Source organism: Parasteatoda tepidariorum, chromosome X1 (assembly GCF_043381705.1).
Source record: "Parasteatoda tepidariorum isolate YZ-2023 chromosome X1, CAS_Ptep_4.0, whole genome shotgun sequence".
Classification (NCBI taxonomy): Eukaryota; Metazoa; Arthropoda; class Arachnida; order Araneae; family Theridiidae; genus Parasteatoda; species Parasteatoda tepidariorum.
Window position 1 is genome coordinate 34349652 of NC_092214.1, and position 72089 is coordinate 34421740.

General features: G+C 27.3%; 3 protein-coding genes across 3 annotated transcripts in view; 2 read left to right on the forward strand and 1 right to left on the reverse strand.

Annotated features, from left to right (window-relative positions):
• The window catches only part of LOC107445920 (myocyte-specific enhancer factor 2-like), a gene marked incomplete at its 5' end in the record, with an annotated part of 58617 nt that extends 55887 nt beyond the window's left edge, over positions 1-2730 (forward strand). The window contains 1 exon segment of the mRNA NM_001323815.1: positions 759-2730. Within this exon segment, the coding sequence (NP_001310744.1) occupies positions 759-1035 (277 nt within the window). The 3' untranslated portion in view covers positions 1036-2730.
• A 9664-nt stretch (positions 2731-12394) lies between these two features.
• On the forward strand, positions 12395-58452 carry LOC107445937 (transmembrane 9 superfamily protein member 2). Its single transcript, XM_016060446.3, has 18 exons — positions 12395-12636; positions 17924-17991; positions 22135-22228; positions 24136-24263; positions 27752-27881; positions 28824-28969; positions 32562-32676; positions 34698-34777; positions 34868-34976; positions 36490-36622; positions 40978-41039; positions 43571-43628; positions 43711-43768; positions 49450-49609; positions 50996-51147; positions 53186-53297; positions 55980-56151; positions 58249-58452. The coding sequence occupies exons 1-18, from the start codon at positions 12505-12507 to the stop codon at positions 58314-58316; spliced, it is 1977 nt and encodes a 658-aa protein (XP_015915932.1). The 5' UTR covers positions 12395-12504; the 3' UTR covers positions 58317-58452.
• A 9378-nt stretch (positions 58453-67830) lies between these two features.
• LOC139426973 (uncharacterized) overlaps positions 67831-72089 on the reverse strand; it is a 238153-nt gene continuing 233894 nt past the window's right edge. The window contains exon 19 of the mRNA XM_071187246.1: positions 67831-69370. Within this exon, the coding sequence (XP_071043347.1) occupies positions 68189-69370 (1182 nt within the window). The 3' untranslated portion in view covers positions 67831-68188. The remainder of the gene's footprint in view (positions 69371-72089) is intronic.

A 72089-nucleotide genomic window follows, 5' to 3' on the forward strand; every position in this document is an offset into this window, starting at 1 on the left:
TAATCTTCCTGTTATCAAAAGTTAGGATTAAGAATATATTTTTTGCATAATGGTAAATTTGAAACTCATGTAAATATACTATATATTCAGTCAACTCTTAATTTGAACTCAGAGGCATGCAAGAATTTAAAATTAATTGAAATTTCAAATTAGCATTATCTCTTGTGCTATTGTTTCTAGATTCAATAAAATCTTTAACTATGTAATCTCTTCTTCTTCAGTTTATTGGGCCAGCTACTGCATTACAGAGTGTCATCTTTCATAGCTTAAGCTATTTTTCGATTTTCTGTAACAAAGACTGGGTGTTTTATATTATACTTTCACTATTCATGTCATAATAGTTAAAAATCCTATACTTTATAATGTCCTCAATAGTTTCAGAACTAGATTAATTCAGCATACATCTATTTTTAAATTAAAAAATAAACAAAGAAAGTGATGTAGAAATAATTTCTCCACTAAAAACTAAGCAATGTGATTTGTAAATACTAGAAGTGTAATCATAAACATTTTATTTTTTTAAATGATCAAGAAGAAAATAAATATTATTGACTTTGAAATTCTAATACAAATTTTAAATGCCGCTTGTAGACCAATATTTTTTCACCAAATTTTCGTATTTTTTAATGGTGGAGCTTTGAATGTTGAATATTATTATATAAAATGTTATATCTTTGTTCAAAAATACTTTATTAAATATTGTAACCTTCCCATGTATATCTCTTATCAGCCTATTTAAACTCTTACTTTTTTTGCAGTCCAAGCTCTACCATCAGTAGTTTACCTCATCTCTCTGTTAGTAGTGCAACTCCACCTCCATCATCATCTCCCTTACCAATCAAAATAAAAAGTGAACCAATTTCTCCACCACGTGATAATTCTCTTAATCTTCATCGACCTTCTTCTGATCAAGGTCATTTATCTCCTGGTCATTCACTTGCCCCATCTACATCCTCCTCTCCAGACCCAAACATGGACTATGATCCTCATATCAGCAAAAGGCCACGTCTTACTGCAGATGGCTGGGCCACGTAGTAAAATGTATTCTTTGTGAAATAGTATTCACAGAATTTTTATGGTGATTTACTGAAGGCATTAATGCCCAAATGTGGGTGTCATCATTTTTTACTGTTATTGCATTAATACCTGAACTCCCACTGGTGCATTTAAATAAATTTTTAAGAGATTAGGATAAAAATCTCATTATATTCACTGAAGAAAGACACAGTGAATGAAAGATTGTGACTTTGTTATAAAATATTTACAAGTGCACACATTTTCATTGCATTCTGGTACTGTTGTGGACAAACTCTAAGAACTAAAAGAATTTGATCATATTTGTGTTGGACAAGCAGTTCCTTTATTCTTCATTAATTAAAGTTTTGAAGAAATGGACACTATTGACTGTCTGCCCAACTTTGTAATTCTTATATTATAAATGTAAAATTCATTGTTTATTATTTCATAGTGATATTGCCATCAACATAGAGTAATTTTTATATCATTATTCAACTGTGTGAAGTGATCTTAAAGTTTGTTGTTGGCAACCAAATCTTTTTTATACTATTAGTTTGCACAAACTGATAATTGTTTTGTTAGACAAAAGATATTAGGAGAAATCTATTTTCTGTAGCAACATTCCTTGTAGTTGCCCCAGATTGGAAGTGTGTAAAGAAATAACTTAATCAGGGGAAGTACTCAAAAAACAGTTTCATGTGCATAAATTTGTATCGATTACTTCTGTTAATTAGTACTTAAAACATTTTATTATAATGTTGTAGTTTCAACTCTGATATAGTTTTCTCATAGTAAAACACATTTAACAATGTTAAAAACTCTCAATATTTTTTAAAACAAAATTTTTTTTATTTAATTAAAAGTTTTATAAGCTGATGTGCTGTTTGACTGTATAGTATGTTCCATTAGGATATTTGTCACATAGCATGCTTCTTGTCAGATGTCTTGTAAAAACAGAACATATTGTATCTTCCATATGTGGGTTGTTGCTTAATATGTGGTTCATAGATAAATTATGTATCTGATTTAACCTAAGCAAAGAGTTGAAGCTATTATTTAATTTGTACATTAAAGAGATTTGTATAATTAAGTGTTGTTTTTGTGTAACCACTTCTAGTAGTTAATGAATCTGACTTTTATTGATTGCTTTTATTTTCTTGATAATTTTATTAAACCAAAATCTAGTTCATTTAAATTTAGAAAATAGAAATCTTAAGGCATTTATTAAAAAAGTGGCTTTAGTGAGAGTTATAGATCAGTTTATATAGAACGTATAGTTTTATTATGCATTGCATATGCAAATTCAGATCTGAAGACGGTCCAAGTTTTTTGCTATAGATTTGACAATCATGAATGTTTGCTGCTGTGTCTGAAATTGCCTTCTTTGCCTATCACTGAATTTTCAGTGTTTAAGTATTAAAACACTAAAACTTTCATACATGTGAGAAAAGTCTGATCAGTGCCTAAGTTTTTGCACAAATAGTTAACACATAAAATTTTATTTAAGATGATTTGTAATTGACATTTACGAATATAGTCTTTGATAGGTGGCTGCCTTTCTTTACATTAGAACAAATTATATGTACTTCCCCCAAAAAGTAGTCTAAATATAAAAATACCTATTTGTTTTTACCAAATTTTTTTTCTATTACCAAATCCACTGAAGCTTTAAAAAAGAACTGTGCATTGACTTCCGATTCAAAAAAAAAAAAAGATTATGCTGTTAATATACTATAGTAAACAGAACTATCTGGTATTTGCAAAATAAATCCTATAATAATAACACTTGGTTAAAATATTAAGTCATTGTACTCTAATTCTCTATTAATTAATTTTGTCAAAGTATTATAACTATGACCCTATTTAACGGATTTTATTTTACTTTCAGAATAGTTTAATCAAAATAGTTATAGCTATTGATGTTTATAGCAGTTGCTTGCATATAAAACTCAAACTTTTTTTTAAAATTTACTTATTTGTTTATTATTTTTTTTTATGTTTCTGTTGAATAACAAAGAGCACGATTTCTAACTCTGTTCTAACTTGTTTTAATAAGTTGTGAACATTTTTACTTTCAAAATTCATTCCTTTTATTTGATTTTAATTAGTTTTCTGCTTTCAATGTTATGTAAAATATCCCCAGTATAGCCACCTATCAATATAAAAATAGTAGATCAAACTGTGCTATAATTAATACTATTTTTAAATCATATCATCCTAATATGACAGCTTTATTTTCCCATATTCCTATATATTTATTCATGAGGCATATTATAAGTATATTCAATATTGAAATTAGTCTATAGAATATATCTCTGAAGGTAGGAGCTACTTTTTTAGCACTTTAACCAATATGAATGAATTCACATACCTATAACCAATTTTATTAAACTTTGATGCATACTTTTTTACTAAATCAGATTATACATTTTATAAATGAGCAAAGTAGTTTTCAGAAACAATAGAAGTGCTCATTTTACAACACATCAAACACAGCAGTGAGAACGGTATATTTTAAGAAAGATATTTTGATAGTTTTATCTAATGTTTGAATCATTTGACTTCAGCTAGCTAATATATAAACTAAGAGAATATTAAAAACCCATTTTGAGAGACTAACATATTTTTCCACATAAAAATATTTAAAATTTTGTATTCATATTCTTAATATTTTTTCATGTCATACTATTATTTCATGATCTAATTTTTTCCCTACCTAACAAGTTTAATGTGATATAATGTAATGTTACAATATTATGTCGTTGCTTCTTTTTTATTTTATTATTCTGCTGTATATCATGCAGAAATAATTAACAGAGGTTGCATGTTTCTGCTGATTAAATTTTTTTGTTTCATTATCTATAAGTAAAAAAAAATTATGCATTTAAAAAAAATTCTAATTTTGGTAATATCTACAGTCAATGATGCTAATTGATGAAATATAATTTAGTGTATAAGATTTTTAAAAAATTCCCTTTATATTCACTAATTAATAAACTTAATAGTTTCTTTATAACTAATCACTGAGCTTAATGCATATAAATTGTTATTATTTAATCTGCTGCAAGATTTAAAGCAAAAATTTAAATAAATTTTAGTAATTTTTCAAATTTAAACAAACCTAAATTATCTAAAATGTTTTTACGTGTTTATATGTTTAATATTTAGCTAGCTCTATTTATTTTTGAAGCAGTTTCAAACATTGCAACCTAAGTTTTATAAACTAGATTGTTGTAATAGATAGTAAGTTGCTTGCAAAATGACTAGTCCTTTAAAAAATTTCCTTGTTCTGTTTAAATAATTTTACTGTGAAAGTAAATATGTTATAATGATTGTTTTTTTCAAATATATACGATATGTATATAATAAATGTGTACATTTGTAAGTAGCTATATATATGTGTATAATCATATATACTGATATAAAGTTCAGATACCCTAAATAGTTTATGATAATGTTTTCAAAACAAATTTGCGAAAAATGCAACAGCTGTTGAGAGTATCTTTTGATACTATATTTTCATTATGTTTATTACAGGGAGCATTTTTTGTTGATGATGACTGTTAATGTTTACAGAAGAAAAACTAATCTAAAGTTTGCATGTACTTTTTCCTGTTGTTTCAGAAATATGTTTTTAAATTTTATTTAAAATATAGTATTTAAATATGACTATGTAATATTTTTACAATATGCCAAAAATATTTTGTCTAACATGGTATTTATTTTTAATTAAATTTTATTCCCTTGGCAGACGATGAAATTTTGTTTTTTTACAAAGAAAGATTGCCCTTCTTCAAGTTTTTTTCAGAAATTATGTGTGATTTGTGAATATATTTTATAAGTGATCTACTTTATTTAGTCAAATTTATCAAAAATTATACAGTATAAATTTATTTAAATATAATATTTTGTCAGTATATTTATGAGAATGATTTGAGTTATATTTTTTTTTTATTCTGAGAATGAATGTTGTTACTGATTCTTTTTTATATTCTCTTGACTTCACTTTATTTACTTAAAAAATATCTCTTTTTAAATTTGTGAGTTAAAAATTTCTTACAAATATATATAATCCAAATTCATAACTTTTGTCTTTTTAATTGTATTGAAGTTTTCATTTGTATTTAAATTTTCATATTATTTCATCTGTATGCTGATAAATAAAGAAATGTGACAAATTTTTGCATCAGATAAAAGTATTATATTAAAATTATTTATGTTAGTTTAACTATGTTTAACATTTTTTTGTCTTTAGATTTTGCTTCTTTAAATTTTAAAGTTTTAAATGACTTAATTTTAAATAATGACATAAATATTCTTCCAATAGGATGTGTGCCATATCTGAATATAAAGTTAATGAGTATAATATTGAATTAATAGAGTGCAATATTTGTTTATGCATAACTTCTCTATGAGTGTCTCCTAATTCAGAATCTGTATATAAGACTTATAATATATTGCATGCTAGAGAGATAATATATGTGTCAAACATATGACATTTCTTTATTAATTATTTTGAAAAAGAATTATCTTATAAAGCCTTTTGTTTTAAATTAACTTTCCTAACTACTTAAAAATATTTTAATGAACATGTATATTTTGTTCAGTAATTTATAATATGGCTATTTTTGTTTAAATAATAATTTTCTTTATCTCTGAAGTTCAGAGATTGTATAGTTATGTACTGGCGTTGATGTATTATCTCATTAGGACAAATGTCTTTCTTGTTTTGTTCTGTCAAAAATAAATGGAAGTTTATGTGGCTAGAACACTTATTTTTCTTGAATTCGTTTTCTTTGTTTTTATTTATTTATTTTTTCATAAATTATAGAGGTTAGGGCAGCTATTGTGGACAATTTTGATAAATTTGTCTAAACAGTTCATTCAGTATCATTTTGAACATGTCTATACATTTTATTTTTAAATTTTAAATCTTAACTCCATTCACTAAACAAGTGATGTGCAACAATAAGCATAACATATTTCCTATAATAAAAAAAATAAATAATAATTTAATTTTCTCAATAAATTAATATCTTTTTATTCAGTAACATTGGCATGGAAGAGAAAATCATTCAATTTGAAGACACTACCTCAACTAGCATTTGCACAGAATATGAAAACTGATACATGGTTACTACATTACTTTAATTTTGTAAAAATGAATTGTTATATTTAATTCTTACCGCCAATACATATTAAATTTGAAAGTCAAGAAAGGGAGAATAAACATTAAACAAAGCCATGACAATAGTTTGTAACAATTCATAGCCAATGCTTTGATTCCTTAACCAAAAAAAGTTAATGTTTTACATGATTTTATAATTTTATGAAGGCAGGGAAGTGTCATGTGAGACTCAGACCATGCAGATACACTTTACACTTATTTAAAAATTTATTATTTTAAGTTTATCATAGTCAAAAATAGTTTTAAATATGTACATCAAAATGAAAAATCATTTCACTGCAACTTGAGCTTTAAATATGCAAAAGCAACATAAAGATATTAGGTTACTTTTGATTGATTATATTACAATCAATTGGATATTGGCAGATTATTGTTATTGATCATTTTGCCACATTATTAAATCCTTCATGATTTAAATAACATTTATTTTGTTCAAATAATATTATTTTTTTATGTTTATTTTGCTTCTTTGTGACAATGAAACATGGGCAATTGGAAAATTAACCCTCTTCAACGATTTCAAAACCTCATCAATATATTTCTTCAGTTCCATTTTCAACCAATAACAAATTCTTCTACAAATCTTCAGACTGCACCAATCTCCTTGACAGTATGCTAGTTTGCACATATACATTTTTAATGTCTTTTTTAACACTAAACATACCATAACCGGCCAAATGACCGTTTAAGAACTTTTGCATCGAAAATGCGCTTGTCATCTTATCGTTTTTGTACATTGGACTTCATAACTTTTTCTAACATTTATATAAAGTTAATATTCTATTATTATTTGTATTTTGTTTGTTTCAAATAATACTTGTCGTATACCTATTTCTACCACAACCGGTCATTTGACTGGGAGAACAATTTGTTACTTTAAAAGGTTATAGGATCAGAAATTACAATGTAATGCATGTTCCATGTATTGCATTCAATTAGTTGCACATTTTTGCAAAGACTATTGCGTAGTTAGTTCAACCAGAATAACTGAATTTAAATTTCAAGAAAGTACCTAAAATTTTAGATTGGCATTTTTGTGTAAAAAAAATTGACAAAAATTAAATGTTTTGGTTTATGTTGGTTAAATGTTTAGCTTTTATTTTATTTTGTTAGCTTTACTTCAATTCAAACTAACTGCCAGTTTTCACCCAGAAAAATGTCGAAATAATCAAGACAGCACAAGTTCTTAGAAGAAATAATAAGAATTATAGTTATAGAAATAATAATTAGAAGAAATATGTTTGCGGAAAATGTACAATGTAAACACCCTGTATATGTAAAAAATGTGTTGCTCAATGAATAAAAAAGTTTTATTCTTTGTATTTGTAATACATAAAAATTGGCTATATACAATTTTGTTGAATTATAATAAAGTTTTTTTTAGTTTATTTCCTTCCTAACATCCATATTTCATACATTCAATCAAGAAATAATAAGTCCAGTCATTTTACCGACTATGGTAGAAATAGGTATATATTAAGTGTTGGTATGTTTAGTGTTAAAAAAAAATCTTTGGCTTTGTTCACACTAGCCTTATAGCATGGAGCTAGTGCGATATTTTTTAAAATTTATTTATATTTTCCTCCCCAACTGTTATAAAACCTCTAAAACGTATTTCTAACTTTGTCCTTTTTTTATTGAATTTGATTAAACTTTATTTATTATTTTATTATACAGTGACATTTCCAAACAAGAATATCAACACTTTTTCAATGTTAAGGTGATAGTTGAATTTTTATTTTTTTAGAAATTAGAGAAAAACGTCCAGGTTGATGGAATTCCATGTACTGACATTGTCAGCATCATAATCAATACAGTGAACACACACAATCATTCACTATTCCCATAGGTACTTGACTTTGTCTATTTTTTTATTGCTATTCAGATATTCTTAGATAGATGTTATCATGAATATTTTAATATTTTTTTTAAATATAATTTCCATTCAATTCCTATTTATCCTGACATATCATATTTAAGCTTTTTTTTAAAAACTACTTTGGTGCAATTTATTAAAAAAAAAGTCTAAGAAATAAGAGCTTTTAAAATCAAAATTTTTTAAATTTGAATTATTTAAAAAAATTAAATATATTTGTGTTTACAGTTTAATTTAAATACTTAAGTATTAATTTAAATCAAATGAAGAATTATATTTTATTGTTCATTTTAATTTTATTTTATTGTTCTTACTTTTACTATTATAAAACACTTTAAAAATATATAGTTATAATGAAGCTTATAAAAAAGTTAAGACACCTATCTGATTTTTTTTTTTTTTTTTTAGATTTTCCTTTTGCAAAATAGTTAAATTATCAGAAATATGTCTCGTTAAATGTCAGTATCACCAGGTGAATTAAACCCTCTACAAAAGGATCTAGAAAGTTCTATTGCTTAAAGTGGATGAAATTTGTTCTAGAATTTATTCAAATGATGCACTTAACGTTTATCAACTCAAAAAAATATTGCAAAAAACCGCCTGTAGAAATATCTAAGCTAATGTAACTTCACTTACCTGTCCTCTGGATATTCATCAAAAATCAATCAATTAGATAGCAACTAATAGGAATATGTTTCTATTGAGATGGGAAAACGTTTTTTTTTTTTCATATTACAGAGTGACTTTTAAATATAACGCTGAACTTCCTTGGTTTCAGTCTCAAAGAAAAAATTTCAGACCTGGCAATGTGTTTTTCAGAGTTTATCCAGAAAAGTTTTATTTTCCAAAACCATTTATTCTGAAATGCATGGGATAAACTAAATATGTTAGCTGTAAGCATAGAAGAAATGCAGTGGCAGAGAGAATTTTGATGCCATGGTTGGTGGTTGGCAATTGTCTATACTTCACATTTTTTTCAGTTTATACTTCACATTTTTTTCAAATGTCTTTCTAAGAAGCTAAAATCACTAATTTTGATTCCATAATGTGCAGATTAATTTTAATGCAAAATTAAATAGCATTTTTTTTTTCTGTTATCGATGTATTTTGTACTGTATGGTGCAATTTACCACACACTGTAAGCTTAAAAGTTACTTCTGTAATAAAGAAAAAAAATTTATCGCAGTCACAGCTATTTCAAAAAATTTCCACGCTACTAACTCCTAGAACGCAAAAATTACTCGATAGTAAAAATTTGAAATTTCATGTACGTTTCACAAAATGTTTAAGGAACATTTTGATCTGAAAATGTTATTTTTGTATGCATCGACTGGTTTTTGAATCGTTTTAATGTTAAATTCAATATTCCCTTCTGTACCGCGTAATAGTTCAGTTTTGCAAGTAAAGTTATTAGTATTGCAACCACGTAAAATATCTAATGATATTGTGTCCAGTTTTGTACAAACTTCGAAATGGTTATGCCCATTAAAATGTAAATTTTTTTTTTTTAATTGTTTCATAGTGTAATTTTATGGACAAAAAAAGGATTATTTCAATCAGGGGATTCTATGTTAATATATATTGTAAATAAATGGAGACTTAAAATTTCTCTCTATGATTTCTTAAAATGCTAATTTCTCCATACTCGCTCTTTATCTCCATTTGAGATGAAGAGTGAGTCCATCGGCTTACAATATAAAATTCAAACAATATAGCTGAAATTTTTAATAATTTTTCAATATACAAATTTTAAATTTGCGTTCGAGAAGCGAATATTAACTAACTTACATTTGAAAAAAAACTTGCCACATATGGCTGCTGTTTGTCTGCCTATGTCTTCTTTTCTCTGCAGAGAGGAAAGTAGACTCTCCACCAAGATTTCTGTTTCACTCTGCAGAAGCTTTTTACCTATTGGCATGAGCCTGCAACTAATTAATTATTGTTTAACACATATCATCACGAAACATTCTTTCTTCTACGATTTAAATTTGCTTTTATAATTATGAAATTTAAGTCACAAAAAATAGACACAAAAAGTTAAGGAGGTGAGAAACGAAATTTCGAAAAATACGAGTTTTTTATTTCTCAGGAACTATTGGACCGATTTTGCTAACATTTTATTTTTTGACATTTAAAATTGCATTCTTTCAAATGATCAATTTTTCATCGATGAAAAAATTGTATACCTTACAATTCTAAAGTTTTTCCACTGTCATTAAATAAAATAGTAAATAAATATTTACTAAAAGTTATATTATTTTGTATGAAATTATCTTTAGAAAAACGAATTTTATAATTGTAAGCAAACTTTTTTCAATTCTCTTTTGGGATATAGGGAAATACGCAAAAAATAATTTAAGATTAAAGGGCCAAACTTTAAAGCGTGCTCCTGACCAAACTATTAAAACAATATTTCCATCCATCGAAAAAAGGTATGCTTAATCAGAGAAAGTACGTTTTTGTGTCTAATTTCCTAACTTAAAATATCATTTGCTATGTTTTATGGTGGTCGTGTGAGTGTCATAGATCTCATGCAACATCCACAGTGTGTCTTATCCACACTAAACCTACCACGGACGTGTATAAGATATCTGTACCTCAACCAAGATAGATAATCTGTAAACGAGCTTTAGAAAGACGTCTAGTATTCATCCATGCGTGGTCTACGACCTCTAATGGACTCTGGAAAAAATCTAGACGTCTAATGGACGAATTGTGCTGTATGGGAAATACATTAAAGAAGTTAAATCATTAAAAAAATAACTAAAAAATATTTATCTATTCGAAAAAATTAGTAAAAAATGCAACAGACGAGAAAGAGGGAGACAAACAAACGAAACTTGGGATATATGCTCAGAAATAGGTGAGAAAAAAAACATTTATCCCCTTATCTTAAGTAAGGTCAGACCTCCCATAGTGATTAATCCAATAAAACATATCCCTCTGTAACTTATCCTCTGTGAAGGGCTGGCTCCTCAACGACCTGTGCTCAAAATCGAGCACTTTGCTGTAGAGCTGTTTTACCAGGACCGATACCGCACACATTTGGTCCCTTAGCAGGTTGTTCAAAGTGCTCAGCAGTTGTTCAAAGTGTTACCCTTAGCAGGTCACCAGTGTTGCTAAATCTTTATTTGCAATAAAATGAATACGTTTTATTTACTTTTTCTCTCGAAAATAAATGACGCATGATTTAGCGTAGCTCTCAATGACGTTTATTACAAAACCGCGTCTTCAATAAATTAAGGTCCCGCAGTGGACTGATCGTTAGGACACGGTTCCCAGAAGATCACCGAAGTCAAGCATCACTGGCTACGGTCAGTGTGCGGGTGGGTGACCACTTGGATCAGTCTGCGTAGGGACCGAGGGTGTGCGAAATTGGTCCTCGTTAAACTGTGCTACCGTAGAGTGCTCGACTTCGCGCGCAGGCCGTCGGGCTACGGAAGCGGGGGTGCCATCCTCTCCGCAGAGGATCAAAATTGTGATGGCATGTCTTCGGATCATCCTCCGAGATGTTTCCCAGACCGTCGCCAATAGTCCTTTGTGCAGCTCTAGTGCGACGTAAATTAACAACAACAATAAGTTAAGTAAAGGAGCATTCTCCTCGAATGTGATTACCGCGCCTCAGATCATCGCCGAGAAAAAAAAAGGAACATGTTTGGTGAGCTTTTTGTAATAGAATATATTTCATAAATCAGGATCCCGCAGTGGACTGATCGTTAAGACACGGTTCCCAGCAGATCACCGAAGTCAATCATCACTGGCTGAGGTCAGTGTGCGGGTGGGCGACCACTTGGATCAGTCTGCGTAGGGACCGAGGGTGTGCGGTATTGGTCCTCGTTAAACTGTTCTACCGTAAAGTGCTTGAATTCACGTGCAGGTCGTCAGGCTATCAAAGCGGGGGTGCCATCCTCTCTGCAGAGGATCAAAATTGTGATGGCATGTCTTCGGATCATCCTCAGGGATGTTTCCCAGACCGTCGCCAATAGCTCATTGTGCAGCTCTAGTGCGATGTAAATGAATTACAACAGCAACAACATCAATCAGGTTCTCATAATTTCTCGACGGTGATCGGAAGTGCGGCAACCACATTCATGAAAATCTTTGAGGAACCATTCGTATTACGTGTGCGAATCTTTAGAAACCCTGATTGACGCATTGTCGGGCGATCGCACATGCGAATTTCATTCACCTAGATTGCCCCAAAACTTCCGAGAAGTTCGCTAACGCGCACCGAATGAATGAGAGCTCGATGCGTGAACTGAATGCAACAAGAATGGTCTCCTTATTTTTCACTTCATATTTTCTGGGTCTTCAATGAATTTCGTTACAAATTAATGGCAGCATAAAAATCGGCAGTTGATCTGTTGTTTTCTGCAATGTTACGTGTTTTATTTATGTGAGGTGGTATTGTTATAATTTGTAAATGATGGCTAAAGCTAACTTATTTATATATGTCATTTTATTTATTCACTTGTCATCTGCAATCGCATTTTATCTTCCTGGGTTAGCACCTGTAAATTATTGTGAGGAAGGAAAAGCTACTGCTAGTTGTCAAGTATGATCAGTTTACCATTATAGAGAAATTCTTATTAATCTAATTTGTATTTAAAGTTGAATATTATCATTGTATTTTAAAGCTTTTCTTCTTCTTGATTGGATCACCGTTTCTTAAATTTAATTGATCATTTTGAGCGTAGGATATGTATAGGTATTATTTGTATTAACATATCGAGTTAGTCCACTTATAGACGGCTTATACATTTTTTAAAACTGCGGAATTTTATAAAAAAAGGAAATTTATGCAAATTAAACTAATCTGAACAATAGTATTAATAATTGTTAATTTTGTAGTTAATCAATAGATCCGCAAGGAATTTACAATCGCGTTAAAAAATAATTTTATGTGGCATCATTAAAAATGAATCGCTATTACCATTACATTGTGGGCTATTTAGTTGATTGTTGCTCAAACATTTTCGACTAGCAGGCTGCAAAAATAAAAATAGAATATTGAGAGCGAACATTAATATGAGGCTGTAGTCATAAAGGAAAGGTGTATTTAGATTCTGTAGAATGGTTGGATAGATTTCAAATTGAAGGCTAGTTTTCTGAACTTTTGTGCAAATAATAAGAATGATAGTTAAATAGTATTTGACGTGAATAAATATTATTTTAAAAATGCACTTAAATGCAACGACGAGATTAGTAGATGCAGATTCAAAATTACAAGAGCAAATTATAACAAAGAATTTACAGGTATACATTTAGGAAAAACGTCCAAATCAAACATTTTAATTTGGCTGCCTTATGAAGTTAATTTTACATCAACTTTATTATTTAGTATTAGCAGGGTATCTTGCGCTCCTGGAAAGTCATGAAAAATCATGGAAGGTCATGAATTTCGGTATTGAACAAAATTTGACATGAAATATCATCATTTGAACCAGTTTATTTAAAAAAATCATGGAATGTCATGGATTTGAGTCGCCGAAAAATCTTAATTTTTAAATTTTTTTAATGGTGTTCCGAATTTATGGTTTCCGAGTGGTGAACCCCTCCAATTTAATGGTGTTCCGCATATCTGAATTTGTGAAAAAATCCCCACCACACAAGTCATATTTTACAAAAATATAAAATATTTTTACCATGTTCTTAAAATATTATGGTGTTCTTTTTGAAACGAAGGCAAAGAACATTTCTAAAAAATCAAGAAATAAAACATCATTTCTAGTGCAAATTATCTTTTAAACTTCTGTGATTTCAAAACTTTTATTATAATTTATTTTTTTTATTTTGTCAATTTAAAATTCTAGCTGAAGCTAGGCAATCATTGGCGAATTTTTTTTAATTCCGAAATGAAAACAGAAAAATCATGAGTATTTCTTTCCTTTCCAATGAACAAGAAAAATATTTTTTAGAATATAATTCTGCAGAAAAATAGAAAAAAGAAATTATTTGCTTTTGTATTTTGTTTCACTTATTTTATTGCTTCAACTCTTTCTTTACTTTGTTTTTTCAAGTTAAAATCTATAAATATGAAGATGCAGAGTATAATAGTTTTGGTTATACCTATCATTTCAATTAACATTATTATAATGCTTTTTTAATTTATTGTTCTGTTTTTGTTGGGAGAAAATAGTAACTTCATGAAGTCATGAAAAGTTCTTGGAATTAGTCATGGAAAATCATGAAAAGTCATGAATTTGAAAATCTGAAATGTGGCAGATACCCTGTATCTGTTAATTGGGTTGGTTATGGAGTAGATTAGGATAAGATCCCCTCAAGGAAGGCTGTTCTATTATAGTTACTGTCACCAGATATAGATAAAAAAAGGAATTTTTCTGTTTAATAATTTTTCTGTTTTCTGTTAATCTTAACTCTTTCTAAGGTCGTGGTGAGCATACCACCTCTATAACTTTGTTATGCCATTTATTATTAATTTCAACTCTGATGAAGTAATAGGTATCCTTTCAAATAAAATTGGTTACAATATGCCTGTTTCTAAGGAATTTAAAATAAGTTATAGTATGTAATTCCGTTTTCAGTTTGGAGTAATTATAAAATTTATTTTACAAATGAAAAGAAATGAAAGTCATGAAGTTTCTTTTTTATAACACCTGTTTGGTAATAACTAACATACTTACCACAAAAAATATACAATTACAGTCAATTTTTTTAAAAAATTTTAATGCATTTAGAATCCCTCAAAACTGCCAGAAAACAGTTTATTACTTTCCTAAGAAGGCTATTTAGTTATTTTTAATCAAAAATAGCTTACTTTAGTTTTCACCTGAAACGGGGAGTCGTGATTATTCACGAACTGACGTCACATGTGTCCATCTTCCGTCCACTTACAATCACTGTGCCGTGAAGGCCAATACGTTCTTGCTTTCGTTTGAATTTTCGTAATTAAGTCCAACTATTTCAGATGGTCAATAGCAATCTGTATAAAAAATTGCACCCTAATATCGCTTAATAAAAATGTGGGTTTAATATAACATATTTTTATAATGTTAAATTTCAATGTTACTCACTGAAACATTGTTAATAGTTGACGAAATTTTCTAGCTCTGAATATTTAAGATTTTTTAGTTAAATAAAGAAAGTGTGTACTATTGCTAATTAAATGATGCATTATAAATACAAAATAACTTCGTTTTTTCCATTTTTTTTAACTCTATTAATCTTAATTTTAATGTATACTTCAAATTCATTTCGAAGATTTATTTTCATTTTGAGTAAAAGAAATGTTGGATCAATTATTTATGTAGAATAAATAGTTTTAGATTTTAAAATGTAGTGAAGCTTAAGTTATTGATAATTTTTATTTATTTATTCTAGCGTGAATTCAAAGCACATAATTGTCTTTAGCATAGCAGTAGCCTTTTAAAAAACTTGTGATCCCAGCAAAACTTAAAATTCATTCTTTCAGCAAAAAAAATTTAAAGTTGAAAGAAAAAAATTTAAATATTCTAATAGATTTTATTAACTTCATTTTAATTGCCCTAATCTGTGTTATAAGAGTATTTGAAATCAAGCATATGAATTTACTTAGTTCTTTATTACAGAAACAGGAATAAAATTTTATAAATGCATATAAGCAAAGTACCTATTTACTCAAAGATTAAAAATATTGAGACAAAATATCAACATTACTGTTTATTTTTTAAGTATTTAATAAATTATAAAGAATGTGCATTAGAATTTCTTTCCATTTTATATAACTTAATTTTTCATTATTGTTCTTTAGCTTTAGTGAAATAGAAATTTCTAGTTTAATGATATTCGCTGAAATTTTGTGGATAAATGAGTTAATTAGATGTGGATAAATGGGAAATTAAGTGAAATTTTAAGTATAACTAGATTATGGTGATGATGATGATCAGAAGATATACTTCAATGGATTCTTGAAAGTGTTGATACGTTTTCGACTATACCGAATCCTTAACCTGAAATTTTTTTCAACTATTTTAATTAAATTTTTTTAATTAAAAATGTATAGTGTATTAATTTTACTATTTTAGAATTCTTCATTGCAAGCACTGACTAATAGCTTGCAAAAATAAGGAGAGAAATGAACAATAACCATACTTTGTTAGTACTTCATTGCAGAAAAAGGAATTAAAATTTATAAATTTAAAAATAAAAATAATTTCTAACTGTAACGAAATTCCTATTAACGCAAAGAATAATAAATATAAGCATTAATGTGAATTTAAATATTTAATACGTAGTAAAAAAAAGTTGACATAAACTTCATTTGTAAATATTTACTTAAAAAGAAAATCCTTCAACTCTAGTGATAAATAAATAAAAGAAGCAACATTAAATTACATTATTTGAATTCTTGAACATTAGCTCATAGATTGTAACGTTGATGGACTGATATTTTTCAATGAACTAGATTTATGAAAATACTGATTTGTTTTAATGCAATAACGAATAATAATATCATCCATCCGATATTTAAATGTATACTATTTCTATCCAATCTGCGACTTATTTTAATTAAGTAATTAGGCTGTTATGGAGCATTATTTTAATCTAAAAGTAAGTGGAATAAAATATTATTTTCTATGAACTTCAACAGCACTGATTTCAGCTGAAAAGAAATGTTGATTCGCTGTAAAGAGCTTCATAATCATTTCTTCAGATATTTTAGTAATAAATAACAACGTTTGAAGTTTTCAAATCTTTCTTTCACTTTGCACACACTCTCAAAGCTGTAAATTTAATTCACAAATTTTTGTTCTTATAATTTACAAGGAATGTTCGTTTGATATCAAAACTAAAAGAGCATTGAAATAGCCTTATCGGATGGAGACGGCAAGTTTCCATTCAGCAAATGCGATGTCATAACCAATCAATGATCGTTTTTGATTGCATCACTTACGGAGACCTTTTGGGGCAATTTAAATCTTAAAAAATTAAATAAATTAACATTTTCCGTAAAAAAAATCAGATTTTCGATTTCAGGTGAGAATTTCCAATAAGTTATATATGAAAATAAAATAGTTTATGATCTGCTGTAATTGCCCATTCTTGTTAAAATTCAAATTAATTTATCAACTAATCTAAATGAATTTTTTCATCTGAATTCAAAAAGTATTTTATTGTACCCTTACTAGAAATAAATGGCCTGTTAAAGGGTTATTTAGGTAAATACCAAACTATGTACATATGCAATGAAATCAATATATTAACAGAAATTTTCATCTCAATTAGGACTTATAGAGTTCTACAGTAAAGTGGTCGTAAATAGTTGTGCTCCAAAAGTAGCCAAAAGTAGCCAATAGTCGTAAATAGTTGTGCTCCAATGGAGAGCCTGAAATTATTCATTGGCCATACGTAACAATTTTGAGTGTTTCCTGCTTCACGACATTATTTAGACGAAATTTATTGCATAGAAAATAGTTTTTTAAATTTTTTAGGAAATTCAGATAAAAAAATTTTTGATTCTAAATATGAGTGAGATTTATTAGATATTAGAAATCTTCTTGAAATTAATTATTGATATTTTATGTTTAGCATTTTTACAATGTTGAAAAAAAAAATTATCAGCTACATAGATTGTACTTTCTTTATGCCAAATTATTTTGCGAAGTTGTATGATGTTTTCTTTATTTCATTTTTTCCATTTTGAGTTAGTAGCAAGGGGAAAAATTTGTTTAAATTGTAGAAAGAATATATTTTTTTTTCCTTTTCTCTTTTAGTAATATATTTGTTCTTTTTCCCATAATTTGTAAAATCAGCAATGTTAGATATGGAATCAAAACTTCTATTTCTAAATTCATATTTTGTTCTACTTTTGTGAAATTTATGTTAGTTATCTTTTATTTTAGTCTGCTGTTACTCTTTACGTCAATCGTTTGAATTCTGAAGAGTCTGTCATACCATATGAATATAATCAGTGAGTAACATTTTTATTTTTGTAAGAATTATTGCTAGAGAAGTATAAGTATTTTTTTCTTTTAAAAATATATGTTGTAAATGTTTTTTAAACTATTCACAAATAAGCTGAAATATACTACTTAGTATTAGAAATTTAAAGAAAAGTTACTAATTTAAAGAACCTGAAGACATATATATAATGTGGCTAGTTCGTTAAAGTTTAACGGTAAAATATTTTCTTATCTTATTAACTTGAAAACATTTTTGCCCACTGTTTTTAGATCTCTCAGGGTTTATATTTGTCCTGATTTTTCTCATAAAATATATTTCATTATCGTTTGACCCCATCTTTATTTATTTATTTTTTGTTATTATATTCCTGATTATTTTGGTTGTTCAGATCATTCCCCCTTTCCATGAATACAAGTTCAGATTTTAAAGTAATTAATTTAAAGAGTTCAAGGATTTTGATTTTTGATTTCATCACCTTTTACGCAAACTACTTAAAATCACAAAATTCAATTGTTAAAACAGTCTATTAATTAATTATATGCATGTTTCCAGCTTGTAGCCTTACCTGCAGGATTCATTGTTTCAAATTTGTTAGGTATTAAGTTATTTTATGAAGAAAAAAAAGTTAATAATGTTTCATCATAACATTTTTAGGGCGATGAATTCAGGGCTCATACACTAATACATTATTTTCAGCAAATATTGAAGGGCAGAGCTTAGTTGTCTCTTTTATCCGATTGTAAAAATGATTAATTCCAATCAATAATTTTGTAGAATTTTTAAATGGCGAGATTAAGGGATCATAGAATAAATTATTTTTGCACTATAGAGTTTAGCAACATATTTATTTTAAAGAATATTGAAACCTTACTTTAAAATATTTTGATTTAGGTAGTCTCAAATGATTACAAATTTTAATTTTATGAGGCATGTGATTTTCCGCTAATTTGCGGAATCCTGCAAATCTCTTGACTGTTTATTCGCAGATTTCCGTGAATTAAAAATTTATAATTCCGACCAAATTTTCTCAGTGTTCCGCTAATCTAAAATTTAAATTTCATAACTTTTCCTCTCTTGCCAACATCCTCATTTTTTCTACCTGAAGATTTTCTTTGACACCACTCAAATGACTGAAAGAAAAATTCTTTAATAAATTCATGATGCAAGTAGTAGTTCCAAAATCTCAATCACTTAAGAGATCGTTTGGTGTTCCCAAAATATAGTGTTCTCCAAAAAAATAGTGTTCTTTAAATATTTTTTTAAAATATAAATTTCATAAATTCTGATTTATTATCTAAGAATTATTGAATTCAGTATATTTGTCCTGCTATTTTTTTGCCTTCAATTAAATCAAATCAATATTTTAAAATGATATTATGACATAAAATTACAAATCTGGCATTTGGGTATCACTTTTCAACGCGTTGGATTCCATCGTAAATCTATAGCAATTCGACCATATTTTTTTGAACAAGGGGGCAGTCTTTCTTCCATTCAATTCTTTACCCTTTCTATTCACATTTTTCTTTCCCCCGTTAGGACACTTCTAAGAGTGACACTCTCTTCCTTTTACTCCATCTTTTAGATTCAATTCTTCCATATCCTGTCCCACCTTAACAAGCGTCTGCATTTTTCTTAGCAGACTTCAATTCAATTGCTGTGATGTATAATTCCTCTTCCTTTTCACCCCATTCATTGGTCTTTTACAGTATAACATTAATCTTCTACCTTAAACATCAGGATAGCTATTTTTTAGAAAAAAATTCATAAAGAAATTCTTAGAATAAAAACTTTTAAATTGTGTAGTAGGCAAGGGGCGTTTTTTTGGTACTGATTTACAATCATTATTTGTGTGAAACTACATGGGGAGGGGTGCTTTCTTAAGTCGGGATGTTTTTTTATCAGTATTTTATAGTGAATCAAATTATTCATATCTTGATTCTCTTTATTTCTTCTGCATTATTCCTTTTAAATAGGAGCTGGAAATGCAATATCGACAATCTTAGATATTCTAGAATTTAGAAGCATGCAAGTATAAAATTAGCAACTAAGTATACTCTGGATTAGATGGTATTATAAAACCCTAAAGCGGATGTGTGATACCTGATTTCACAAATGCTATAGATATGATGCATGATTTGTAAAAATAGATAATTCCAGAATATTGTGGTATAAGTGGTATTAAAAGTTTCTAGCTGTTGAAAAGAGGAGAGAAAATGCATCAAATAACACACACAAGCTTTATAATAGGATATCTTTGCCCAAAGACAATATTGTCACTTTGCACTTACAAGGCACATCGCTAGTCGATGTTATCTAGAATAACCGCTCTAAAAAATATTCTCCTAAACCGTGAAGGAGGTTTGAGGGCCTTTATTAAGAGTGAGCAAAGAGAGGGAGTTTTTTTAATGACATCATACTGCATATTACTTTCATCATAGCTCTAGTGATTGGAATTTCCCGTAGACTGCTGTATTTTGACAGTTTCTTCTGGTCTACTGATTTAATAAAAAATTGTTCGAAAATGTTCAGTTTATTTTTACTCAGAATTTGTTTTTTAAATTAAATAATCTCTAAACTATCTTTAATGAATTAAATGACTATTACTATTCAAAATTATGAGTAAACGTAACATTTCAAATTCATTTAATGGCAATCATAACTTGAAAATATTGCAATTTTGTATTTTGATGAATATAAAAATCCCTACAATTCCTTGTAAGTGAAATATTTAGCATATTATGTAAATCATGAAATTTAAATTATATTTTAAAATCTACTGGATTTTTTCCTATCTATGTTGGCAGCTAAGCTTTCATTAATTAGCCACTCGCCTTGGAGAAAAATGTGTTAATCGTTCAAAACCGGGCAGTAACTCTTAATACCAGGGCTGATTGTGCCCCGGAAAAAATCCGGATTTCTGGATTTTTCGCTAACAGTGATCCGGAAGTTTCCGGAGATCGAAGGTCCAGACGTTTCAGAAAATCGTTGATCGCAGAAGTTTCCGGAAATCAAATTTTCAAAGGGGGAACTTAAAAACACAGGTATAGGTATGTGTAAAATTTTATATATATTTTAAGTAAACTAAGAAATACTGAGAAAAGGGAAAAAAATCATTGTTTAAATTTTTTTCTACTTTTTTTTCTTTTTCTTTTTTAACTTAAGAAATTTTCCGGAATTTTGACTTGGACTCACAATTACCCCTGTAATACTGAAGGATTAATGTCTGAATATTATTACTGCAATATCATAGAAATGTCAATGAATTATGGTAGCACCCAGGCTTGTATAGGCAATACTGAACTACGCTTGCATGGTAAAAAATGTTTTATTATAAAATAATGTCTTTAAAATGATAATGAAATAATAATAGTAAACATAATTTTTAATTTCTAAAGGATTTGAAAAAAAAAAACAACAACTTAAAATGCGTTAACAAATCCACAAAATCTTGAGCATAAGAAGTGTAGGTTCTCTGCGAAGTTTCAAGAGCAAGCATTAACAGAGAAATATTTTTTTTCAGCTATAACAATAAATTGATATAAAACAAAGTTATACCAACCAATTCTCATCACATTAAAAATTAAAGCTATCATGTTTAAAACTTAGTAGAAAAAGACCACTACCGATAAGCACTTTGTGGTGAAGGAAAGGGGTTAAGAAACAATCTTAAATATGCTAAATCTTATTCTTAAATATAATCAAATATAATAATCTTAATATAATAATAATAATCTTAAATATAATTAAAATGATTTTCCTGTTAGGAAATTTCACATAGGAAAATAAATAGTACATATTTTCTGTAAGAATTAGTACTGCCACTAATCATGTAAGTCTGCAAAATGATGTAACACGAAAAATAAGTTAAAAATTTTTAATTAACAAATTTATTATAATAGATAATTAAAAACATAGTTATTTATGATTGATAAAAAAATATATCAAAATCCTTCAAAGTCACTTTCATCACTATCAGAGACGAATAAGATCAGGTAGTTTTCATCATTTTCAATATCAACCTTGCTAGTAGAATCCTCAATCATTGCTTCTTTTAAATATGTCTAGTTGGAATATTTATTTATCAATTATTATTTCAGTCAACAACAAAAAAAAAATATATTAATTTTGTTTTCTTCATTTAATCCAGCTTTGACCTCTGCACTACAAGTGACAGTGAATCGCCTGTTGAAAATTTGGGTCAGGTTGTGTTTGGGGAAAGGATTAGACCATCACCTTACGCTGTAAGTAAAAATCCTAACTTGGCTAATTTTTTTGTAAAATGTATTTAAATTTATGTGCAGTGAAACCTCATCTCAGAGACACTCCTCCAAGATGTACATCTCATAACACTTTATACAAAATACCTTTTAGTCTTCTTCAATATAAAAAATCTGTTATGTAATACTCCTTTCCTTATGGCAGAAACTCTCTTAACTCAACAAAGACGTTAATTTTCATGTGAAGGAAAAGAAAAGAAAAAAAAAACCCACAAATCTCTTAAATGAACAATAAAAATTTATTCCATATTTTCATAAATTATTTTTAGTTTCATCGTTTTCTAAACTAAAATTTGATCTAAGGTATGAGCAATATTTTTTTTTTGGTGGACTAAGTAATGAGTGGGGAGAAATGCAGCCTTTCTTTTAGAAAATGAGAAGAAAGCAATGTGTTTCTTTATGGTTTTTGACTAATGCATTAGATTGTTGTATGATTGTATTGTGCTTCACAGCAACTACCTTTTTTACAAAGCTCAATGGAGCCAAGATGCTTTAGAAGTAGGATTTGCCAAACACTTTGTTACACTTTTCATTTCAAACTTCAGAGAGGTATTTTATATAATGAATTGAATTTGTAACCAATTATTGGTGACCCATACGTAGAATTTCCATTAATGTGATTTGGGATATCATGCTACAAAAAGCATTGAACTCTTGATTTAATGGGAAATTTGTTTTCAATTTGCTTTTGCTACTTGATTATGGGGCCAAAAAATTATACTTAATTTTCTGCCAAAAAATTATTCAATTCTATTATAAATCATCAAAGAAGATGTTATATGTTATTTGGTTTTTTATTCCATATGGTTTTTTATTCCATATGATTTATTCCTTATGATTTTTTATTACACTTTTCATATGTTATTAGATAATTTGGAAATCTTACACAAATAAATAAATCTTAATACTATCTGTAGTTCTTTCTACCTCATTTTCTTTTAGGCTTCCACTGTAGAAATGCTAATATTAAATATCTTATAAAAATTACTCTTGGCGATGGTGAATGTGAAGTAATATTTTAAATGAAGTAGAATATTATTTTTAAAAATTGCTGTAAATTGTTAGCAAATATATTATAATCAAGGGTCTGTTTAGAAGAAATTTAGGTCCGTTAACGAACCCTTCACAAAATATCTTTTCAAAAAAACGGACCCTTCACAAAATAATTTATCTTTTAATTGGACCCTTCACAAATTTGTTTATCTTCATTATTGTTTTGTTAATCGATTAACCCTTCCTGGGAGAAAGACAGATGTAAACGAACTTAGTTTTGTCCTCGGCCGACGCTTCTTCCTTTATTCATCTGAAATGAATATTCTGCGTTCAGCAGTATAGGCTAAATACCAAGTATTTGTATGTTGCATCTCTAGTTTAGTAACAGCAATTGCTGTTTATTTTTAAATTTTTTTTAATTATAATTTTACAGTGTTGAGCATAATCTTGTATCTCTTTACAATTTAAAAACTCCTTGAAATTTTTTTTTTGCAATAACAGGACTCTATTTGCACAAATTCACAAAAGCAGGACCCTGGCTTTTATATTCACAAATTGCGAGTAATTTTTTCACAATTTTACAAAAACCGACCTTTTACAGAGTGTCGGGACAGACCCCTGATAACGAAATATAAGTCATTTTGAATCTAAGCATATATCCTTCACTCAACATGACAACTATGCTGCAAAGTTAAAATGAAGAAAAGTATGGATATAAAATATTTTTCAGGCTATTATGAGTGAAAGCAGATCCTCAATATCATTGTCTTCATTAAGTGTTATTTCATCTAAATTTTTATGGTATTTTTTTATTTTGCAGTAATATTTTCCATAATTTGTTATGAGAAGTATTTGTATTTTTTTTCTGTATATTTTAGATTAGTTTTTTGAAGAACGTCTCTTGTGTCCCCGTCTGTGAGAAGACTTATCGCATGAGCAATAAGGATGATGTGGAGAGGCTGAACAATTTGAAGAAAGGAATGTTAAAGAACTATCAACACCATTGGTAAAATATTCTAATATTTTTTCGATGTGAAGTTATTTCACTAATTACTATTTTGATCTCTCCTTTGATTTTTCTCTACTCTAAAAGGAAAATAAAATAAAACCATTCAATCACTAGGTACTGAAATAAAGTCCATTGTTGAAATTCAATAATTATTTCATATTTTCATTGAATATGTTTGTCTAGTATAGGAGTAAAATATAGTAAAAGCCTGACTACCCAGAATTTTTCTAACCAGAAGCTTCAAATTAATAGAAACTTCATAAAATCATAAAAAAAACTTTCTTATTATTTCCTTCTTTGTTTTTTTGTATTTTTACAAAATGTTTGATTGATTGACGCATTCAAAAATTACAAATAAGCAGATTCTTATGCAGGGCTCAAAGTTGCCCTAAAATTCCTTAATTTTCTTAAAAAAGAAAGTGTCCTTAATTAAAAGCAAAAATAAATATTATTTATCTGAAAAAGAATTGAAGAAATTTCAAATTCAAAAATTTTGTGTATGTTATGAATCAAAGTATATAACAAAATGAATGCCTAAGTCTTCATAGTGTGTCAAATATGGTATTAATTTACTTCCATAGTTAGAGACAATTACCTTTGACTTAATGGTATAGAACAGTGTTCCCCAACCGGTCCGTGGATGAAATGGTACAGGTCCGCCCGTTATTATGATATCAATATATAATAATTTAATTACATATTAATATATGTAATTAAATTATTATATATTGAAATTAATATATGTAATTAAAAATGATCTAAAATATAAACAATCAACGCCCCCCCACCCCTGCGTACCGGGGTAAAATTATCAAACGTTGACAGGTCCGCGGTGATAAAAAGGTTGGGGAACACTGGTATAGAACATTCCACACATGTAGAGAAATATATAAAAAGCTCTTATCTCTCTTTTCTCCCATCACTATATCATACTCTACTGATTTTCACAAAAGAACCCTCTTATTTTGTTACTACTTAACGAATTTAATCATGTTTATACTATTTTCTCCCACTTTATATATATATACAATAAATGTTTGCTTAACTTTTTACAAAAAAAAAAATCTGACATTTTTTGCTTAATCCAGGAACTACTGAAACTAATACTAATTGTGTATCTGCGAATTCATGTTGGTATCTAGAACTTGCTCCCATTAGAGAATGAGCATCTTTAAATTGTGTTTAAATTTGGGGGCAATTTAGTCCTTATTTCTTAGATTCTGGACTTCCAGCCCTGCTTAAGCTTAGAAGCCTGAAAGATTGAGTACACAAAAGCTTTTGTTCGAGAAAAGATTGCTATTTCAATAAGAGTTAACTAAAAAAGTATATTTAATTCTAAAAGGAACTTTGGAAGTTATAAAATAGAAGGAACACACTTGATTTTCAAAGATTAATGAGTTTTTTCACAAATAAAATAAATTGACTTGAGCTTCACTTCAATTTTGGTAAATGAGATAGTGCTGCTATGTACTGGGATTTTAATCACGTTAAAGATATTCCATGAAGGTTACTGCATGGTCCTGGGCCAACTTTCATGTTTAAAATAAAGTGGTAAAACAAATTAAACTTTATATTTTCTTTGCAACTAATTAATTAATTATACAATAGATATATGATTAACCGACACATTCCAAAAATACATTATTTACCAAATTTATGTATTCAGTTAGAACTAAAAAATATATGTAAGGACTTTCCATGTAGGTTACATTTCTCATACTTAGTATTTTTTGTTATAGAAAATTAACTAAAATGTGTAAAATAAAGATTACAAACATTAAATTTAAACTTTTTTTTAACTTAATACTAACTCTCTCATTTGAAAGCTTTAACATTAATGTTTACCATTTAAGCCATCAAAACCACAGGGAGGAAAAATTTTCCTTGATTTCGGAATGACCCAGGTAGAAAGTTATTAAATTGTTTCATTATTTAGTTTGCTCTTTGTGCATCTCTATTAAAAAAATTTCTTGTTTTAAAGGTGGTTATTTAAAAAAGTTACATTTATTTGGCATTTTTTATTTCATTTTGATTGATAATGGAGACAATATATATTCAGAATGCAAGCATATCTAAATTTGCTACTTCAGTTGTAAATACTGCTTACTGTATCATTGGTTAATTTGATGAAAAAGAAATTCCATTTTTATTGAAAAAAAGTTTGATTTCATAATATTGATTTAAATGAATCTTTCTTCATTGTGGTGGACGTTACTTCTTCCAGGAATACTCGCTGTGTTTTTTTTTTGTATTAATAAATATAGTTATTGATTGCAATTGTATTAATAAATATAGTTATTGATTGCAATTTCTTGTTATTTTTTAAAGCAAAATAATTAGGTTCAAAAGGAATTTGCATTTTATTTTAATTTTAGTGCTGTGGGGGAACTCTAATCGCATAGGGTGGGACAAAGGCGCATCATTACTGCAATAAAAGTGTTAATGTCTTATGTTGATTTTTTTTTTGTGGAAGTGATTGAAAATATTTATCAAAGATGGTAAATGAGTTTATTTTCAAATTACCATGTCAACGGAAAAAAAATAGTGTTTTTTGCCTGTTATATTCCTGTTTTATTAATAGAACATGTGCGTAGCATTTTTAAAAAGTGCTTAAAGGTGCTTATTTTTAATTTTCATTATTTAAAAGCCATTAAAGGTGATTTTTTCATTGGGTGTTTTTAAGAAGTGCTTAATTTTCCCTTTTCAAAAATGAGATTTTTTTTGTTAACATGTTAATTTTCCCCACATATCATGCAAAAGCGTGCTTTTTACATTGTTCTATTCAGTGTTTTCACAATTCATTTTGACGTACCATCAGTCCATACCATATGAAAGCTCCGATCATTTTACATGTTTAATGAAGTACTTGCGGGTCCGTAAGTGCCTCTACTGAGCTGGGTCCGGTGAAATTATTGTCTTCTCATGTGCAACTCTGTTCCATTTTGCAAGATATTTTAAATTTCAGACTTCATTTTCCACCCTCTGATTTCGAACTGAAAAATCTCTCGATCATTTTATAACGGCTAATAGAATCAAGAAAAGAGTTCTTTGTCAGAAACCAGTTATTTTTTCTTGATCATCTAAAGTCTTTGAAAATTATTTTGCATTTTGTTAATCTATATATTGCTTAAAAATATTTTTTGAGTGCTTGAAAAGTATTTAAAAGGTGCTTATTTTTTGTTGAAAGATTTGACTGCACACCCTGAAGAAGGAGATCACAAATTATTAGTTTATTTTATTATTTCTTTTTTTTTTTATCAAAAATCATAGAACTTGAAAAGGATTGATTGTTGCTTATAATGTTTGTTAAGTAAAATTTTATTATCTGAGCAAATAAAATATACAGTTAAAAGTGTGATGCACTGATGAAAAATTACAATTTATAATTAGTTTAAAAATGCAATGTATTTGTTGTTTTATGTATATTTAACAGTTTCTAATAGTAGTTATTTTCTCTTTTTAATTTTCTAATCTATATTTTCTAGGATTGTGGATAATATGCCTATAACATGGTGCTACCAAGTTGAAGCTAATCAACAATATTGTTCTACTGGTTTTCCTATGGGATGTTATGTCAATACAGCAGGGCAACCCAAAGATGCTTGTGTGATGAATGTATGTATTATTTTATTCATCATGCTAAAATAATACAGTCACTGCTTGTAAATGACCCCCGTGGTCCAAGTGGAAATAGGTTCTATTTTATTTAATTTCTGTTTCGAGTAGCTATTTTTTCTAAATAACTGGCAAAAAGGGTGGATACAGTGTGAAAACAAAAACAAAATGCGATGAATTTATTGAACCCTTTGAAAAGAAATTTATAAAGGTTATGTTCTTTGTGATTTATGCTCTACTTTAACGAAATAAGCGTTTGGTAAATCTTAGTTTGCTATCTGTTAAAATACTGTACTACAAATGATTTTGTTATATTCAAAATGCATTACTAATATTCTGAGGTAGTAAAACAATACAGTGTTTTTAAAATTGGAGCAGCTATACTAAATATTATTTTTCCATTAATTCTAATGCGCTTCATTAAATTTTTCACAAAAACTTCTATTGGTGCCCATCTTTAAAAGTAGCAAGTATGCTGATGCTAATTGGAAATTTTTTGCTAATCTTCGAAACAACAATGTTTAATTAGACCATTTGAATTGGTAGCCGTGGGCTGCACATTATAAAAAATTGCTACAACTATTAAACAATGTAAAATTGAGGAACTTAATTTATGCTTTAATGTAATACAATCTGGTTGACATATATTATAGCATACTAATTATTGCTGTGTAGGTCCTTGTTAAATTTGATTTTAAGTCATTGAAAAGTCCTTGAATTTTTTTTTTTTAAATTGAGTGGGAACCCTATAACTTTTATCCCTTGTCATATCAGTGGTTTAACTTTTCATTTTTATACCATGATTAAAAATTCAATGTAAAATTTTATGTTAAATTGACCAGAAAAAGTAGTTTCATGATGTTAAATAAAATTTCTGTTACTACATTACTTTGAAACCAAAATTCAGTTAAACATTAATATTTTTCTTGTAATTTTTTTCAGAACAACTACAACCATCATGATTCTTTTTACGTATTCAATCATGTGGACATAACAATTACGTATCATAGTGGTGAGGATGAATCTTGGGGAGTTGGCTTTAAAGATAAAGGTGGAAGAATTGTGCGAGTTAAAGTGTCCCCTCGAAGGTATGTATTTATTCAACTGTTTTTTAAAGTGAAGAAAGTAATTTTCAAATTTTTTTTCTGCGTTGAAAAAATTTTATTAATCTTTTCCCCCTGCTTTCTGTTTATATCTTAAAATTGAAAAATATATTGTTATTTATTATCTGTTTATGTGAATTGTAAAAACGTCTATCTTAAGCACATGCTCAAATGTGCTGACTTGTTTAGCTTTTGGTCTTTCTTTTTTTAACTTTAGTTTCTTTCTGTCTCTATTTTTCAGAGAAATATCTTTTCTTGCTTTTTGAATCATGTATCTTTCATTTAATTTTTGGAATCTCCCTTTCAGAGTGGTTTAGTGTCGGTACCTCACTCCCCCCCTCCTGTTTTACTCCGGAATGTTTTGTTCCAAATGCTGCTGTTAGTCAAGCACATCAATTGTTTTGCACTTCATTATTGGTGCAAGAAAAAATGAATGACTCTAGCACTATTTTTACAAAAAGGAAAAAAAAAAGACTACTTAAAAATTGACTACTAATTTGCAAAAAGAATTAACCCAATTATTTAAAATATAATTTGTTGCTAAACTAGCAAATCCTGCCAAATTTAGTTATCAAACATGAGTTTCCAACTATCTTGCTGTTTTGTCAAATTTATAAAGACATTTCTCTAAAACTGACTGTTTCTAAAATCGTGTTTTGATCAAGTGTCACTTTAGGTTTAATGGTTTAAATAAAAAATAGGATTTAAAAAAATTTCACAGTACGAAATTAATTATCCGTTGGCAACTGACTATAATTCTGGTATAAGAAGCAACTCTAAATTTTGTTAACAAAAATTAACCAGAACCTGTTAGGTTTTTCTGATAAAAGATTTCTTGTACAAATATTTTAACTGAAAATTTAATTTTAAAGATTATCTGAATTTGATTGATACTTTAAATTTTTAACTTTCTTTTAAAAATTCATTTTTAAATTCATCATATGTTTAATAAAATTATTGTTTTTGTAATAGTTAAGAATATACAAGAAATAAGATTTCAGAATAATTTAAGTTTCAGAAAATGTGATTTTTTTTTTATGAACATACATAGCTATACTGAAAAACAGTGCTTGTTTTTTTACTTAAATCCATCTAAAAATGGGTACTTGTTTTTCTCAACAGCTTTTTTTCAACTTTACTTTGCATGATTATGCAAAAGATGAGTCATTTGAACATCTTGAAAAAAGATAATAATTTCTTGAATTTAATATTATCACTATTTTTTTATTAAATGTTTTTGTTCAATAATGTTGTTGATTTACAGATTAGTTCTATAATTTTTATATCATTTTCTTATCATCCAATAAGAATACAGCAAAATTTTTTTTGTTTTTGTTTTAACAGTTTGATATTTTTGAGGTAATATGTTGTCAAATTATTGAATTATTACTTATGCTGTCAAATTGTTGCTTTTGTTGTAAATTGAAAGTTACTGCTTTTATGAAAAGTTGAATGGGTGTGAGATTATGTGTTTGATTAAACATAATTTTGTCTAACTTCATAAAATGTATATTGTAGTGTAAGAAGTTATTGGTAGTTAATATGCTTAGTAAGATGCTGTATTGGATTTGTAAAAATCTTAAATTGAAATATTACCAATTGATTTAACGAATAAAATAAAGTTAATAGTTTAATAATTTAATTTCCGTTTTTTTAAAAAATTAATAAAAATTCAAAATTAATATTGTGACCATTGTTATACCAACTTTTTACTACATTTAGTATCTTTTAAAACAATATGGATGGTGATTTAACATTTTCTTTAAGTATGTCTTCATACAGTACTTGATTATCAATATTTGCTTAAGAATGACTTGTTGGATAATGCTTGATCTGACAAGTCATTCTTTCAATACTTTTTTTTAAATTTGAAGTAAAGCAAAAATCAAGTATGCAAAACGTACCGCTAATGTTTTTAGGAAATATTCAATTAATCCATAGAGGAAATTTGTAAGAATATTATTAAACCCTCTTATGGGCAAACACATATAAATTTGTATTTTGGTTTGTATTCTTTTCTGCATTGTGCAAAACCAGTTTACCTATGTTATGAGATAAAATTGTCTATGTTATTGAAAGGGAATCAGTATGTAGGGGAGAGGGAAGAAACATTGTCTCATATACAACCATTTTCTTTAAAATTGAGGCAGTCAATGTTAAAAGGGGTCTGTTATAAATCTGCAATTTTGAGAAAAACGAAAAGAAAAAACTGTGTCGAATGTGGAAAGATTGTTTCCAAGTAGTTAAAGAGTAGTAACTTCCAAGTAGTTGGATTCTCTTCTTTAGGCAGTCTAGAAAATTACTCGGTATTTGATATCTAGAAATGGATGTAGCTGTTTGAACTGTGCATTTTTGAAATTTAGCGCATATCCCCATTTAACATTGACAACAACTACAAAAAAAGGGAAGAAAGAAAAAAGTAATGAAGTAAGAATTATCCTTTTATGTTAAAAGCAATAATTTTATTCCCCAAACAAATATTTTGAAACATTATTAAAGTTGATGACAAATCATAAGTACACGATATTAGTCAAAGAATGTACAGAAACTGTTCATTCCTCCCATGGCTGTCTTTGTTGAGATTTTGTGTAACTGAGTTAGCTTTGGTTTGAGTTTTTTGCCCATCTCTGCATTATTGAATAGAAATCATAATGCACAACATAGTTTGAAAGTGTTCTCAGGACATCTAATTTTTTGCTGTTAATGGCCAGCTGAATAAGCTTTGAGAGTTAGGAGCTGAAGAACATCCTTTTTAGTTACCACAAAAGAGAATCTGTGGATGTGGGATGTACTGCATAACAACCACTTTTCCATGTATATCATGGCTGTGAGAAAAATCACGATGGCTGTATGAAAAGTCTTATTGTTTCAGTGGCATTGATATGTTGGTTACTGCTGGACAGCTGTTGAGCTACATCTATTTATTTTTCTGATTTTTCAATGATGTATAAAATACCCCACACGTGTAGTTAAATCTTAATGATAATATCAAAGTTAATAGGCCTCACTTTATTACAATTACTAAAACATAACATTGATAAGCCTCATTCTAGCACTGATTGCAATAATTATCATTGTAATCTATTGTTTTACAATTATTGTAAGAGATTCTCAATTCAATTTTCCATGATACAATGTTGCTATAGTTATACCAAGTCATTGTAGTAATGGGGCACGTGCTACACATATCCCTTTTCAAAAATGAATAAAAATTACAGGGGGAAGTTACTTGAGAAGAAGCTATGATGCATGTCCCGTTCCAACTCTGAACATTGCTGTTATCTTAACAGATTCCAAAACTAACAATAAACTTATTTTCATAAAAATTTTACCCCCTTTTAACATTGACCGCTTTAATTATAGGATTAATTAGAAGAAACAGTTTCTTCTGCGTTGCAACAATTTAACAAAAATGTGTTTAACTATTTCCAAGGCCTTAAAAATTATAAATATTGTTGCCAGTTGTAAATACCATATTCTATTTTGAAATTTACATCCTAGTTTTTATATCGATTTAAGTTTGTTTTATCTATACATATTTTTTAAAATTTTATATTTTGTTTTTATATTTAAATAGTATCAAGCATCAAGCTGAACCTAATTGCATAAACTACAAACCTATGGATATTCCAAATAAATTACAACCTACTGATGTCGTTTCTGTAAAGTATACCTACAGTGTGAATTTTACTGTGAGTATACTGATTTTGCTAATAAATTTAGTTGGTTTTAGTAAAAGATGGTTTTTTGATGACAAAAACTGGTTTAACTCTCAAAAATTTATTAAATTCCTCAAGAACATAAGATGATTGTCATAGAACTGTAATCTATTTGAAGTGTTTTATTTTACTTTTGAAACAATAAATTAAATGTGTAAATATACAAATATGAGTATTATGTGAATATCCATATGTAATTAATTTTTAAACCGACTTAATGAAACAGACCTCTCAAAGAATTTTTAAACAGACTCAACGAAAATTAAAATATTATACAATTATTATTTTAGTGTTTATTTTATTGAATGGAAATATTTTGTTATAATTTGCAACTTACTTCTTAACCTTTAACCTAACTCGCAATGTTTAATATGAATAATGAAATTAATACCAATACTTAGGAGCAATATTTTAGGTGACAGTTTCATGCATGTTTATGATGATGAACTGTCAACTATGTTGTTTTGATAATAAACTATCAAAGACACATTCATGTCAAAAATTTGTCAACCCTGGATTTCATAAATAAATTTATTTTTTAGAAGCTATTTTTATTGCATTCATTGAATTTTTTAAAAATTCTTTCAGCTTCAATAATTGTTGCTAAGTTTTCCTCCCTTTTCTTTGTGAAATATTTCATAAGAGTTAGGTGGTAGTGTACATTGATTTCTTAAAGCTGTGCATGCTTGGATAATGTTTAGATTACGCACAGTTAAAATGATTCGGAAAATTTTAATACATTTTTTTTGTAAAATACTTTTCTGTCTAAGAATGGCTTATTAAAAAGGGTCTTTGTAAATTCTTTTCTGTAAAACGCAGAATACCATAAATAATATTAATTTTTATTAATCTAGTACTCATGAGAATAAAAATATAATCATATATAGTCAAAAGAAAGCAATTATTTAATTATTTTTTTTTTTTTCAAAAATGTTAGTGCAGTGGAAAATTGTTTCGACAGGGTTCCCAGCATATTACCGAAGTCAAGTATCACTGAGTACAGTTTCTGAACTGCTGGGTGACCACTTTGATCAGCCTGTAAAGAGACCAAGGGTGTGTGGTATTGAATTTTGTTAAACTGTTCTATCATAAAGTGCTCGACTTTGCACTTAGGTTGTTGGGCTACCAATGTGGAAAACCATCCCTCTGCTGTGGATCAAAATTGTAATGGCATGTCTTAGGATCATCCCCATGGATGTTTCCCAGACTGTCACCAATAGCCTATCGTGCAGCTCTAGTATAATGTAAATAAAGTACTACTATTGAAATCTTAAGAACTTTTTTTAACTAGCATTTATCTGAGCTTCATGTTTTTTACTATAAATTTTTTAATGATGTTTATGTTTGGAAAATTCTTTCATAGTGAAGAGTTAGCATAAACAACTATTTGATAAACTAACCAATTGCCTGACAAACCTCAAGTCAAATTTCAGTTTCTTTATAAAATTTCAGATTTTTTAGTTTATGAACTTAGAATGAATGTCTGAAATTTTTAAAGGAATTAAAATTATTTTTTTTCTAATTAATATTTTACCAAAGTATGTCTATTTGTTAAATAATTTTTTTTTGTAAGACAAAAGATGCATTATTATATTTACACTGCACTTCTGATTTATTTTGCTTAAAAGTAACTATGTAAATATTTGTATAGTAACTTGTTTTCTTACAGAATTTGCATTTGACCACTTAAGTATGTTTTTAGCAGGTGAAAAATATGTTCTAATATCAAATACTGATTTTTGATTTACAGAAAAATTAACTTGTCTTGTATTTCTTATTACATAAACTCTATCTAGAAAACTTTTTAGCAGCCTAATAATTAAAAAGTTTTACTTATTGCATTTTTTAAAAATTAAAGCGGAATATTGAACCTTTGGATCAGTTCTGGGTAAGAATTAAATTGTTTAACATTTCAATAAAAAATGAAAACTTAGAACAAATAGAGAAGGGGCATTTACTAATATAATAATTGTTTTAATCTTTTAATTTTACAGAAAGAAAATAGGGTTAAGTGGTCTTCTCGATGGGATTACATTCTGGAATCAATGCCTCATACTAATATTCAGTGGTTCAGGTAAAAGTTGATTACCTATTAATTTAATTTCTATGATTGATTTAATTTCTATGATTTTTTTGGTGATAATATATGTATATATATTTACAGTATTTTGAACTCTCTGGTGATAGTCCTCTTTTTGACTGGAATGGTTGCAATGATATTGCTGAGAACATTACATAAGGATATTGCTCGTTATAATCAGATTGAAAGTGCTGTATGTTCTTATTTTTTTATGGCTATGAATATTTTATAAGATCTGTTAAAAATATTATCTATTCCAGTATTAAAAATTTCTTTCCTAATGCTAATTTATTTTAATCAGAAAAGCTTTTTAAGTAATTTTAGTATATTTTTTTCCAAACTAAGGTTTTTTATAAATTTCAGAAGCACAATAACTGAGTAAATACATACTTCCAACTATTTTTACCAATAGTAGCAAACTAAAGCGAAAAATTTAAAATAAATACAGTTTGTACAAAGCTTTTTAGCAGGATAATTTTTTTATATCTGTATAAATTATTTACATGCAGTGGTGAACAATTTTTTTAATTCTAATTTATTAAAATATTCATACATTATCTTAGCTGCTACTAGAAAAATATTTTTTGACACTACGAAAACTTCACAGTAGTTGGGGGATTTCTAAATGTAAAGCTTTTTTAAGCATTTAGCGCAATTTAAATCTGTGGAACATAAATTTAATGTTTCATTTGAGTATTTCAAGGTTTCTTCCATTGTTTTGTAAAAATATGAAAAATCATTGTTTATTGACATACTTTTGAGAATTCTGGCATTTGTAATTTACATGTTCTTTTAAGGCAAAACTATTTTTTCAAGGAAGCAAACGAATTGCTCTTGAAAAATACAATTCAAAATTAACTTTTTCTTTTAAAAACAAAAGTTTAAAATCTTCTTAATTTATGCAGTTGGGCATACTGGGAATACACCTCTTGTGTTCTTTGAAAAATTGGTTATAATATTCTCTTAAAACTAGTCACTAGAAGAATTTTCACCATTGGATTGCTATAAAAATTTACTGAAGAATATTTTTGAACTAATTGTATTATTTAAGAATTTAAAAAAAAAAAAATAATAAAAAAACCAAACTCTGAAATAATTCTTTTGGTGTAATATTATGAAAACTGTGTACTATATTCAGTTGAACCACTTATAGCAAAAATTAAAGGGGCTGATTTTATTCGCTTGTAAAATCAGGTATTCGTTAATGATGGTTAGATGTTTGTTTTTATGAAAATCTCTTAACTTTTTATGAGATTCAGTGGAACAGTAAACTAACTTCATGAGAAAAGCATAAGTTTTGTGAATGTATTTGTTTTATTTTAATATCTATAAATGGAAATTTCAATAACTGTTTTTCCTTTACACATTAAAATTTTGTTATTTTATTAATGTTATTGTAAATAATTTTTCTTAAAATAAATGATATGTCAAAATATTTTATTTTCTGTTCATCCTTGTGCTTAATTTTGTTACTGAAGTGACTTATATGTAAGAAATACCATTGTAGTTCATTAGATTCCAGTAATAATTTGAGTTTAAAATGTTTCGTAAAATTTTTTACAAATTTAAAAAAAATCCAAAAGATTTTAAGACTGGTATGATTTTAAATAAATGTTTGTATCTAATTTGTCACAACATGCAGAGTTAAAAATTGTATCAAAAATGAATTACATAATTATCACGAACATAAATTTTTTTTCTTCTAGGATGATGCCCAAGAAGAATTTGGATGGAAACTTGTTCATGGGGATGTATTTCGCCCACCTCGTAAAGGAATGTTATTGTCCGTACTCCTTGGCAGTGGGGTTCAAGTATTTTTTATGGCATTGATTACACTATGTAAGTGTTTTTGACTTATTGTCACCGTTTTTTTTTATATCTATGATTGTCTAATATTTTTCTTTTCTGTATTTTATACAGCTAAGTTTATAAATGGCATAAATAGTAAAATTAAACTTTTATTAATGCTGTTAAGCTTACTAAATTGAGCATCTTCATTAGCTGATCATAGGACTTTGTAATAGATGGTGAAGTACTAGTTTAACACTCCTTGCAAATCAATGCTTAAATGGAGTAGGTTTGCAATATGTTAATGAAGTATCTTTCTTCCATCAAAAATATAGTTTTTTAATGTAACTAGAGTAAAACGCTATTTACTCTAGTTTCACCTTGACCTTCCTCTTTTAAGATTTGGTTTTGAATTCCAAAATCAATTTCCTCCCACTTCCTCGAAATCGCAACAGATCGTCGCTTTGAAACTAAACTCAAAAAGCAAGTTTTTCAGGAGAGCGATTTCTAACTTTTCAAGATGGTGAATTGCACCAATGCGATAACGATTTACCTGCTCTTTAAATTACTTTTTTGCTGATTGTGCTCCGTAAAAAATCCAGATTTTTCGCTAACTGTGATCCGGAAGTTTCCGGAAATCGAAAATTCAGGCGTTTTAAAAAATTATTGATCACAAAAATTTCCTGAAATCAAATTTTCAAAGGTGGAACTTAAAAACACAGTTTATTTTATTTATTTGTAAGGAAGAGCCAGATACTTTATAAGCTTATATTAAAGATTAATATTCATTTTTTATCAGATAGTTATTATAATCATAAACTCAAGAAAGAAAGACATATTTGTAAATTTCAATTACTTCTCCAGGTCTTTCATTGGTATGTGTAAAATTTTAAATGTATTTTAAGTAAACTAAGAAATGTTGAGAAAAAGGAAAAAACCTTGTTTAAATTTTTTTCTAATTATTTGATTTAAACTTTTATTTTTTTTTATTCAAGAAATTTTCCGGAATTTTGACTTGGGCTCACAATCATCCCTGTTTATGGAACTTATGAAGATTGTTTCTCTTAAAGGGTGATTTTTTTTACACAAAATGACCCAAATATCTAATTTTTCGATTTTTTTGAGTTATTACGGTTTAGTTTCAAAGCGACGAGATGGCCGGGCGTGCATTAGTCTTGTAAATTTTAGAAACGAAAGAGAAATAAATTTGATAATTTGTTGCTTAAAAATAGCTTCACAGTTTTACTCCATACTCATAATTATGTTTTATGTTTTTATTTAGTCAATTGAGGGGACTTGTTTTTTTGCAATCAAATGATTCGTCACCTAAAAGAATGCACTTAAAAAGAAGCTAGCCTGAAAACAGATGCACTTGCTCTAGCTTCTGCTATATGGAACTCTTCCATTGAAATCAGTGCAAGTTGTAAACTTGGAGTGAATCTTACTGTTGATAAAAAACTTCCATCAAAGGTTATATATGCCCTTTCACTCAATATATTCTCAGTAAGCCTGACAAGTTTGGGAAAAAAGATTTGGTTGCTTGTTTGCAAAGATTCTAAATATGTTTCAAATGGATTTCCTTATACTAGTGCAGGTAACAAGCGGTCAGCTTTTTTTGACCAAGCTGTTCATAAACATAGTATGAAGTTACTCCTCCATACTTAGGAAAAGGAACAGCTACTGACAGCTATTTTCTAAAAGTCTAGTCTTACCTCTCTCTAAAAGTCTAGTTGAAACATTAAGAGATCCCAGAGCAGTGCCAATAACTGCAAAATTAGAAAAGGTAAAGATATAACATTAACTGTCTAACAAAGGAATAAAAATGTATTACTGCTTAGTTTACTTCATAACGCAATGAATTTTGATGACAATGAAAAGAAGAAGCCAAGAACTTGAACATATTATAGTAAAACAAATTACGGTCTGGACATAGTAGATCAAATTATATGTCTTTATAGCATTAAAACTGGAACTCGTCATTGGCTTATACACTTATTTTTTAATATTTTAGATCCGTTTTCTATAAATATCCATATTTTCAGACATGCTAACTCTCCCGAATTTTTTGTTCTTCTCCCGCTCTCCGGAATTGATCAAGAAATCTCCTGAATTTTACCTTAGTCAACGACCAAACTCAAAATTACCTGATTTTCCGCTAGTGTGGAAGTTTCATTTTTTGTTCCGTGCAAATTCCATTCTCCCTTGTAATATTCCATGCCCCCTTATCGAACTACCATCTGGCTGAGGTACAGTTGCACATGCTTCATTTTCCCCCTCCTATTTGACCCGTTGAAATCTTTCTTTCCTGCAGGTAATTGAATGAGATGACATCACAGGAGGATAATGAGTGGCGTCAGTACAGATGCAGGAAACTGACTCTTGATTCTTGAAATCGATTATCTCATCCTTCTGTTTTTATAATATTTTAGTGCATATTTTTTCAACGTTTGGCAATACATAGATCGTTCTTTTTTTGTTGTCATTTGTTTACTGAAACAATATTATTTCCATTATTATTTTTGTCTTACTATATGTTTTCAAAATATTCAAGGATGTCTAAGTCGCAGCAAAAATATATGACCAATTGTAACCAATCATACCAATGAATTTCCTTCAATTATTGCGTCGATAAAAGGAAACACGTGTGCTGTTTGTTCCGATTATGCATTTGATATATTAATTTCTTACGGAGGTACATATAAATGGGTAAAAGCACAAAGAAGCAGTGAAATTTTTACAAAGTATCAAGAAAATTTATTTTCCCATTGATGACAATTATGTTATAAGGGCTTCACTATTTTATTTCCATTTGATATGGAAACTTTTTAAAACAAAAGCATACCTGATTAATAGTTGAATTTCTTCCACAATTTGTTATCTTATAGTGTGTAAAATTTCTTGCATTCCTATATTTGATAAATTTTTTACTTAAAAAAATTTATTAGAAGTGTCAAATGTCGCATATTTTACCCTTTTTACGCCTCCTGAATTCTTGTTAAGGAAACATTTCACTAGGTTGGCACTTCTGTATATTATGTAGAAAGGTGACTGGAAAGAAAAGACTTAGTCACAGAAATGATATATTACTGTGAGCTTTGTGAAGAGCTTTGTGTTTCACATGTGTCATCCAGATATATAGCTAATGTAAGGAAATCTGTGGAACAAAGTTAAGATCCCTCTTAAAAAGCGGACCAAATGTAGGGTAAAAACATCTTCTAAAGTAAATTATATGCAGAGTAAATGCTTGACTGTAAAAGAGTGGCAAATGTGCTATAATGTAAGTATGGGGTACTGAGTGTTCTGACAACTAGAAAAGATTTAAAAGAATCAAGTAAGTGTCACAAAGTTTCAGTTTTGGTATTTGAACAAGATCAATTTAGCTTATTTATTTTTTAATTATTAAGTATATAGAGTGGATACTCAATAATATAAACACTAATAATATTAATGGCATAAGAAAAGCCATTATACTCCATTTAATGAAGTGTTTCTGTTATTAAAATGTAATAAAATACCTTAAAATTTAAACAATGGGGTTCTGTACTATGCATTTATTCAATTTTTACCATATTTTAATATTTTAAATGTCTAATTGATTAAATATCAAAAGATCTTATAGGGCTAAGTTGTACTCTTTTGTCTTTCTAGGTGTACAGGGATTTTCAGTCTTATTAGTGTTCAAACAAAATTTTTAACTTTTTTAAACAGTTTTTTAATTTTCCAGTCATTCCAAACAAGAATACTTCCTTGTAAATTTTGCGAAATATCAAAAAATCAATGAAGTCTTAAAAAATTTTCCAGACAAAATTTTTTTAACATTTTTTAATTAAATAGAATAAATAAGTTAATTAAAAAGAATTTAGCTTAAAAAAGTTGAAACTAAGGATAAAGTACTCTTTCATAGCCTGATCTTCTAAAATAATTTTTTTACTGGCAAATGTTATGATTCTATTATGCATGGTATCTATGGTCAAAAAACACACATGCAGTTTGGTTTATTTTTTGTAGGTATCTATGGTCAAAAAACACACATGCAGTTTGGTTTATTTTTTGTAGGAAAAGATTGAAAATTCATTTTATTATAAAATTGTCGAACCTTTATGGAATATTAGTTTTCTGGTTTGCATAAATCAACTTGGTGAAAAACAAAAATTCTCAAAAGAGTTATGATATTTGTTCTGGTATTTTAAATAAGCACCAACAAAAACAGCTGTATACCTTAGAATAATGTTTCTTTTTACTTTACTCATTCTCACTCAAGGAGGAACAAATAACACATGACTCTTTTGTATATTAGTTATCTCTGAACCAATTAAATTTAAGTTATTATTGTAAATGTAATAATTTTTTTCGCTATTAAATGTTGTACAATAGAAAATGCCTTATAATTTTGATTTAATTTTCAGTCTTTGCCTGCCTTGGTTTCTTGTCTCCTGCCAATCGAGGTGCTTTGATGACTTGTGCAATGGTGCGTAAAAATCAATGGATTTATTCATATTTTTGTTCCTCTTATGTATAAAAATAATCTGGCATGCTAATTTTATTATAATGTAATTGTATCTTTGGTCATGCTATTCATTTTTCTTATTGTCACCTGTTTTTAAAATTAAAATATAATTAGCTAAAAAAAAATCAATTGATATTGACACTTAAGAGATTTGATGACAGATTAACAAAACATTTCTTGACATTTAGTATGCCTTCAGGTGTCTGGAAAAGAAAGTGGCCTCCCACTATTTAGCTTGATAATGTCAAATAAGACCCGTGGAGCTGGATAGGCGGTAATTCTGCAGGCTGATTGTGACGGCCTAGGCTGTAGTGCTAAAGAAGAATTAACTGCATCAAACTAATTTAATAAATTATATATTTCTAGCTATTCATACTTTAACTTGAACTAAATTTAGAATCATGTTATTTTTTTATCTTGTGATTTAATAGCAAATGAACCATTGCAGTCGATAAAAAAATAGTTATATGGATTCATAAATATAATCTGCATTTGAATAAATTTTTCTATATGTTTTGAATATTATCTAATTTTTTTCATTTAAATATTTTTTTCTGATCTAAATAATGTAATATTTTTTTATTTTAAAATTATTTCAATATTTTGTTTTAAAATAATTTGATTTTTTGAAGTACATTTTTTGTTAAATTGGAATTTTTTAAATTTCTTTTATAAATTAAAAACTTTTATAATTTTGCTCACTTTATAACTTGTCAAACTATTTGAATCTCAATTACATGGAAAAATATAGCATTAATATTGACTTCCTATCCAAATATTTAAATTTATTTAAATATTTAAACTTAATCTAATTTTAGAAATTGCAGATGATTTATCTAAGAACTTGCAGATGATAACATTGAAATAAAAACTTAACATTTCTGAGGAAGTAATTAATATAATTGCTTTTTATGATGTTCTGACTTGCACTTTCTTAAAGTTACTGCAAACAAAATTCACTAGCATACCATCACTGAGTAATAAATTCAATTACCAGAATAAGGAGCATTGATTGAATGTAGGGTATATTTGTTGTTAGTGCTGAAATTTGATATAATTGAAGTGTAAGATTGATATAATTGAAGAGTAAGATTAAAACATTTTTCGCTAGTCTGCCACTATGCACAGCACACCAAGTGAAAATATAAACTATCCAAGAACTTCAATAAAAAGGCTTGGATCACTATAAGTTGTTGGGCCAAACATTATGACAGTGGTATCTCTGCTAATTCAATTACAATTTAGTATCAATCTGTTACTCTTTAGTGTTGTAGGTAGCAGTTATGACAGTTATCTCACTAAATTACAAATTATTTAAATTCTTGGTAACAAACCTACTATTTGCACCCCGTTCATTATTTATATTCTTATACTAAATAGTTTTAATTACTACTTTTATAATATCACTTTTTGAAGTTTTTTCATTAATGTAAACTATTATTATTAGTCAATATTATTTATTTGTTTACATATTTCAATATTTATTAATAGTTCAATGTTATTTATTAGTTATTTCACTACATATGTAATACATTTATTAAGAATTTCTTAAATATATTAAGTGTTTAAATATATTTACAGTGTTTAAATTTTTTAGTAAAACAGGGAAAAGTTTTTAAACAACAGGTAATTACACATCAAGCAAACATAATGCTGAATCTCGTATGAACAATTATATAGAAGTTATGTATCAAAGAATGTTATACTAATGTAATTTTGGTGTCGATCATCAAAAGGACCAGGGAGAAAAACCTTTAAAGAAATGAAAGAAATATGTCAAAAATAATGAAAGAATTTTGAAATTCCTTGCAGATTTTCGAAATAACCAAAACATTTGAACACTGAAAAAATATTTATGAGGGATTGCCCACAATTTATGAATTAGCCCACAATCAATGAATTAGCAAAAAACATTTTTAAGTTTCAATGAAAACTATCCTTTTTTTGTATTCTATTATTTACGTAATTATGTTAATTATTTTATTTTGTAAATTATGTTAAAAGTTATATTAGATATATAGTTATATGTTATATTAAAGTTAAGTAAACAAATAAGAATTGCTGTGCTAACTATTGCTATGTCAACAATATGAATGCTCTTTTCATATAATTCCTATCTTCAAAGGAAGAAAATGTTTGAAAAGAGGTCAAATTTAAGAGGCCAATTAGCTAAAAATTATTAAAGTGGAAATAAGGATCATTATAATTACTTTGGAATGTTTCACATATTTGGTAATATTTTTGTAAATTTCAATATCTAAAAGAGAGAGAGAGGGAGAAAAAAAAGTAATGGCAAGGAAAGGAACGTTAGCGAGACTGAAACATCTTACTTCTTTGTAATATTACCTATTTTTAAAGTATAATTTTTTACTTAAAACATTTATTATTTAAGTACATTTATTATAATTAAATATACTTAAGTTTTGTAATCAATTACATTTTATTACTTATTTTAATGTTTGGTAACAGTCAAATTTTATTAATATTTTTAGGTCCTGTATGTTTGTTTGGGTACTCCTGCAGGGTATGTTTCTGCTCGAATGTATAAAGGTATGTATTGACCTTTTTAATATAAAATATTCATAAAAAAAAGTATTATTCAGGGTAACAAAACGGTACATATGTATTTCAGCTTTTGGAGGAATTAAATGGAAATCAAATGTCATTTTGACTTCAACACTCTGTCCTGGGTAAGTAATTGAATTCTAGTTTGTTTCATGTTTTAACAAATTTCAAAACTACACAATTGGTTTCTCAATAGTAAATTTGAGAGAGAAAATATTCTTCATAGTAACTTTTTTTTCTTCAGAACATGGGCATCTGCTTTGAATTGCATTGTTTAGGGTCTTATATCACAGAATAGCTGTTTTGTCATTAAACATTTTACAATTTTTTCCCTGTCTTTTGAAATTAAATAAAAGCTTATTTCTTTTTGACCAATTATTTTCTCATTGATTTCACCAACTAATATGTTCTCCATATTCTAAAATTTGCATTAAATTTTTTTTCTTTATCAATGCTGTCTGAAGTAACAAACAAGTTTACTTTTATTAGTATAGTTAAGAGTGACTATTTATGAAAATAGTAAGGGATGTTTCATTTCCCACTTAGCCCTCTCCAATTTATATTACAATTAAAATAATTTTCAGATTTATCATGCAGTATGTATGTACAGCAAACAAAAAGTTTTGTAACATTTTAGTATTTCTTGAAATAATGCCGGAGTTTGTTCTTCTTAATTTTCTTTGAGTAACATAATTTTCAGGGAATAGTTTTCATGATCTTATGTCATAGCTGGTTGTAATCATTTCATTCTGTATAATATCTAATCAATATGATAAAACTTTATTTCATTTTTAATGTATGTATATTTTGCTGATAAACATATCAACGGTGAAATCTTTCTGCATTTTAGAGAAATTTAACTTTTTAACATTTTTAAAAATCTTTTCCGCCAAAATAATTTTTAAAAATTAGAATTTTTCACTTAAAAAATTACTTTTTTTAAACTTTTCAGTTTTTTTTTAAAAAAATTCTGTTTTGAATAAAATAATCATATTAGTTTTGATTTTTAATGATAAGCAAAAAGTTATGATGATTTGTAAAAAGCACTGGAATGGAAAGTTAGACTGGAAATGGAAAGTTAAATTGTTCAAGTATACTATTTCTAAAACAACTGCTTCGTTGGCAGTTACATCAAAACTGTATGGATAAGTTTTGAAGTTAAACTAGAGGGTGCAGTGCAAATATTTTCAAATTAATGACAACTAATTTTGTTAAAAGTCTGCAATTTTTAAAAAAAATATTGTCATTATAGCGTCAGTAAAATTCTAGTTATAGAATTCTTAAAAGAAATTTGAAATTTGAAAATGCATGGTGATAGAACAATAAATAACTATTGAAAAACAATCTTAAATGACATACTCTTACAATGGAGGAGCTGCTAATAAAGTGCCTCTAAAAATGATTGCTCTAATTTGAAATTGAAGTGTTATATTATCATATTATATATNAATAGAATTTCTACAACTATTCTTTAACAAAGACATTTTATGAAAACGAAAGAGATTTAATGGTTTTATTAATACAAAAGTATTTATAATTTTTATTTTACATACATATATATATGTAAGAATTAAAAAAAAACCATGTAGGAATTAACAAAGAAAAATTACTATAAAAACTTGGTTGATGTTCAATGAACAACAGACTGTGGATTATGTCTTAGGATGTGTTTTAATAGTGTCATTAAGTCATTACTCTGATCTGAAGCACTAGCATCATAATATATTAAAAATATTGAAAAAAATGAAGAAATTGTCAAGTAAATAAGCAATTGCCAGAATTTACATTGGAATTCTTGCAATTTAAGAGTATCAATAAGTGAATACTCAGAATCAAAACTGAAGTGTTGTAATATCATATTAAAAATATCAAAATTAAAATAAATAAGTGAAAATTTCTGACAAAAATGACAATTAATACTTTAGTTAAAGTAACATATAATGATAACAAAAATATTTTGATGAATGTTCGTTCTGAAAATTATTTTGAATTAAATTTGCTTTTTTGTGAATAATTTTTCTATGACTGGAAGCGTTTTCAGCCTGGAAAAAATTAAACGTTAGATTAAAAAGTGTACGTACAACTATAGTTGCTCGATATTTAAATTTTTCAAATGACTATATTCATAGTACAGTACAGAACCTGTTATCCGGAAATCAAAAAACCGGAATGAAATTCGATAAATTTTCCCGCCATTTTCAAAAAAAATTTTTTTTTTTCCTCTTAAGATTTTAGGATTTTTCTTTCTTTTTTGAAAGGTGTTTACCTTACCATCATTTTGGAAATAATCGTTGTGTATTACTTCATCGTTTTTTCTTTTTTTTAAGATTATTTCCAAATATTTATTTTTTTTTTAGTTGGGTTTAACAATAAAAAAAACGGCTTTTTGTAGCGATTCAGAAAATCTGAAAAATCAGTTTTCCGGAATAGCGATAGTTCCGATCGTTCCGGATAATCGGTTCCCTACTGTATTAGGTATGAGTGGCAGCTATTAATACCTTATGATACTATCCAGATTGGTGAAAGACTCTCCAAATTATGAAAGGGTATATATACTTATCATCCCATTAACACTACTATATTCAGTATAAGACTCTCATAAATCATTCTTGGAATATATTCGGTTGTTAAAATAAGAAGAGCTGAAAAGAGACTAATAGCTAAGGGCTAATCTAGGACTCACCATCAGCCCTGAATTCTAAATAAATATTAGGGTGCGTAGCGTTTTAAAAAAGTGCTTAAAGGTGCTTATTTTCGATTTTCGTTTTTTAAAAGCCCTTAAAGGTGCTTTTTTCATTGGGTGTTTTTAAAAAGTGCTTAATTTTCCCTTTTTCAAAAGGAGATTTTTCCCTTACCTTGTTGATTTTCGCTACGTATTATGCAAAAAGGCACAGTTCACATTGTTCTATTCAACATTTTCACAATTAATTCAACTCCAATCTATTTTGGTGTTTTGTCAGTCCGTAGCATATGAAAACGCCATTCGTTTTACATGATACAAAATTTCATGATTTTTGACAATTGTCAAAAACAATGTTTTTTTTTGGCATAAAATGAGATAAAACCATCAGTTGTCGAAAACTTTCACACCCTGCCTAATTATGAAATTTTTTGAAGTGCTTAAAAATATTTTTTGAGTGCTAGAAAAGTGCTTAAAAGGTGCTTATTTTTTGTTGAATACTTTAGCTACGCACCCTGAGTATTACCAAATTAGATGAAATCTAAAATAATAGAACTACTAAATTTAGAATCAGAAATGACTTGTCTTCGAAACTAGAAAAGATCAAATTTTGAAGAAGCAACTGAAAATTAAACAATGCTTTATGCTATAACTTTATTTGAAATTTAATAGCAAACAATACTTTTTTGTTGAAATAATAAGGTATAAATAAAAGTTTGGAACTCATCGTCATCAAATTAATGATTTCCTTCTTCTTTTGTTTAAATTTTTTATAGGATTTAATTCAAGTCCATCATGTTTTTTAAAGTTATACAGACCATTTTTTTATGTATTTAAATAAGTATCTATAGGTATGAATAGTGTTCTTATATTTGCATTAAATATGACTTACTTAATATGTTAAACAATTTGATTACTATTCTGTACACAATATGTATTTTTAGTTTTAGAAGTTATTTGTTATTCAATTAACTATAGTTAGGGCTGCAGGTCTGTCGCGGCGCGAATTTCCGCGATGATTTCCACGAAATTGTCATCTTTTTTCCTAAAATCCGCGAATTTCTCAATAAGTCTTGACGTGCGTTAAAATTGCTTAAAATTTGATTTTTTTTATTTATTTATTATTTTTATTAAACAGAATTTTTTATTTTCCTGAACCTTAAATTGAACATTTAAAATTGATTAGATATTTAAGGGAGTGAATCAATAGCAAAATGACATGAAAATAGTTCAGAGATAAGAGATAATCACAATCTTGTCAAATAAGGTGGTCTTTCTACACTTAGGGAGGGTAATTACCTTCCTGAAGTCAGTAAGAGTACAAAAGAAATTGGAATCACAAAAGAAGGAAAATGTTATAAATAAAATCTTTGACAGAAAAATTGTTATACATGCTATTGCACTGGGCAATGAAATTTTTACTACCTTTCTACTTATCCAGTTAATTTTTCCTAGGCGGCTTCTTGTGATTTCTTAAATATGGATCAGTTTCTTAGATGAAGGGAGGGGACTAGTAGTTAGTAGGGATTTGTAACTAGTAGTTTGAATGTAGTAGAATGTTTGAGTTTTCACAGCAATTACTTCTGACAAAGCAACGGTCAAGGAATTGCCTGTTGGTGAAGGAAAATTGATCGAGTTTTGTAAATCAAAGACCGAATGCTCCAAAATTGGCAAAAGTGGCAATTCGAAGTTTGTCGGTGCCTAAAAACAGCGTTGACGCAGAAAGATCGTTTCCTAAGTATAAAAATGTATCAAGTGATGAAAGACGAAGCATAAGTTTAGAATGATCTGACAATGTACAATACTTTGTACCAAAATTCTGTTCATTTAATTAAAAATATTAATATTGCTTGAAATTCAAAGAAATACTTTAGTTGTGTATTTTTAAGCATTTTTATTATTTGCGCAATTTCTGTCTTTTGCATCATTTATATAATAAATTTTTTAATGTTTAGAATTTGTGTAATTTTCAAAATTTCCTGCGATTTTTCCGCGAATTTGGGGTCTTTTTTCCTGCGACAAACTTGCAGCCCTAACTATTGTGTAACAGATTTTTAGAGTAACAAAATCTTAAATTGCTCCGAAAATTTTTGGATAATTATTAATTGAGTTAAATTATTATTTAAGTTTTAGTATTTGTTTTGTCGACCTTTTCACGCGTTTTTCAGCACAAAGGATTGAGAAATTTTATTGCCTAATGCAATAGGCTTTGTTACCCCTCATTTCAGTAAAGTGTGAGGGGTCTAAATTTTTTCTTTTATTTCTAATTTTAATATACTTTAAGGAAGCATAGTATCCTTATTAATTTATCATTCCAGGCGTAGAAAGACCACCTTACTGGATGAGATTTATTATCTTTGAACTGTTTTCCTGTCAATTTGTTATTGATCTATTCTTTAAAATGTTTTATCAGCTGTACATTGTCAATTTTTAAGTTTTAGAAAAATACCAATTGCTGTTAATGTAGGAACTGAAAAAAATATACTCCTCCCCCCAAAAAAACTCTCACATTTTAAACAATCTGTGTTCAAATTTGAAATAACCCTAGTAATAAATGTAATTTATTTCAGCTACATTAATAAATTTTTAAAGTGCATTTAAGTGTTATATAGTTCTGAAATAAAAGCAAATATTCTGCATACTTAAGTTGCAAGGTTAATTACAGAGTTAAAAGGCTCCTTTTATTCTCTGGCTGGTTTATGTTTAAATATTTGGTGAAATAATTTTTTTTTGATATTTACGTTACTTTTATGTTTTTATAAGTGTTTTATTATTTTTTAAGGTTTATTTTTCTTATTATTATAATTTCTATATAGTTATTCTAGTGTTCACTTAACTATGCTAATTAATTAATTTTAATAATGCAGAATTTAATATTTGCCACTGTGCACTACTTTTCTATTGAGTTACATGAAAACTGGTTTTTTCATGCGTGCTGCAGAAAGTTTAGAAAATGTGGGTCTAAGCTCAAAGGGTGAAAAAAAATAACCTCTATGGCATTAAACATTATTTTAAAAGAATTCATTAGTAAATTGTGCATAATTCAGATTTTTTCATCTATGAATAGTTTTTTTTTAAATCATTGATTAAACTTGCTTAAGTTTTTCTTTTGTTTTTTATATTTAGGTGTGTGTTTGTGCTCTTTTTTGTTTTAAATCTGATGCTATGGTCAAAAGGAAGTAGTGCTGCTACACCTTTCACAACTCTTCTTGCTCTTTTATCATTGTGGTTTGGGATATCATTACCTCTCACTTTTGTTGGTGCATATTTTGGATTCAAGAAAAGGGTAATATTTGAAAAAAATTTTAAAATGAGAAGAAAAAAATTTCTAGATAAAGTAGGATTATTTTGGGAAATTTTTTGACGTTTTATTTGAATATGTCGTAATAAATTTCAGTTAAATTTAATATTTAAAAATTATATGTGAATAACTTCTTTTTAATGTCCAAGTTAAATTTTATTCTAACTAATAAGGGAATTTAAAAAAAAAAAAAAAAAAAAAAATTCTGCATCTGAAAATCACTGTCTTAGGTAAGACGACTTTGGGATTCCTAGTTTATCATTTTGAAATTAATTGAAACATTTTATGATCATATCAGACAAGATCAAAATCTCAAAAAATTTTAAATTTCTACTTTTGTAAAAAAATTTCGTTGTAAAGAAAATAATCAAAATAGAAGCTATAATGTTTTTCTATAATTATAAATAATTCTGTTATTATTTTTCTGTTATTATTATTAATTCTAGTGTTATTATACCTGCATTTTGATGTTAACAAATATTGTCCTCATGAGTGTGTCTTTACATTCATGATTACTGCCCTAATTATTGATCAATATATAACCAAAAATTGGCACAAAGTCATCAGAGTTCAAAATTCTTGGTTATCATAACATACAAAATAAACAAAGACAAAGGATATTATTTATAAATTTATTTATTATACTATGAATCAGAATGTTAACATAGCTTATTAATAATAATAGCTAAAATATGTATTTTTGAAGGAGATTTGACAAAGTTCATCACAGAAATCAAAAGAAAGACAGTTAATTGACAATTTTTGTAGATTAACAAGTTTAAATTATCTCTAAATTGATTGCTGTCTCACAACCTAATACTGTCTTCAGTTTAGGGTATTATTTTTTATTTCAGTAAAATTTAAGGCCCTCAGAGATATTAGGAAAGTGATAAAAACTCTTAACTTTATAAGGAAACAATGAAATCTTTATTCAATTTCGTTTGTTCTGTGTTTTAAGATTTATTTCACCTGAACACTTGAGTAATTAAAAATCAAACACTATTTAAAATTTCATTTAAAGTAGATAATAAAACTCAAAAATTATAGCATACTCTTTGACTGAAGTGATAGAAACATTTTATGTTTGGACCTAAATAATTTTTTTAAGTATCACCACCCAATTCAACCAGTTGAAAGATAAAGAAAAAAAAATAGTGTTTTTGTGTAATTGATTGTGATTTTTTCACATTTTTTCGCTTTATTTATAAACAGCACAAAGTTTACCCTTTCTTCATTTGGATAAATAAACTTGTCAATAAAAGTTACAACACTTAGTAAATATTTAGCATGTTTCATTCAATTATTTTATATAGCTTTATGATAGTAGAAAGCATGCACTTTTAAGTTTTCTGATTGAAGCATTATTTTTAGACAATTGAACATCCAGTTCGTACCAACCAAATCCCCAGACAAATACCTGAACAATCTGTTTACACTCAACCTGTTCCAGGAATAATCATGGGTGGTATTCTTCCATTTGGCTGTATTTTCATCCAACTTTTTTTCATCTTAAACAGCATTTGGTAAGATTTTCTCTTATATGATAGAATGTACTGACGAATTATATCATTCATGAGGAGTTATTGTTATAAACTTTAAATAGAAAAAATAGTTAAACGTTTTGCGTAAGTTATCTTTTAAATGTTTTATAAGTCTTTTATTAATGTGATACTTCTGTTATGAAGACTAATACAAAATGTACTGCCAGTTATTCCAGGGATTCAATGTTATTTTAGAGTTTATTTAAGAATCTCATACCCAACTGTTCATTTCAATGTAGCACCCAAGTAAAGTTTTATATATTTTTTCATTACACAAAAAATAGCTTCAAACGCATGTTAAACATCTTTGCAATTTCAGTACACAATAAAAGTACTTCAATGGAGAAATTTCCTCTATACTGCTTAATCAAGTTTAGAAAAACTTTTCTTGTCTACCTTTTGTGTCCCATTATGGAGAATTATTGTCTAACATATATATTCCTGTTTTCTTTATTTAGTTTTTGCTCAGATGTTGTAGTTCATTTAGGAATTATAGACTATTTAGGTACAGATACACATACAGTTGCACTTGTTAAGATGAACATGCTCAACATGATATATTTTTTTTTTTTAACGTGAGCTAATTTTTTATTCCCTATCTAATTGTATACTGATATAATGCTTTAAAGTACTTATAATGTGAACAAGCTTAACGTGAAATATTTTTTAACATGAATGCAAATTTCATTATCTTTGGAAAAACTTATACTTTTAACATGAATAGAAAACTTATTTCCCCTCTGTAAGAAAACTGATTATTCATAGTTTTATATATACATGTGTAGGTATTTCAATGGTTTGTTGTAATATTGATAGTTTCAAAATATCAACAGTCGAATGAAAGAGCTGTATGAGTTGAATATGTGAGGGGAACTGGCATCACAGGTAACAAAATAACCCGTTTTACACCCTAATAAGAATGGAGTTTACTTTAACTTCATGGGGCAGCCTGTAAAGAAGCATGTGTATAAGAGAAATAACTACCTATATTCAACCGATTATTTTGTTAGTAATCCTCTCTACTTGATGTAATAAATCAGTTTACTTATTTAATTTTGTCCTATCTTTTTTATTTCTTTAGTTTATAACCTTTATAGCTATATTTTATTTTTTAAAGTAGTAAGTTGTATTTATTGTGAGAGAACATTTATAACAGTTATTATTTTACGTATTCATATTATAAGTTTATACTGAAAATGCAAATGAAGATAATAGAGAATTTCTGTTTACTGTGTAATTTTCATTAGAAGAAGAAATTCTGAACTGATAATGTGAACTACTTCTAATGTGAAAATTTTATTTTATTTTAGGGGGACCAGAAAGTAATGTTGTTTTGGTGCATTTGATATTTGTTATTAAGATTTTATTTTTAACCAATAATGTATTCACATTCGTTATCAACAACTTATCAGTGCCGGATTGAATATGAATTGAAATGGATTGAAAAAAATGAATTGGTTTCTAAGACTATTTAAGAAAATGTGCCGAAATGACTTTACTTTCCGGTCCCTCTAATATATCCACTATCTACCAATAAGTAGTTAGACACCTGAGATAAAAGAGAAAAAACACAATTTATTCATATTCAATAGTTGGTAGACATGAGGCAATTAACCATGTTAACCCTCTGAGGCACGCTTTCCACATATTTTTGGGTGATTAAATGGATAATTGGAAATTCTGATTAAATGTGGGTGACAAATAAATTTAACAAAATCTTATGTTTTTTCCACCACAAAGTTCCAAAAATAAGGTCATGGCAAGAAATTCTGGTATGACTTTAAAAAAGTTTTTAAATTTTAAAAATTTTTTTTTTTAAAGAAGTAGAGAAGCAAAGATCACGTGAAGCAAATGTTTTATAGTTCTTTTAAATTTGAAGGAAATATGTCAGTTATTTTGTCGATTCTTAAAGTTATGCATTGATTTAAAAAATGAACATTGTGTTTTGTGTTATTGTCCTTCTACATGATTTATTTGCCTCTTTAAGTACTTGAATGTTTTTTTGTACACTTCCTTTTAGGTCAAGTCAAGTCTATTACATGTTTGGCTTCCTCTTCTTGGTATTCATTATTTTAATCATCACTTGCTCAGAAACAACTATCCTTCTTTGTTATTTTCATCTTTGTGCTGAGGTTTGTTTTAATTTTTTATACGCTGTACGTTAAAAAGTTATTGACATAAAGTTTCAAAAATAAATTTTTGTATTATCCAAATGAAAAAAAATTATCAGAGAATAATTTAGGATTATGCGCTGGGGACAATTTTTTTTCAGTATCTGACACTGAAAAAATCATGGCTATTCTAGGTTTGCTCTAACTCAATTTTGTATACTTTAAAGTAATTATGGAGTTGGAACAGAATTTGCGATAAAAATTTTCTCTGACTGTATAGCGTCCACTTAACATTAAAATGTTAATTTCATTTTTTGCCATTTGCATATTTTGCAATATCTTTGGAATTTTTTCTAAAACTTTTGCACACTTCAAAGATGTAAAAATATGTTAGATAATATGATATAAAAATTATGTAATGCTGTTCTATTTAAAAAATGATCTTTAATTATTTATCATTTTTATTATGTTCTTTAGTAATGGTTGAAATAATTTTTATTTGTAAGATAAACTCACCAATTTAATTGTTATAATATTTAATTATTATTGCAATTAGTTTAAATAACAAAATTAAAAATTTGGACCAAATCAGTAATAGTTCTTAAGAACTAAAAATGTGCAAATATGGTTTTTTGAAATGTTATTACTCAGAAACTATTGGTATGATTTCATTCAAATTTTATGTTTTGACATTTAAATTTCTGTATCCTAAAATTCTGTGAGAATTTGTATACTTAACAATTCAAAAAAATCTTTTGAAAATTATTAAATGAATTTATTATAAAAGACGATGAGAAATAATTCTTAGATAAACAAATTTTAAATTTGTATTAAAATTTTTTTCAATATTCTCAGAAACCTCTCAAGGTACGTTAAAGCATGATAAAGTGAAATTAACAATAAGGGGTCTAAAACTTTGGCCACTGTGCAACCATTGAAATTATATATTTTTAGATTTCATAGAGTTAGATTGTTCTTCTCATAGTTTGATTTTATGAGATCTAAATTCTTTTAAAAAAAGCATGTTTATTCAGAGAAAGTGCATTTTTGTGTCTGATTTTGTAACTTAAAATTACTGTCTGCTCTAATTAATTAGCATGTTTAGGGTCACTTCTTTGAACTATTAAAATTGGCTCTTAGTTTGTGAGAATTCAATCATGTGTACCATACATTTAATGACAATATTAAAAATGTTAGAATGAAAATAAAATGTTTTGAGAAGTTAACTAAGTCAATAATCTCCAGAAACTGAAGTGGAAATATATACCTTTTAAAAAGCTTCATAAAGCATGAATATAGAAATAAAATTTTTGAGCACTTGAAACACTTAGACTGTAAATGTTTCAAGTGCTCAAAAATAAGATAAAAATAAGAGATGCCTGCTCCCAAAACGTACCAGACGTAAATTAGGAATAATTTTCATCTGGCACGTTTTCCAAAGGGTGCCTATTTTCTAGTTCTTGAAACATTTTGACTTTTTATTATTAACATATTTTTTGAAGCTTATGAAGATTCTTTAATCAAGCACATGTAGGTTAATATTAGCTAATGTAAAGGTTAATATTAGCTTATAACTGGAAATATTATGTTTTCATAGCATGTCAATAATTTAAATCAAACTTATTAAAATCACTTTTATATAAAGAATAAAAAATAGTTAATAAATTTTTTTATTAAGAACTCTATACATAAAAGATATATACTGGTATATACTTACCCAGGTATATACTTACATAAAATTTGAATCAATTTAAGCATAAAATTTCATTTTAAGAAAATTATTGTAGGTGTATGCAGATATTTAAGTGTACAATATTTGAATCAACTTAAGCATAAAATTTCATTTTAAAATAATTATTGTAGGTGTTCGGTGTCAACAGTAAATACAGACATTTAAATGTACAATATAGTTATTTGTGTATTAGCAATCAGTAGTTACAAAGAGGATAAATAATTATTCTTCTTGTGATGAATAACTATTACTCATGTAGTTTCAAATACATAAAAATTTTCTATTTCAAATATATAAATGTATATACAGTAGGGAACCGATTATCCGGAAGGATCGGGACCTTCGCTATTCCGGATAACTGATTTTTCCAGTTTTCTGAATCGCTACAAAAAGCCGTTTTTTATAGTTAAACCCAACTGAAAAAAAAAATATTTGGAAATGATCTTAAAAAGAAGAAAAAACGATGAAGCAATACACTATTGATTATTTCCAAAATGATGGTAAGGTAAACATCTTTCAAAAAAGAAAGAAAAATCTTAAAATCTTATGAGTAAATTTTTTTTAAAAAAAATGGCGGGAAAATTTATCGAATTTCGTTCCGGTTTTTTGGTTTTCCAGTTTTCTGGTTTCTGGATAATGGGTTCTGTAGACTTGATTTATAAATTTATTTATTTTTTAATCAGAAGTAACATAAAAGGAAAGAAAAGCATACATTTTTGAGATGGTACGTCTGCAGTTCTGACAAAAAATATTTTTTTGTAAGAAAGAAAAAATACGTAATTTTTATTGATACTTACATATTATATATAGGACAAAAAATTTAAAAACTTAAATCTTTTAAGGGATAATATTACTTTTCCAAGATATTTACAAGTTAAAAATTGAAATATTTTTTTTTTCATGTTGTCTGAGTATTGTATTTCTGTATTCCGGCTTAATTTCTAATTTCAATAAAATATTTTGAATTTTAGGATTATCATTGGTGGTGGCGAGCTTTTCTGACGAGTGGTTTCACTGGCTTCTACCTTTTTATTTATTGTGTTCACTTTTTCGTCACGAAATTGAACATCACTGGTGCCGTATCAACTCTACTGTATTTTGGATACACCTTAATCATGGTTTTCTTGTTTTTCTTGCTTACAGGTGATATATATGTTTAAAAAATTTTTATGTTAACTTATTTTTATTTAAATAAATTTAAAATTTTACAGAATTTTGTAATTTTTAAAAATAATTCTGTAACATCTAGAGCAGTGTTCCTTTTCATCACCGCGGACCTGTCAATGTTTCAGAATTTTACCGCAATCTGCTGGGGGGGGGCCTTGATTGTATATATTTTAGATTATTTTGATATATTAATTTAATTTAATTGTATTTAAACAGGCCTTCAAAGTAAAATACAGTTACACCAAAAAATAAGTATAAAGTGATATAACATTTTAACTTACTGGAACGTTAAATCTATGAAAACCCTGAGTTTGTTTCTTTGCAGTGAGACTTTTCCATCTGGGGGTAATCGGAGACAATGATACAATACAAATATTAAAAAATTTATGTCACTACCTTCGGGGGCCCTTTTTTGAAATATATAGAATTTTAATGGAACACAGATGTTTTTAATTTGGAGTATGAACCTAGGAATTTAAATTCTGTTTCAATGAAATGGGTGGCCTGGTACCATTTGATCCATTTGAACCATTTGATGGTCCGCGGACACTGATCTAGATCCACTGATCCACTGTTGGGGAACACAGATCTAGAGCAACCGAGATATTTTGTAACTCTAGCTAAAATTGACATTGTTGGTTTAAGACAGAATGGCAATTTATTAAAGTGTGGCAAAAATGATGCTTAAGATGAAAATGATGTTCTTTGAAAACAAAAGTTTATTAAGTAGGAACATATGAAAATGATTTTTAAAAGTTTAACAGAATTTTAACAGCATCATTTCAATATTTTCTTGCAACCAAAAACTCAATTTGATTCAGTAAATTTGAATATTTCTTTATTGAACTTTCTAATTTCAATTGTTTTTATCAGTGGAGTCTCTAAAGTTTGTATTTAATATATTAACTTATTTATGTACAATATTTTTTATTTAATATTTCCACCTGTCACACTATTTATTGTCAACATACTAGAGACATTTTTTGTTTCATTATTAAATATATTTGAAAACATGGAGCTGTAATAAAATGATATATTTCCTTGTGTAGTAGAAAAAAATACATTTATTTGTTCAAATAATCTGAACTCTGGCCTGCCTAAAAGGGCATATGAAAGCTATTTGTACCTATAAAACTCAGTGGCGCGACAGCCCTAGAGGGCCAAGGCCTACTGTGCCCTTCTCAGTTTTCTTGACCATGGGCTATGGGGTGCAGGAGCAGATGTTCCGGTCAGGTGGTCAGCCGAACGCGGAACCCCCAGTGTTTAGATCCCAAGCATGCTTGGTACTCATTTATCGACCCACTGAAGGGATGAAAGGCTGAGTCAACCTTGCCCGGCCCGAGGATCAAACCAGGGACCTGTTGCACGACAGCGCGAAGCGCTACCGCTCAGCTACCGGGTGTCATTTGTATCTATATTAATTGAAATTTTGGAGAAAATTACAAAGATTTGAAAAACACGTACAAGGTGAAATAATTTCCTAAAATAAAGGAAAAAATATTTAAAAAATGTCTGCTATTTTTATAATTTACTTACTCTATCAAAATACCAACACGTTTGCATAATCTAATCAATAAAAACAAATTCTGGAAAATTCTTTAAAATTTGCTTGAAATGCCAAGTGTCCTCAACTGAGGACAGTAAAATATAATGTTATATAAAAAGAAAGAAAACTGCAAGAAACAAATTTATTTAGCGTTATATGTTGAACTATACTCTAAAAAGAAAAACTGATAAATAAAATAGCTTACCTTAATTTTATTTGATGTGACTGTATGAAAAGGAAAAGTCTTGTGTGAGGCTAGAAAAATCACAAAATGGTAATCCTAATAACAAACTAAATATGGCAGCACATATGTTAAAAATATGCTGTTATGTTGGTAGTGCTGCCAACTATCTTCCCAGAAAAGAAAAATTCTTTTTAAGATAAAAATAGAAATTTTACATAATGTTTTATTGACTGTCCTCAAATGAGGATAGTGGGAGTTAATGGGTTAAAATTTATTGATTATTTTGAGTTTTGTTTACTAAAAAGTTTGAGAAATTATTGGAATAAGTAAATTTTTTTTCCAGGCTCTGTTGGCTTCTTCGCCTGCTTTTGGTTTGTTAGGAGAATCTACAGTGTTGTTAAAGTTGATTGATTTGGACTTCTAGTTTAATGGTTTGGAAATGGCGTCTTCATTTTATGGCTCTACCTGAAATGAGCTAATGTGATATGTTCAACATAGATACAGTGAAAAAAATTTCATTATTTTGAATAAACTGTTTAAGCAGCAAGAGTTAGCTATATATTTTTGATTTTGTAGTTTTAGCTCATATATTAAATTTTCTTGGTGTTTTGTATAAACATCAAGCAAATTTATTAGAATTATTATTTAATATTATTTCAGCTCTTTTTTACTTATTTTATTCAGGTATACAAAATATTGTATATAATGCTGGTTTGCCATAGTAATAATGTAAGTTAAAGCCTTTCTTTATTTAAGATTTATTTACAGTTAAATATTTTGTATTAATTTCATGTTAAAAATTTTTCATTTAAATTTAGAATTTTCTGGTCATTTCAAAATTTTATTTAGAGTGTTCATATTTAAATTCTAAAGCTAATTTTTTTTTATGTTATACATCAAGTAATGCATTTAGTTGCATTAAATTTTGTTTATTTGTGCTCACTTTTTTAATCTATTTCTATTTACTACATAGTTGAGTTTTCATTATTTAAAGGACGAACAATTTTGTGTATGTACTTTTATAAAATGTAATTTGTATTTAACTGACTTGTTATCTGTAAGGGAAAAGGTAATAAACATTTTCCTTTATTATTATAAAGAATCTAGTCCACATCAAGTCGCAGGTATAACTGCTTATGAGAAAGTACTCTTGTTAAAATTTTTATTACCTGCTGCTCTTATTTAATATCAAAATTTTTTGCTCTTGTAGTATTTTGTAGGATTTCTGGAATCTTTCATTGGGTTGTCAGAGTTTTTTTCTTATCTTAAACCAGGGTTCGTTAATGTGAGTCCAGCCCAGAAAAACTTGTTATGTTTTTGGAAAAAACTTGAATATCTTGAAAAAACAAAAAACCCCTTCCCCTGTGTAGGGTTTTTTCCATCCTTATTTAAAATTAAGTTCAACTTACTTTTTCAATCCATTTTCTTTGCAATTATGAATTAAAATTAAACTTTGTGATTAGTTTGCTATATGAACTTATAATTGGGTTTTACTATACTGGCTATTATTATATTAACTGGGTTTTTGTAAACCCAGGTACAGGCGAACCCACACCTACAAGTTCAGAACATAATATGTGACTTATTTTCTTTATTTTTGCTTGTTTTGTGCGATTTCTAAGTTCCTGCTTTCTGTGGTCAATTTAATATTTATTGGGGCTTTATTTCACATATTCAGGAAAAGCTGCCTTAAGTTATTTACTTCCTATGTCATTATTATTAATTGCTATTTTTTTAACCACCGAAAGTTCAAATTTATTTTGATTAATTGCATTTGTTTCCATTTTTTTGTTGTCAGTTGTACTTTTTTAAGTGTATAATTATTTTATAATTTAAAAGTAAATAATTAGTTTGATTTGGTGGGTTTAAAAATGCCTAAAAATTAAAAAAGATTTTTTTATGTCATCTCTTAGTATATTTGTTTCTATATAACGGGGCTGCTAAGTGTGCTCAATTTTTACTAATCGAAAATTTTTAGGTAATATTGAAGTAATGTTAAGATTTCTTTGAAGCCAGTTGTTTATGTTTTTTTTGTTAAAAAAAATTATTTCAGCATGAAACTATAGCATTAAACATTTTATTTTTACTAAGCCATATTTTAATTAGCATTTTCATTGTTTATTGTATACTAACTTCTTTTAGGTGTCACTTTAGTTTTAAATTAAAACGCCTTATTTAATTTTACTCCTTTTTATTTGCTAATGCTATGAAGTTTGAAAATTATAACTGGTAACTTAATACACATAATAATGATTATTATAATAACGCAATAAAAATAATGCAATAATAGTAATGTGACTAATAATAATTAATCAATAATATTATTATTGATATTGTTATGATGTATTTAAATCACACCCAAGAGTGTGCGTGTTTTATTATTAAGCAATACTCTTTATCTTAATAACTTGTGATTCAGAAGATAAGATTTTAAGACTTTCAAGAAGAATTTTTATTTACTCATTTTACTAAGAACTGCAAGCTAATTATTAGTTTCATTTTTTTTTAAAAAGTTTTGTGTGTTTAGTTTTTAATATTGAAATGTATAAAAGCTGAACAAAGTCATGATGGTTTCTGGGAACACATTTCTTCGAAGAGAGTTGCTTTAAGAGAAATTTACAAACTGCATTATAAAAATATTAAAACTGTTTGAATTTGAAATGCCTCTTAGTTAAAGCCACAAAAAATATTTATTATATTAATTTACTTTGAATAATGTTTGCAATAATATTATTTTTTATTGCTTTTGCACTGGGTGTAATTTTTCCTATATTTTTGAATTTTGTGTGAATATTTATTCACACAATATGTGTGAATATATTGTGTGAATATATTTAAATTTGTTATCGTAAAAACTTTGGAACTTTAATAAACTCACGAACAATTGTTGCGCCTTAATTTAGATAAATTAAACCAAATTAAGTTTAAATCCTTTCTATATCTATATAACTTGTGTAATAATATTACAGCATGAAAATAAAGCATTAAAAATTTTAATTTTTTTAAGCCAATCAACATTTTCATTTTTATTGTATACTAACTTCTTTTAGGTGTCACTTTAATTTTAAATTAAAAAGCCTTATTTAATTTAATTTGCTGGGTTTAGTTCAAATAAAAATTCCTGTTTTATTTGCTAATGCTATGAAGTTTAAAAATTATAACTAATAACTTAATACACATAATAATAATTTCAATAATAACGTAATAACACATAGTAAAAACAACGTAATAACACATAATAATAATAACGCTATAACACATAATAATAATTATGCAATAATAATAATATACTGATTATAATTGGTCAATAATATTATTAGTGATATTGTAATTAAATCATACACAAAAGTGTTCTTGTTTTATTATTAAGCAAAACTTTAGTCTTAATAATTTGTGATCCAGAAGATAATATTTAAACTCTTTTAAGAAGACTCTTTCAAGAAGAATTTTTATTTACTCATTTTACTAAAAACTGCAAGCTAATTATTAGTTTTTTTTTTTTTAAAGTTTTGTGTATTTAGTTTTTAATAGTGAAATGCATAAAAGCTGAACAAAGTAATTATCAGGGAACACATTTCTTCGAAGAGAGTAGCTTTAAGACACGAATGTACAAACAGCATTATAAAAACACAAACTGTTTTAAACTTAAAATGCTTCTTAGTTATAGCTGTAAAATTTATTTATTATATTAATTTACTTTAAATAATGTTTGCAATAATATTAGTTTTATTGCTTTTGCACTTGGTGTAATTTTTCCTATATTTTTGATTTTTGTGTGAATATATTGATTTGTTCATTCAAATTTGTTGTCGTAAAAACTTTTGAACTTTAATAAACTCTTTAAATAATTGTTGTGTCTTAATTTAGATAAATTAAACCAAATTAAGGTTAAATTTTTTCTTCATCTATATAACTTGTATATTATTCGAAACTGATATTTTAGTAGTTTCTATAACTGAAACAGTTTTTACACTTGTCAAAAAAAAACAAAAAAAAAAAACAATCCCTTGGTCTTATTGTCGCAAGCGCCTTCCTGTGATTAATGTGCAGACGTAATTTTTAATCGTTTTCTATTGGAAAATACTATTTCTATAGCTATTGCTGATCATTTTACTAAATTGAATCTTAAACAAGTATTATTTTTTTAAAAATGTATAGTAGTATTTAAACATTTGCATCAGAAATATTTATGATGTAAATTATTATTTACCTGTGTTTTATAATTTGGAGAAGAATAATTATATATTAATAGGTAATATGTAGTTGTTTTTAATCTATTATACCAGTATTCCTAATTTTAAAAGATTAATATTATAAATTTCTCACAAGAGATAGTGTTTATAGTTTTGTTTTACTAATTTACGACGTAAAGTATTTAAATATCTGTCTATTAATGTTATTATGTAATAGTTAAATTTTTGTCTTATTCTTGTAATTGGTGTATATAATTTTGTTGTGTTCCTAATTTTTGATTCCTAAGGTTGGCAGCATGCTTAAATTTAAACATGGATCTAAGATTCTCTTAATAGACCTTTTTTTCCTTTTAGAACCTTCAAAAAGACTAATTTATATTATATTCTAGTACAACTTATTTAAAACTCCAGCATGCATAATTCTTTAATTGTGTAAATAATATTTAAATACAAGAAAAATATTAAATTTAAACAAGCTTTTAAGTTTCTGCTAATTGGTTTAAATTGCTTTTATGATTTTACTTAAATCAATCAAATAGCTTTTATCACTCCTCAAAGTTTTAAATATTGAACAGACATTTCCCTTGATAATTTTAATCTTCACTGTTTTTAGTTTTAATAGTTTTGCGAAAAGTAATTCCTTTAATCATTCATTTTTTGAAAAACAAATTATTTTTGAAAAAAAAGAGAGAGAAACTGCAGTATCTTTGTTTGATTTATCTGAATTTATAATTATTTGTTCTTGTTAATAAACATTTGTAGTAAAATTGAAAAAAGTAAGTACATTCGAAATTTATTTCTACTAAAATTTAAAACCATTAAAATTAAATTACAAAAAAGCAATTTATCTATTTTTTGAAAAATTTTACAAATTACATATAAATGCAGTAACTAAGCAAATAAAAAAAACCAACCTTTAATGAAAATTTAAACATTTTTCTAGAGGAAAAAAAAAAAAGCATTTTAGCTGACTACCTGAGCTGTGTCTTCAAATTAAAATTTTTTTTGTCCTCTCTTGATTTACGATTAACTTTATTCTAATCACCATCTACAAGTTTATTAATGTTTATATTTGGTTTTTATAGCATTGGTTATTTAGTCCATTAAAAAGAAGGACTTTGCTTTAAAATAAAAAATTTCTAATTGGAGTTTTAGTGCATGTTCACGAAAGAAGCTGAATGGATGAATGTGAGATATTATGTAATTGTAAATTATACATGGTTGACATTCCACCTGGAGTGCTAGTACTTTCTTTTAAAAGTGTTACTTCAACCAGGATAATTCTGTGTATGAAGAAGGATTATTAGCACAGAAAGTTGAACATGGTATACAGCTTCTAAAATGCTAAGAAATGCTGATTCTGATAAATAATTTTAATGTTTTTCCTTTTGTGTTTAAGAATAGTTTTCTTTATCTATTTTTCTTTTCTATCGTTTTTTTTAATACTTTTATTTCTGATATCATGTTATATTTTATATTGTATTTTTCCATATTTTTTGTTGGTTTGGTAAAATACTCCACTTTTTACAAAATCTTTTAAAAATTCTGAACTTAAACATGGGAATATTCAATAGTTATATTGAGTTTCCATAGAAAGGAATTGGTGTTTTTTTTTCTCTCCACAAGTCTTCATTGAATGAAATTAATGAACTTGAAATATACTAGAGGGTATAATCAAGTGCAGAATATTATTTTATTTGAAGGTGTTATTGCAATACAAAAATTTAGTAATTACAATGGTTATTATAAATTCCATGTGAACACATATTAGATAGTTCAAAAGTCATATATGAAGCAATTTGGTATCAAAACTAGCTTAATACATTTTTAGAAGCATTTGTTTAGCAGGAATCACAAGTGAGAAAAATAATCTTTTATCGTAACATTGAATTTGGGTAAAAGTATAACAGATTTGATTTTTTTTTTTTAGTATTTTTCGATGGCTTTCCTTATCAAAAATTAGTTTTCTTTTTATGTAAAATAAAAAAGTTTTTTCGTGGTACTGATTTCTATATTTACTCCCTCGAATCAAAGTGATAATTTAAAACAAACGAACAATAATTTCATATTTTTTATGAAACAAACTAAAAAAAAAAATATAAAAAATCAATTTTGGTAAATGTTAGAATAAAAAAAAGTAATTAATCATTTATAAATCAGTATGATTTTGTTTTGGAAGATGGAAGGCAGAAGAATATGTGTAAAAATCTGAAGCAAATGTTGGTTATATTAAAAAAAAAAGTGGATCAAGCTCATTTTGATGGCAAACACCTCATCAAAAATTACATGTCCTTTCACCAACTGTAAGCTTCTTGGTGTTCATTTAAGAAAAGTATTGCAAATTAATTGGGTATTATTGAATAGTCGCATAGTAATACAAAAGCACAACAAACTTTCAGAAATCTGCATTGCTAACAACTGCAATAATTTTGTTATGTGAAGAGCAAAGGTTGCAGTTAAAATTCCTTGACACATTCTAATGTTTCAAAATTTAGTTTTTTTGTTAAAAAAGCATAATGTGTTTTAACTGAAAACCAAATTTTTATACATATTCACATTTAGATGACATAGTAAAATAACTTAATTTTTGTTAATTAACCATAATATTCCAAGTTAACCTCATTTAATATGAAAAGTTTCCTGTATTATTATTACTTTTTTTTTTTTTTGCAGAGCAAAAAATTTATGACTTATTTTAAAAAAAATTCAATTTGATTTTTGGCACAGTATGTAAGAAATGCAACTTCTTTTCATCCCTTTAGGGTATACAAAACAGTATTAGGAGCATTTAAAATTACATAATATCGAAGTTTCAAAGTAACTTTAGTTTTGATCACCCTGTTCATGGATGACAGTGATTCTGAAGTTGAATCATATTTAAGTTGTATTGGGCTTATTTCTTAAAGTTAGAAGCATAATATCATCGAACATTAAAAAGCTTGAAATAGGTTTCTTAAGAATTAAGAAATAAAAGGGAAAAGTTATGCATTCTATAAAGGAGTTTTTTTTTTATAAACTTAAAAAAAACAAATCAATGATAATTTATCATAAAGAATTAAAAAAGGAATAATTTAGCAAAAATAATAGGATAATGCATAATAATTTCCTGCTTGATTTCAATAAAAGAAAAACATTAAATGAAATGCTGTGTATAATAATCTTAAATACATAGGAAATTTTATTCAGATCGATTAGATTTATGATAAAAAATGTTTTTGAATTTGTACCTGTTCAACTATTTAATTTTTCTAAATAATTACTTCCTTATGATTTCCAATCTCATATATATAAAGTTAAAAGAACTTTTTTTAGACTATCATTTTCTAGAATATTGAAGTTTCTGAACTAATTGAAAGAAAAATGTTTAAGGAGTTCAACTTATTCAATTGCATTGTTTAAAAATTTATGTTCACGTAGTTCTGAAATATATATATATTAAAAGACAGTTATAATTATAGTTTCTATGATAAGTTCTTTATTTTATTTAAAAAAAATTCAATATTTGTGTAAGTATTATTAAAGTTTTGTTATTAAAAATCTGTGTAATGAGAAAAATCAACTTTCTCATTTATGTCACAAAGCTCGTTCATTTAAAACTCTCTCTCACTCTTTTAATTGTTAGTAGTTATACATTTAAAAATTCTAAGTGGATTATTGTATTTTTATTTAAAAATAATTTGTTATTGAATTGTTTCTTAATGTTAAAGCATCTATTACCAATATATTTGCATTAATGGTTCTGAATCTTATCCAAATTACCAACTCCTTAAAAATTTAACAAGAAATTTTTAGAAGAAGTTGCACAAATATGAAAAATTTGTCAACATACATATCGGTCGATGTTTAAATGAGATTTAATATTGACTACTGATTTGTAATGAAAAATACCCCAAAATTGCCAGATTTTGTTTAATATTTAAATTTTTTTTAAATTTGAAAATTCTTTACTTTTCACAGTGTTCAAATTGTTCTTTGATTTTTTTAAAAATTAAAAATAAACTCTAGGGGTATTACATGTTTACGCTCTTCTTTACCTTGTAATATAAACTTATATTTTATTGGGCAAACTGGGGATGAATATAAGCTTCAGGAAATTTTTTGTTGAAAAACAGTAAGTTTTTTAAATGGTTTTTAATTTTAGCAGAATACTTTCTTAATCATCAGTTTATGAAAATAGAAATAAAATTTAGTTTTATAAAATTTTGTGTAAAATATAATACCAGTTCTAAAGGAATAATGTGTCTTAAACGCAAAATCATCCGATTGTTTACAGAAACACATTAAATATTTGAAACAATAAAATAATAACAATTATCATTTTGATAATAGTTTTATTTTGTTTTTTAAAAACTAAAAATTAACTTATTTTGAAGTATGCTTGATGCAATGAACATAGTTAAATTTGTTTATTAAGATAAAATCTTAAATTCTAGATTAATATAATTTAAAATTTTTTATCAAAACTTCTGGTCAAAAATAATTTTAAATTGCTTACAATGTAAAACATCGACATGTCAATTTAAAAAGAAAAATATGAGTATAATAACGTAAACAAAATTTATAAAGCAAAGATAAAGAAATTGATAAACTAAAAATTGAAATCACTGATAATAGTACTTGTTTTACTGAAAGGGCTATTGTTTTATTTTATTTAAAGAAATTTTGTTAATTTGTTTGAGCTTTATAAGATATTGTTTTCTACAGCACCATAAATTTAACCCGATTTTCTTTTGATATAAATTTCGTTTTTAAAAATAGCAAAAATATGCTTATGGTTATTTTTATTGGTGCATTTTTTTCCAATGAAACTTATTTTTACAGCCTTTTGTATCGATTTATGTATTTTACAAATTTCAGATGATTTAAGACTGCTATTATATTTATTCCTATATTAAAAATAGTAAAGAGGTATTTACAATTTTATGTGTTATTATTTCCTGATCAAAATTTCAGCTAGGCTGTTATTAGTTCTAAGATTACTTTGCAAAATTACGGTTGTGAGAAATACTTAGAGGATAATTCCTTTTTAATCATTGCAGTCGTATTGAGTGCTTATTTGGAAATACAATGATTATACCTCATCAATTTATAGATTATTTAAGATAACCAAATTTTTCTCTGTTAATTTTATTCTTGCTACCTAGTTATGTTATGCAACTTTTTGTAAACAATCATTCATTACATAAATAATTTAATCAATGGCAAAAAATAACTGCTGTTTGAATTTATATAGGTTTTATTAACCTTTTGCATTGTTATTATGTTGATGAATTAAAATTAAAAGAAAAAAAACATATTAAGATTCTTAATATTTTTGACGTTTTAAAAAATTCTATTAAACATAAAAACAAAATATTCAAAATACGCAAATGATTTTAATAATGACTAATCCTTATTAATCATCATATAAAGTTCATACAATAGTTAAACTAAATTAGCAGATTAGGTAAGGAGATTTTTAATGCAGTTAATATTAATGGTTTAGGGCAGGCAATCATTGATTTTAATTTTTCGATTGTTTGAAATTTAAAAGAAATTAATAACTAATTTAAAAATGTTTCTCTGAATTTCTGTGGCAACTTGATTGAAATGAATTCAGGAACTACTGTATGCAAGATGATCACAGTCAATCTCTAAAACATATAAAATTTGTTATGAACAAGATATAAGAAAGATTGATTGAATTGCTCTGCATAATTTTGCCAACCTGACAAATTTGCACTTAAATAGCATTGGGAGTTATAGTTTTGAATGTTCGTCAATACTGTTATTAATATTTGAAAAATAATTCTCTTTATCATATTCTATGTATTATGATTGGATTTTTAATTTCATTTAAATAATCTTATCAACTTTTTCATGAAGAAATTTAAAAATTTTATAAAAATGTAAGTTTTATATAATTTAAAAAATATTTTGACTTTCAGAATTCATCAACCACATAAATTCAAGTTATAATATTATTCCTTAGCAATGGTAGTTGATGAAATTTCATTTTTGTAGAAATGATAATAACAAAATAATTTCTCTTGTAATATTTTGTCACACACAAATTAATTTCCAAAGATATGAGGTTAAAAGTCAAAACACTTATAAATCAATTGATTCTGAGTGTTCTAGCTGCAATAAAATTAGTTCTCTCTCTAAGCGAAATATTTCATGTCTGAGATTGTCCATTCTTGCAATCATATTATTATTCTCGCTCGTTAGTGAATACTCGTTTGAGTTCGTTTCTGAAGCATTAAGATTTTGAAGAGATTCAGCCGCAGGGTCATTTATAGTAAGATGTGTTTCTATTTGCGTTTCATCTGCTTTATTATGAGGGGATATGAAATCATCAGTTTCGGACAAATGTCTTTCAGTATCGTTGGAAAACTCGCAAACTTCTGTTGGGGATTTAATACCAACGAGATTAGGTTCAGATATTTGAGTTACGTTGTATTCAGGTCCTATTATGCCTCTTAAGCATGAGCTACCAGCATCACTAGATATGTTTTCAGTTCCTCTAACACACTCTTCATTAACATCAGTAGAAAGATCACTGATAGTTGCTTCACAAATGCTACTACTGCTACCTGATGATGTACTAGTGCGATAAGTAGAAGTTTCGTGAAATGTTGAGTGACTAGGAGTGATTTGAGTGTGGTTTTTTGATCTTTTCTCAGTTTTACTTCCGTGACTGCTGTGACTTTCTGATGAATCTGACATACTTGTATTGCCTTCTTCGCAAGAAATGTAGACAGATGTTGTTCCGTTACTGTCGTATTTTTCACATGAATTAGCTCCGCTTTTACTACTGCTATATCCATTGTTTGATGAAGAGAGGAAATCTTCCGGGGGAGTTGAAAATGATGTACTATCGTTCAGTGGTGCAGTCGTCCAATTACTGGCTCCACTCGTTGTGTATTTCGAAAAATCTGATTGGCTACTGTCGAAATTAGCAACATGATTTAAAGATCTTGTAAAATTTGGTTGCATGGTTCTACATTGAGATGGAAATTCATAATACAACTTCGGCTCAGAGCGCAGTTTCTCGTGAGTTGAAGACAATAGAATATTTCTCAAAGGTACGGGGGATCCTTCTTCGTCATATTTTGTTTCTCGTAAGGTTTGTGGAATTCGGAACTTGTGGAGATCTCTATCAGAAAGAAAACTTCGAACAGCATTAGAACACATGAGTGGTATCTCTGTTTGATTGTCAATGGTACTCAAGCTCGCTCTCAATGGAGAAGTAGTAGTTTTACTTTTCAAATCCCCATTGCTACATGTCTCCTAAAAAATATACAGAAAATTGAGATCTAGCTTTGTACAATTTAAAATTATAACATATATCATAATGTTCATGTTCGCCTTTAATTTGTTACATTTATTTACCGGGAATTTTAAGAAATATTCAGTCGTTACTCAATTAAAAACTTTATTCGCTTCAAAAATATACACATTGGAAATAACAGTCATGTTTCAAGCTCTCAGAAATAGACGGTCATTTTTAAGACTTGCCAAACATGAAGAAGAAATAAAAGTGATTTGAAATATAAAACGTGAAGTTGCCATAGGAAAATGAAGGCGAGAAACAAAACAAGAAAAACCACAGTGGCCGAGAGGGGCAAATCAGGGTAAAATGCTAATCTGGGTTAAATGCCTGATATGCCCATCTCAGTCACTTTGGTTTTTCTTGTTCTGTTTTTCACCTTTTTTCCCCTCTCGACTGTTTTTTTTTAAAAACAAAACGTTTTTCTAGTTTTGTTCATCACCTTTATTTTTCCATTTTTCGTTGGGAACTTGACGTTTCTACTCATTCGTCTGGCTTCAAAATCTTGGAAATAGGCGTCTTTTTTGAGTGCTTGAAACATGATAACTGTTATTTCCAAATCGTATATTTTTTGAAGCGAATGAAGTTTTTAATCAAATAATATCTTATCGCTTCAGCTTCTTAGGATTATTTAAAATATTTTGGTTATTAATTTAAATAATATAAATTTCGTATTAATTAAATTAATGTTTGATTGACAACCCGTTTTTTATTTTGAACTTAAAATAAAAAAAAATCTTATACAATGATTGATTTTTATGAGATTTCTATCTTAACAAATAAGTTTGCCGCTGGATAAGGTAAAAAAATGTATATAAAATTTTATAATTAGCTTAGAATGTTATAATTTCATAAAAATCGGAAAACGTTGATGATAAGCATTTTTTATTTTAACAAAGAACTTTTTTTTTTAAATATTTTGTTAGCTAATTTTGTTAATTATGCAAAAATAAACTGATCTAGAAAATAAAACACGCTATTTCGAACTCTTATCTTTTGTTATAGATAACTTGGATAAGCACAAAAGCGACAGGCAAAAAATATTCCTGACTTTAATTATACTTAGCCGGAAAAAAATCTACCGAAATCCGATTATTTTTTACTTAGTTCACGACATTTTTGCTGAATATTTTCTTTCGCGATTGACTTGAAGAGTAGAATCAAAGTAAGCTTAAACGAAAGGGGAAAATGTTAAATTTTTTTAGTGAGGTGATGAGATATAATTACAAGTAGCGCTTGAGTCTGTTCTGTATGATCTGTAATGAAGTTTGAATCTGTTCTGTTGAGAAGTCAAATTTCCTGTTTAGATTTAGTCACTGTTCCTGTTTAGTTTTTAATAATTTATTTTATTTATTATTCAATTGTTTAACCATAACTATCGAACATGGACACTGGTGGAAAATTTTTATATAAAAACTAATCTTTGTAGGGTGAGTCCTAATCGCAGCCCTTAATGTATATTTCTAGAATCCTTGTCAAAAATAAAGTCGATGAAGTAGATAACATTAGGAGTCGCAAATTAATATTAAAGCGGGAAATAAAATATGTAAATGAGATTTAAAGCGGGATTGAAAACATCAAAACTTCATTAATTTCCGCTTGAAATTTGTTTCTAATAATTACCTTTAACTTTCTTGTTTCCTTGATAAAGATTTGCCTCTTCCCTGACTTAAATAATGATTTGCGTTCATCAATATTGATGTGGAATCGTTATATCATGAATACACAAAAATACCATAAGTTCATGACTAAAAAAATACTAGACTTATTTTGATAAAACAATGCTCTTCTTTAGAAAACTAATATTTAACTAATTAATAAAAACACAACTTTTTGTTGTTGTCAGTGTTACAGGGTTCCCACGGTCCTTAAAAGTCCTTAAAAACTGCTTAACTTTTATTTTGGAAAATAAGGGCCCTTAAAAGTACTTAGTTTTGGTACAAGGTTCTTAGAAGTGCTTAATTTTTCAGCATCACTATAGTTGATAGGGACAATTTTTCAGTTCAATGTTTTAAAACAAAAAGTCGTTCTTTTATCACCTAGAATTAGATCATGCACGGAGAGTAAAGCATTTTAGAGAGATAAGAAGTGATGTGTGTGAGATGGCTACTGGCAAGGAGAAGAAAACATGTCTTTTTATTAATATATTGGTTCTTTCATTAATATATTCTGCCTTTTGCCTCGAATGATACTCTATGAAAAGAGTGACATTCTAAAAGAAAAGAATAGAGTGTGGACAAGGGAAATACTGCAGATGGAAGAGATAGTGCTTTTTCGGGGGGTAGTTACAAGTACCCACACTGACCTTCAAAATTTACAGAATTCAAGAAATTCAGTTCTACTGGTAATGCATATGCTAACAAGAATAAAGTAAAACCCTAAGAAAAGAAGTATGCGAAAAAAATTTTGATCTAGAATCCATAATGAAAATTATTTCCATAAATCTTGAAAGAATTAAATAAATTTGTATAATATTTCAGTGTGTAATAAGTAACTGTAACTGTAAAGCAGCAGCATTTTTCAAAATTCTTGATTGTACTAAAAATTAGACAGATATGTAATAAACAGGGTTTGAAAAATCCTATCCCACCTAGGTTTTATGTCAAAAACCTGAGATTTATTGAGTTTTTGAAGAAAAACCTCAAGTTTTTTCAGAAATATTTTTAATTTTCATTTCTG

Bases quoted from the DNA above. Each gene is read 5' to 3' on its own strand.
- LOC107445937 (XM_016060446.3), top strand. From the start codon at position 12,505: ATGATGGCTAAAGCTAACTTATTTATATATGTCATTTTATTTATTCAC. The intron at 22,229-24,135 runs GTAAGTAAAAAT...TGTATATTTTAG, and splicing joins TTAGACCATCACCTTACGCT to ATTAGTTTTTTGAAGAACGT. The intron at 51,148-53,185 runs GTAAGATTTTCT...ACTTCCTTTTAG, and splicing joins TTCATCTTAAACAGCATTTG to GTCAAGTCAAGTCTATTACA.